The sequence below is a fragment of the Canis lupus genome, chromosome 7, assembly GCF_003254725.2.
Source record: "Canis lupus dingo isolate Sandy chromosome 7, ASM325472v2, whole genome shotgun sequence".
Lineage (NCBI taxonomy): Eukaryota > Metazoa > Chordata > Mammalia > Carnivora > Canidae > Canis > Canis lupus.
The window spans coordinates 15128112-15189059 of NC_064249.1; the positions used below are offsets into that span (position 1 = coordinate 15128112).

Consider the following 60948-nt stretch of genomic DNA (forward strand, 5'->3'; position numbering starts at 1 on the left):
ACTTTAAATTTTCTAGTAGTCACGTTAAAAAAGTAAAATGAGACAGGTAAAAATTAATTTTAATAATATTTTATTTATCTAATATATTTCTATTATTATCATTTCAACATGTAATCAATGTAAAACTATTAAGATACTTTCCATTCTTTTTGTCATACTAAGTTCTGGAAATCTGATGTGTATTTTATTGTTATAGCATATCTCAATGCAGATGCTAAATTTTCATCACATTTGTAGTTGGGTTTCATAAAATTTACAATTGAAAAGGCAGATTTATATACCCAAGTTGTTTTATCCAAACATATTTAAAAGTTTTCCAATAACTGAATCAAGTATCAAAACATAAAATCCCCTTTTAATATCTGCATTCACATTTATGAAATCGGTTCATCTGGGACACCTGGGTGGCTCAGTGGTTGAGCGTCTGCCTTTGGCTCAGGGCGTGATTCCAGTTCGGGGATTGAGATCTACATTGGCTCCTTGTGAGAAGCCTGCTTCTCCCTCTGCCTAGGTCTCCGCCTCTCTCTCTCTCTTTCTGTCTCTCATGAATAAATAAATAAAATCTTTTTTTTTTTTAAAGAAACTGGTTCATCTTTTACAGAAGAATTGCTTTGACTTAAAAGAATATATTTCAGGTTCAAAATTATGTTTGTCCAAGTTAAATAAAGGTGAGAGATAATTACTGATAAGTCTTTTATTTTTATTATCAAATTCCAAAGGATTTTATATAAATTGAAAAACTCTAAATTTATAAATATTAAACTATTACTCAAAATTTTCCTGCAGTTTTGGCAGCTAATTTATACAATGCTGCTAATCATGATTAAAATATTGTACATTTTGGTTCATATTAGAGACATTGTGCAAATTGTTTTTATTGATTTATATAATAAAAAGGTTCGGTTTCAACATATATGCTTGGCTATTTAGGTCTCTTATAACCTTTCTACCCCCCTTTAGACCTTCAAATTTAGTTTTTCCTTGAGAATTATGATAGAAATCATAAATAAATAACACACAGCCATTTTCATCTTTGATCACTAAATATTTGGCAAGCATTACTTTTGTTTCCAAAAACTTTGGAGTTAATCATACAGTAAATCTGTATAAAACTCTCCTACTGTTCAACTAATATGCAAGGAACACAGTTATTAAATTTATTGTCTCCTATTTCTTTCATCATTCTATAAACCAACAATGATTCATGCTCATTTGCATATATATACTAAAAAATGACACTTTCCAAACTCACTTCTGAAAACTAGGCACAAATATTTTCAATACACGTCATACAAAGGAACAAAGGTATTAAGTGTTTTTTCTTTAGTAATTTTCAAAATTTGAATCAGTTGATCTTTGATATTGTTAGAAAGTTCTTCTATGCTATGGAAAATTATTTGGTGGGTTAACCGAAGATATTTCATTTTTGTAAAATACATGTTTTAGTCTTTTCTTCATAATTTTCTAACAAAATTTCAAAAACAACCTTTTTTATACCATCTCTCTATCTAAAAGTGTTCATGTGTGCAGGCACACACAATAATTCAAGTTTTTTTATAGTTGAACTATGTTACAAACTCAGATTATGTTAAAAAATCATGAAAAAAATGTTTAATTGGTCATTTAATTTTGATTTTAGGAAATTAACTACATTGATTAACTACTGATAAAATTTACCATGTATTTGCTGAACATGTCATTTTTATTATCTTAGAACTTTTTATGTGAGTTTTTAAAATTTTTATCAACAAATTGCAATTCAGTGTCAAATTTGAGGCATACCTTCTTTCAGTCTGCTTTTTCTTTGCATTTCTGGTCATAGTACAAGCCTGCATTTTCATTTGATTCTATATCAGTATTATGCCTTTGCTTTTTGTTTTACATTTAAAAATATGTACATTCTTCATTTTTAACTTGGAAAAATAATTTAATTGCATTATACTGAAAATGATGGGTTTCAATTTAGTTACCAGTTATAATTTACATGGATACCACTATAACTCAAACAGCCTGCATAAAATATTCAAATAAATGCATTACATTATGTTGGTGCTTAGAAAAATAAATCATTTAAATGGAATCAACAGGTTACACTAATTAGATCAGTGATATATTTGTGTAATACTAAAAATGACACATATGCCTGACACACACACTATACTACAATAATAAAATTTGAGAAACAAAATAGTTAAAGTTAAATATGATCCTACCAAAACAATAAATATGTGTTTAACAAATACTTTATACTACTGCAGCTTTAAAATTAATAAAAATTAAGCAGGTTTAAAAATTCAGTGCCTCAGTTGTATTAGCCACATCTCAAGTGCTTAATAACCGCCTGTGGCTAGGAGGAAGGCAACTCCTATTAGTTCTCTACTTTCCTGTCCTCTCTTCTATCACTTTTTATTCTTTTTAAAAAAAGTTAAATTCAATTTGCCAACATATAACACCAAGTTGTCATTTCTTCATGTGCCCTCCTTAATGCCCGTCATCCAGTTACCCTATCCTTCTGGAACCTTTTGTTTGTTTCCCAGAATTAGGAGTCTCTCAGGGTTTGTCTTCCTCTCTAATTTTTCAACACTCAGGTTCCCCCCTTTCATTATGGTTCCTTTCACTATTTCTTATATTCCACATATGAGTAAAACCATATGATAATTGTCTTTCTCCAATTTGACTTATTTTGCTCAACATCATACCCTCCAGTTCCATCCATGTCGATGTAAATGTTAGGCACTCATCTTTTCTGATGGCTAATTGATATTGCATTGTTTCTGTATATACCACATCTTCTTTATCCATTCATCTGTCAAAGGACATCATGGCTCCTGCAGTTTAGCTACTGTGGACATTACTGCTATGAACATTGGGGTACAGGTGTCCTGTGGTTTCACTACATCTGTATCTTTGGGGTAAATACCCAATAGCGCAATTGCTGGGTCATAGGGTAGCTCTATTTTTAACTCCATACTGTTTTCCAGAATTGTTAAACCAGTTTGCATTCCCACCAACAGGGAATTCCCCTTTCTCCACATCCTCACCAATATTTTCTGTTTCTTGTTAATTATAGCCATTTTCACTGATGTGGGGTGGTATCTCATCAAGGTTTTGATTTGTATTTCCGTGATGGCAAGTGATGTGGAGCATTTTGTCATGTGCTTGTTGGCCATGTGTAGGTCTTCTTTGGAGAAATGTTTGTTCATGTCTTCTGCCCATTTTGTGACTGAATTGTTTGTTTTTTGGGTATTGAATTTGAGAAGTTCTTTATAGATCTTAGATACTAGCCCTATGTGATATGTCATTTATAGATATCTTCTTCCTTTCTGTACATTGTCTTTTAGTTTTGTTGACTGTTTCTTTTGCTGTACAGAAGCTTTTTATCTTGATGAAGCCCCAATAGTTCATTATTGCTTTTGTTTCTCTTGTCTTTATGGATGTGTCTTGCAAGAAGTTGCTGTGGCCAAGTTCAAAAATATTGCTACCTGTGTTCTCTAGGATTTTAATTCCTGCCTCACATTTAGATCTTTCATCCATTTTGAGTTTATTTTTGTGTATGGTGGAAGAATGGTCCAGTTTCATTCTTCTACATGTGCCTGTCCAATTTTCCCAACATCATTTATTGAAGAGAATATCTTTTTTCCATTGGATCTTCTTTCTTTCTTTGTTGAAGATCAGTTGACCATAGAGTTGAGAGCCCATTTCTAGGCTCTCTATTCTGTTCCATTGATGCATGTGTCTGTTTTTGTGCCACTATCATACTGGTCTTGATGATCACAGCTTTGTAATACAGCTTGAAGTCAGGCATTGTGATGCCCCTCAGCTTTAGTTTTCTTTTTCAACATTCCTCTGGCTATTTGGGGTCTTTTCTGGTTCCATACAAAGCTTAGGATTTTTTGTTCCAACTCTGTGAATAAAGTCCATGGTATTTTGACAGGGATTGCATTGAATGTGTAAATTGCTCTGGGTAGCATAGACATTTTCACGATATTTATTCTTCCAATCCATGAGCATGGAATTTTTTTTCCATCTCTTTGTGTCTTCTTTGATTTATTTCATAAGTGTTCTGTAATTTTTAAAGTACAGATCTTTTTCCTCTTCGGTTAGGTTTATTCTTAGGTATCTTATGGTTTTGGATGCAAGTATAAATGGGATTGATTCCTTAATTACTCTTTCTTTAGTATTATTATTAGTGTATAGAAATGAAACTGATTTCTGTGCATTTATTATGTATCCTGACAAACTGCTAAATTGCTGTATGAGTTCTAGCAATTTTGGGGTCCAGTCTTTTGAGTTTTCTATATACTTTTTTTCTTTCTCCCTTTCCCAGAGGAGAAGAAATTGTTAACCAGTTAGGTTCTAGGTCATTGATTTAACTGTATTTCCTACTGGTCATTTATTCCAATTTTAATTATTCCATGTAGATGTATAGGTAAATTAAACTAGGGTCTGCCTTTTGGTAGACTCTCTCCCCCTATCCCTCTCCCACTCCTTCTATTCAACTAAGTGAGTAAATTTACTGAAGGCTTCCCTATTGGAAGTCATGCTGCATCATATTCTGTCTTTATCATTTATACCCTGATAAGACTGAATATTCATGCTCCCTCCCCAAATATGTTTGTTAAAACATAATCCCAAGTGTATGGGTATTTGGAAGTGAGGCCATTGGAAAGTGAGTAGATCATGAAGGTAGAACCCCCATGAATGGGATTAGTGCATTAGTGCTCTTATAAAAGAGACCAAAGAGAGCTTCCTTGTGCCATGTGAGGACACAAGAAAAAAAAAAAAAAAAAAAGCCCATCTATAACCCAGGAAGCAGGTCCTCACCAGACATCAAATCTGCTGGCAGCTTGATATTGGAATTCCCAGCCTCCAGAGTTGTGAGAAATAAGTTTCTGTTTTTTATAAGTCACTCAGTCTGTGGTGCTCTGTTATAGTAGCCCAAACATATTAAGATGTACACCTAAGTACAAATCCCTGGCTTGGCGGCTTGGTCTCCAACAGCATGCCACTAACTAGAAATTGGGAATCCCAAGATTTGGGTTTAGCGAAAGGACAAATCTGCAGTGGCCTTTAGGCTTGACTGCAGGACCCTACCTAGGTTACTAGGGCACTGATGATATATTTAGTCAGGACTCTCTGATGCAAATGAGCAATCCAATGGGAAGCACTTTACTTTAGTGGAAGAAAAATAATTTATTAGTTCATATAATCAAATTATGGGAAGGACAAGAATGTAGCTATTTTATACCTGGGGGTAACCAGAACTGGATAAATTTGCCTTCCGGATTTTCTTTTGCCTCCACTTTCCTCAGTAAATTGGCTGCTTTCTCTGAGACCTGCATCCTCTGTAAGGCTAGAAACTGAGCACCTGCATCTTCGGCTTCCCCTCCAGAGGAAAAAAGAATCTCTTTGTTTAATTCATATTTGAAAAAAATCCCAAAAGACCCCAATGGCCTAATCTAAATAATCTGACCATCCTGGCAGAGGTGGGAAGGGAATTAGTTCCCACAAGGAAGTAGGGGATACTGTTAGTAGTAGAAGACAGGTGTGCTAGAGAGATAAAGAAAGATCCATTACTATGAATAACAAACACTAGCCCAATTTATTGTAAGTTCATCTGTATTACTTTCTTCTCTCTGTTTAAATCCTTCAATAACTTTATGAGGGCAATGTGACTGGGCAAGGTCAAGCTTTTTGGATTTTCTGGAATCTTGAAATTAATATCAATATTTCATCCATGCTTCTAGTGCAGCTCAATAAATGAATTCAAACTTTAGAATGCTTAGAAGGCTTCAGGAATGCTTACTAGTATATATGCTTTTTTAAGAAATAACATAAAAGTAATATAATCTGATTACTCAGCGAATGAGGGCTCTATCTGTTGTAAAGAGAAAAAAACAAAATCAATCTGGTTTAAGAAAAAAACGAAATTGTGGGTTCATGTAGTTGAAAAGGCCAGGAGTAGTTTACATTAGACAAGGCTATCCCCACAGGCTCAATGTTCCCAGGATTCAGTTTTCTTTTCTTTTTTTTTATAATAAATTTATTTTTTATTGGTGTTCAATTTGCCAACATACAGAATAACACCCAGGGCTCATTCCGTCAAGTGCCCCCCTCAGTGCCCGTCATCCATTCACCCCCACCCCCCGCCCTCCTCCCCTTCCACCACCCCTAGTTCGTTTCCCAGAGTTAAGTTTTCTTTTCTTCATCTTGTCTCTGCTTTGCTCTCTGGTCTCTTTTCACAGATGGATTCTACCCCCAAGATGACAATAAGGCTGCCTGCAGCTCCAGACTTATATCCTATCCTCTTAGCAATTCACAGTGGAAAGAACCTGCATCATTTCCAAAAGTTCCCATAACAGTCCTAGACCTGGGTCTAATTGCCTTTAATGATCTAATTGCCTCTAATGAGCCTGGCAGGGGTGGCATCAACCTCACTGGAGCCACATGAACTCTGAGAAAGAATCATCAATTCCCTAGGGAAAGTCAGGGCACTTGTATCATAAAAAGGGCCAGTAGTCTCTGGGAAAACAAAAATGACCAATCTCTGATACATCGATAATTTGAAAAATAAAAATAATAATCTTTACTCATTCAAATATAACTATTCTTGATTATTTTAACAAATTTACTCCCATTATTTTTCCTACATACATGTTTTTTACATAATTGTAATTATAATCTACTTAAAATTGTTCTGCTTTTTCTCTTACTATTTTATCATATGCATTTTCCATGTCTTTCTATTACTTTCCTAATAACACTTTTTTTCCCTAATAACACTTTTAATGAATACATATAAATGAACTTGCCAAGGATGCCAAGATTGCTTCCTTTTCTTTAAAAAATACAAAGAAATTTATGATAAACTTCACCGTGCATATAGCTATTTCCATTGCTTGGGTTATTTAGAACAGTTGAATTTTCCAAAAGTTGAATTACTGGATCAAAAGGTACACATATATTTAAGTTCTTTGTAAAATTTGCCCACTTCCCAAAAAAGAATTGTAATTATTCATAAATCTATCACCAATGAATGAGTAGTAATCAAATATAAAGTGTTGTTATAAGGTCAAAAGGCACACCCAAAGAAGGGGAAGGTAGCACTTTCCTCTAGGATAATAAAAATACTTAAAAAGATCATTTTTTTAACATTTAATTCTACACCAGTTTTTCAGAAACCAGCCATATACTGCTCAATTATGCAGTTGCGTGTTTGTTCTTTTTTGGAAAAATTAGGTTAATCATATAAGAACACAAATTGAAAAGATATTATTTAAGAAAGTAATATCAGCAACATGGTACTGGACTATTAGAGATTTCAACTAATTCTCATTTCACTAATATCTCCTACACAATAGAGCTAATTGAGCATCTGGGCAAAAATTTACCAACATAACTGTATGTCACAATGTTGTTAATAATAGCAACACAACGCAGACATGTCTTCTGAGTTTTAGGTGTCTGTCTCTACCAATTTCCTAGATATCTCAAAATTGAATGTTTTAAGCCATCTCAAATTTATGTCCAAAATGGAAATCATTCAGGAAACAGTTGTTTGGTGAATGAATGAATGAACTCTGACCAATAAATCTACTTTACTTCTTATAATCCATTATGCTTAATGACTTTTCATCTACCCAGTTACCCAAACTAGAAACCCCGTCACCCTAGAATCTACCTTTTTTAATGCACCTTTTAATTTGATTAATCACCAAATTCTCTTGATTCCTATTTAGGAAGGCCCATCATCCTTACTTTCCAAAGGCATTTCTATCATCCTAGTTTATTATCATCTGTCACCTGGATTTTGACACGACTTCATTGGTCTCCTGCCTCTAGTGTCAACCTTTTTTCACCCTCTTTACATGGTGAACTTTCTAGAATTCAGAGCCACTCATAGTAGTCTGCTTAGAATTCCATAGTGGTACGCCATACCATATACAGGTTAAAATCTAATTTCGTTTGACCCCTGCCTATCTGCCTAGCTTCATCTCTCATCTCTCCTTCAACCCCTATGTTTCACCAGTTTAATTTCACACTGTAGCTCAACTAAACTGATTACACCCCTCTCCATCTATACTAATCTTTCATATCTTTTTATTTCTGCATATGATTTGCATCTGCCTGCTCAGAATACTCTCTCTCTACTTTGTGAATCTGATAGAAAATTTCTACTTTTTTTTCAAAACTCACCTTAAGAAAAAGTCCTTTGAAAATATTGAAGAGGATGTCAGGTGAGGACAGAATCAGCTATATAGTTCTGATGAATAGCTCTGAATAAAGGTGCTGGCTGAAGCTATCAGAGTGGAAGGATTCTCAGGACAGAAGAAAATGAGAGACAGGCAATGGGCCATGTTAGAAGGCAGAGGAAGAAGAAAACAAAGAAACTAAGAAGAGCATAAATGGATGTAATCTTCCAGAAATCAAGAGAGGAAAGAGTTTAAGCAGAATGAGAGAGTAAGAACTTTAAATGCAGCAGAGGAGTGGAGTAGGATAATGACCCCAGAGTATGCATTGGCTTTGATATTTAAGAGGTTTTCATGTAGTCTTAGCACATTTTCAATGGAAGATGGAGGCAAATATGATTGAAGTGGGTTATTTGATGAAGAAATGGAGTTGACCACATATTGCTTTCGAGGGTTGGGAGAAAAAGGATAGGGAGCCTTTGGTGGTGACTTGAGGGGTAGATAGAATAAAGGAAGTATTTTTTTTTTTAAGAAGGACTATTAGTAAGCAGAAAGAAAGTAGCAGAGGAGGAGGGAGTGATGAGAGATATAGATCTGAGACAGAGAAAAGATCCCTGAAGAGACCAAAAAGATGGGACCAATGGCCCAGATAGAGGGCTTCTCATATAGGGAGAAAGGCATCTTGGTCTCTAACATAGGAAAAGAGAAAATGCTGGGTGTTCTTGTCAACCTCCAAGGTACTCAACAAAACCTTGCTAATGTCTTCCAAAGGATCAAAAGATGAAAGGCTTCCTGATACGATTTCTACATACTTTATAGTATTGCTTCTGGCCAATTTTATAAAGGAGAGACAAGGGCTTAGTGTATTATGTGAATGTGGAAAATGGCTCTTTGGGAAGAATATGGGGAAAGATAGTGTTAGTTTGGAAATAATTCCATGAAGAAAGTGAGGGACAGAGGGGAGAATAATTTATGTGACTAAGGTAAACTGAGGACAGTGTGGTCCTTAGAGCCAGATAGACCTGGGAGGAATGTTGGCTCTACCATATACTTGCTTTGATCCTTTTTTTAAAAAAAATATTTTAGTTATTCATTTGAGAGAGAGAGAGAGAGAGAGAGAGAGAGAGAGAGAGAGAGAGAGAGAAAGGGAGCATGAACAGGGGCAGCTGCAGAGGGAGAAGGAGAATCAGACTCCCCACTGAGCATGGAGCCTGATGTAGGGCTCCATCCCAGGACCCTGAGATCATAACCTGAGCTGAAGGCAGATGCTTAACCATCTGAGCCAACCAGACACCCCTAGCTTTGATCATAAGCAAATTTCTTAACCCTCTTTGATCTTGAGTTTCTTCTTCCAAAAATAGTTAATACTGCTTGCCTTTTGGGATTGGAATGAGAATTGGAATGGAATGAGATAACATATTTTTAAAGGTTCAAAATATTTGTTTTATCTCACCTTCCATTTCCTCATGTCCAAGAGCTTTCACCTGGAGATATTTATTGACTATGTTTTTTTTATTTTATTTTTTTTATTGGTGTTCAATTTACCAACATACAGAATAACCCCCAGTGCCCGTCACCCAATCACTCCCACCCCCCGCCCTCCTCCCCTTCCACCACCCCTAGTTCGTTTCCCAGAGTTAGCAGTCTTTACGTTACGTCTCCCTTTCTGATATTTCCCACACATTTCTTCTCCCTTCCCTTATATTCCCTTTCACTATTATTTATATTCCCCACATGAATGAGAACATATAATGTTTGTCCTTCTCCGACTGACTGACTTCACTCAGCATAATACCCTCCAGTTCCATCCATGTTGAAGCAAATGGTGGGTATTTGTCATTTCTAATAGCTGAGTAATATTCCATTGTATACATAGACCACATCTTCTTTATCCACTCATCTTTCGATGGACACTGAGGCTCCTTCCACAGTTTGGCTATTGTGGACATTGCTGCTAGAAACATCGGGGTGCAGGTGTCCCGGCGTTTCACTGCATCTGTATCTTTGGGGTAAATCCCCAACAGTGCAATTGCTGGGTCGTAGGGCTAATCAAAAGAGCATGGATTTGAGAGCCAGACAGTCATGGGTTTGGATATTGACTCTGTCTCAGACTATCTGGGTGATCTTGGACAAATGAGAGATTTCTTAAGTCTCAGTGTATTTGTTTCCTAGACTATAACAAAGTACCAAAACCTGGGTGGGTTAACACAACAGAAAATTATTGTTTCATAATTATGGAGTCTAGAAGTTCAAAACCAAGTTTCCAGCAGGGTCATGTTCTCTTGAAATTTCCAAGAAAGGATCTGTTCCATGCTTTCTCCTAACTTCTGGTTGCCCCAGGTGTTCCTTGGCTTGTAGAAGTATCATTGCAATCACCTGTCTTCCTGTGGCATTCTCCTTGTGTCTGTGTCTTCATACAGTTGTCTTCTTATAATGACATTCATCATACTGGATTAGGACCTACTCTACTCTGATATGACTTCATCTTAAATCATTATAGCTGCAATGACTCTATTTCTAAACATAAGGTCATATTCTAAAGCATTGAGGGTTAAGGCTTCAACATATTATTTTGGGGGAAAACATAATTCAAAACATAGCACTCATTGTCTTCATCTTATGCTCCTTGCAAGGTTGTTATGAGAATCCTGTGTGAATACACACACACACACACACACACACACACACACACTCCTAGCACAATATCTGATGCATAGTACTTGAAAAAAAGTAAAGAATAAAAGCCAGACATCAAAATGATACTTTGGTTGTTATTATTTGATTCCCTGTTATTTACCAAGAACTTTTAGTAGAGAAGTCTTACCAGGTTCTGTGATTCTTTAATATTGCATTCACAGGTGACCTTGATTCAATATTTAATAGGCATTTTCTATGTTTGGCACTGTACCAGGCACAAAGATATTGATGGGAAGGGACCTTAGACCATTTCTATGATTTTCTGAGATTGTTTGTACTCCAAGGCCAACTCCTTACCTCAAGGCAACGCTCAAATCTACAAATTATGATCTAGAAAAGGAGTCAACAAACTATGAACCATGAGCCAAATCTAGACCACTGATTGTGTTTGTAAATAAAGTTTTATTGAAAGAGAGACATATCCATTTATGTATGGTCAATGGCTAATTTTGTGTTACCTTAGGGGGTTGAGTAGTTGTGACGGTTAGGCCCACACAACCTAAAATATTTACTATCTAGTCCTTTATAGAAATAGTACATTTTTCAAAGTCCAGGCCTTGGCTTATACTCTTTTGAGTCCACAACACTATCAATCTTCAGAGCTTTATTTTTTAAATTTTTATATTGGAGTTCAATTTGCCAACATATAGCATAGCACCCAGTTCTTATCCCGTCAAGTGCCCCCCTCAATGCCCGTCATCCAGTCACCCCATCCCCCTGCCCACCTTCCTTTCCACCACCCCTTGTTCGTTTCCCAGAGTTAGGTGTCTCTCGTGATCTGTCACCCTCACAGATATTTCCCACTCATTTTTTCTCCTTTCCCCTTTACTCCCTTTATCTATTTTTTATATTCCCCGAATGAATGAAACCATACAATGTTTGTCCTTCTCTGATTCACTCAGCATAAGACCCTCCAGTTCCATCCACGTTGAAGCAAATGGTGAGTATTTTTCATTTCTAATGGCTGAGTAATATTCCATTGTATACATAGACCACATCTTCTTTATCCATTCATCTTTCAATGGACACTGAGGCTCCTTCCACAGTTTGGCTATTGTGGACAATGCTGTTATAAACATCAGGGCGTAGGTGTCCTGCTGTTTCAATGCATCTGTATCTTAGGGGTAAATCCTCAGCAGTGTAATTGCTGGGTAGTAGGGCAGGTCTATTTTTAACTCTTTGAGTAACCTCCACACAGTTTTCCACAGTGGCTGTACCAGTTCACATTGCCACCAACAGTGCAAGAGGGTTCCCCTTTCTCCACATCCTCTCCAACATTTGTTGTTTCCTGTCTTGTTAATTTTCACCATTTTCACTGGTGTGAGATGGTATCTCATTGTGGTTTTGATTTGTATTTCCCTGATGGCAAGTGATGCGGAACATTTTCTCATGTGCCTATCACAGAGCTTTAGATTCATCTACAGCTTGGGCCCTGGCAACTTTAACTTTTCTAGTTTTGAGGCTCAAATCTTTGAGGTCATTCATTCATTTGATCATTTGAATGGGTCCTTTGTGGTACAGTCTAAGCAAAAGAAAACATGAAAAAAAATGGTGTCCATATCTTCAAGAAATTTATAATCCAGGAAGACAATAAAGTCTCTACACAAATGAGAATCACTAAAGGCAGTAGATAATAGCTATAGATAATGGCTCTAAAGGTGGTAAAGACATGGAGAAGAAAGAAAAAAAGAGATAACTTATACGGTCACTATCCATCTAGTTGCTGATGTCAGAAATGAGTCATCCTTGAATCTTCATCCTTCTTCACTTACCTGCTACTCCACTGAAGTTTTGTTAATTTTATGCCTGAAATATCTCTCAAATCCATCTATGTCTTCACCCCCACTGTTTACATCCTAATTCACATTACTGGATCAGTGCCAACCTACTAACTGATCTAGTCTTGCCTTCCAACACATCCTCCACAGTATTGTCAGAGTGAACTTGTAAATTTTAGATCTAATCATGCCATTTTTCCTACTTTAAAAACCTTTGATAGCTTTTATTAAATAAAGTGTAAGCCCTTCAAGCTGTCTTACAAAGTCCTCCAGAATCTGATTTCTGGTTCCTTGTTCAGCATCATTTCTTCTTAGCGGACTACTCCATGTTCCACTCAAATTGGTGCTCTTGGAGTGTTTGGAATCTACTGTGATTTTTCTCATCAGAGGCCTTCCCTTATGCTGTTTCTTCTACTGGAACTCTGCCCCCTCCCCATTCCCCTCAGTTCCCCACAACCTTTTGCCTAGCTAACTCCTTCATTCTTCAGGTCTGACATCAAACGACAGTTCCTACAAGAAACATTTCCTAACCTACTAGTCTTGCAGTAGTCCCTCTTTATCCCTGGGGAACATGTTCCAATACCCCCAGTAGATACCCAAAACTGTGGATAGTACCAGACTCTATGTACTGTTTTGTTCTGATACTTGCATACCTATGATAAAGTTTAATTGATAGGCACAGTAGGAAATTAACAATAACTCAACAACATGGAGCAATTATAACAACACACTGTAATAAAAGCTACATTAATGTGGTTCTCTCTCTCTCTCTCAAACTATCTTATTATACTGTATTCAAACTTCTTGTCATGATGAGAGGTAGTGAAGGGAATGAGGTAGGCACTGTGACCTAGCATGAAGCTACTATGCCCTTCTGATAAGTCAGAAAGTGGATTATCTGCTTTGGGACTGTGGTTGACAGCAGGTGACTGAAACCAAGGGTAAGAGGAGACTACTGTACTTGATATTTTGCTCTGAGAGCTTCCTTATGCACTTTCCTTATGCAACTCCCTTGTTTACTTATCCCCTCTTGCCTTAAGTACTGAAGTTGGGGAAAAGCATGAACAAATATGCCTTCTCTACTTTATGTTCCCCTACTCCTCATCCCATCTCTCCACTCACTACTCAAATCCAGCCCTCCTCCCCACTCACACTTGACAGCAACAGGGGCTCAATAAATACTCCTAGGACCAAGGGGCATGTAACCCTCCACTGGCTCACTTTTCTCTGATGCCTACTGGGGGCAGGTCTCAGTGCTGGGCAGGGCGGTGTGGGTGGGGCGTGCCTTAGAAGAGGAATATTCAAAGCCTGGCTGGTTGGAAGGCTTATCTGCTAGGACTGGGGGCAGGCCAGGAACATCATTTAATGGTTCTGTGGGAATGGGAGGGGCAGAAATGTCTCCAGATCCCAGCTTCCTCCCGCTGCCCCACACCCCTCCTGCCAGGGGATAAGGAAGGCGCAGCCAGAGGAGGGCAGGGCAGGCAGGGGCTGCACCTGGAGCTTTGCTAAGTGGAATCCCCCTTGGGTGGCTCAGGTGGGAGGTGCAGAATAAGTTGTTCGTTGGGAAGTGGAATTCGTGGCTAATGCGGGGAAAGGTTAATTCTCCATGAGCAGGGACAAGCAAGCTTTGCAGAAGCCAGGACTGCATCATTGCACTTAAGTTTTCTTTTTTCTCTCATCCCACCTGAGCTGCCTGCCACATCATCTTGCCTCTGATTTATTCTGGAAGCCTCCTAGACAACTTACAAGCAGTTCACCCTTGCCACAGGATGATACACCACAGCTTGGATGTTAATGCTACCAATTAGAGATGTGCTAGAAGTTCCTCAGGTATCGTTAGAACTAGAGTTTTTTCCACCTTTGCAGATGCACGAATACTATTATTACTAAATACATAGTATATAGAAGCAAAAGTTGTGGGAGAGGAAGAATAGGATAAGTATCTAACAACTTACCTAATATTTTACTTTTTTTGAAGCAACTGATACCTGCCTCTTCTTGCATTCACTATATAGTTGTTTAAAATGCTTTTAAGTTGTCAAAATTTATCTGAGACAGGGTCTTCACATCCTCAGTTGAAAATTGGGGGAAACAGAATAGGGAGCGTACCTTTGAAAAATGTGCACCTAACTAAGATAATAAAAGTATGTAGGTGGATAAAAATCCAGCAGCTTTCTTCATAAGATTTGAAACCAGAACTGAAGAAACACCATACCATCTTGACTGTGTCCCCTTTTTAGAGTCATCTCCAATTTATTCATTCTAGTTCAAGTCAAACTATACAATTTCTCCAGACTCATCCTGTTTTATATTTCTTATACTGCTCCTTTTCCACTATTACTTGCCTAAAATTTCAGCAAAAATATCACCTTCCCTAGAAAATTCCTGTATCTCTTTTCTCTAAGTATAGGACTTTCCTCTATTGCCATAGTGCTCTGTGATGCTTATCTCTGATGGTACTTTTCAAATTGTGATGTAATCTTTTTTACTTCTTTCTCTACTAGATTGTTAGGGCAGTATCTTTATCTTGGTATTCTTATGTCTGACTCAGTACCAGTGGATATTGTGTAGATATTAGGTGGATGGATGGATAGATGATGGATGAATGTGCAGGTGAGGGGATATCTAGAAGTCAATGAACATATGGGTGAGAGTGAAGGGATAGACAAATGAATATATTGGTATTCAGGCTAAAAGATGTATAGGTGAGTGCATAGAAATAAAACTGATTTATAGAATGAATCTTGATGGACGCTCTGGTTGGGAAAGACTGAGAGGATCTTTCAGTGACATCATTATTTCTATTGGAAAAATACTGATAAAGCATGTACTAAGGTTACTAAATGCAACTTTGTAAGGAGAGGATAATACTATTTTGATATCTTTAGTGTTTAAAATGCTAAATGCCAAACTCCGATAAAAAATATATAAAAAATAAAATACAAAATGCTACTAGCATCTCCCTTCTCTATTAATCTCCATTTCTTTTTCTTTTTTTTTAAATAAAATAATTTTTTATTGGTGTTCAATTTACCAACATACAGAATAACACCCGGTGCTCATCCCGTCAAGTGTCCCCCTCAGTGCCCGTCACCCACTCACACCCACCCCCCACCCTCCTCCCCTTCCACCACCCCTAGTTCGTTTCCCAGAGTTAGGAGTCTTTATGTTCTGTCTCCCTTTCTGATATTTCCCACACATTTCTTCTCCCTTCCCTTCTATTCCCTTTCATTATTATTTATATTCCCCAAATGAATGAGAACATACACTGTTTGTCCTTCTCCGATTGACTTACTTCACTCAGCATAATACCCTCCAGTTCCATCCATGTTGAAGCAAATGGTGGGTATTTGTCGTTTCTAATGGTTTATGTATACAATGGAATATTTCTCCATTTATTTTTCAATCTCTAGTGTAAATATTATTTAAAAGTCCACTATAGGGCAGCCCGGGTAGCTCAGTGGTTTAGCGCCACCTTCGGCCCAGGTTGTGATCCTGGAGACCTCGGATCAATTCCCACGTCGGGCTCCCTGCATGGAGCCTGCTTCTCCCTCTGCCTGTGTCTCTGCCTCTCTCGTGTGCAACGCTCTGTGTCTCTCATGAATAAATAAAATCTTTAAAAAAATTTTTAAAAAGTTCATTATAATATACACTATGGAAATCCACATCAGTATGATTACTTTTGAGAGATGTCTAAGGTTTTTTATTGTTAACTAAACCACCTGGCTTCTGTGTTTCTAATCCCTGAAAATAATAATCTTAATAGCAACAAATCTTTTTCTCTAACAATGCCTTACATGTGTAGAGCTTTATAAAACTTAGAAATATTTTGTGTATGCAATTTTACCTCAGTAATTCTGCATGGTTACTTGAAATTCTTCATATTGTATAGAACTGAGACTCAAAGAAATTATGTCTTCCAATCACATGGGGCAGTGTAATAGATAAGATTGATGCTCCCAATTCTTTACTCCTTTCCTTTCCTCTGCTACAAAGTGACTTTGCATTGTGTCCCAGCAAAATCAGTGGAGTATTCATCTCTGACACATTGGCTTTGGTCTTGGCCATTTAGTTGTTCACCATTAGATTGTTAATGATCATGACATGAACACAGATCTTAAGTCTGTGTGAGTTAACTTGGCCTCTTATGCTTCTTCTGTTGCCATAATGACATGTTCTGAATCACTTAATCCCAGAATTAAACATCTGGAAGGGACCAATCTTAACTGAGCTTGGATACAAACCTAACTGTACCTGGATTAGCCCAGCTTAGCCCAGCCTCATACATCCAACATCAGCTAAACCCCAGCCAAGCTACAAATTTATGAGCAAAGAAAAGAAAAACCTAACCATCCAACAATCATTCTCATGAGTATTTACCCAAATGAGTTGAAAATTCATGTCTAAAGAAGTGTTTATAGCAGATTTATTCATAATTACCCCAAACCAGGATCAACCAAGGTGTCCCTCAGTAGGTGAATTGATTTATAAACTCTGGTAATCTATACAATAGAATATTATTCAGTGATGAAAAGAAATGGGCTAATAAGGCATGAAATGACATGGAAGAACCTTAAAGTCATATTGCTAAGTTGAAGAAGCCAGTTTGAAAAGGCTTACATACATACTATATGATTCTATGTTATGACATCTAGAAAAGGCAAAACTATAGACATAGTAAAAAGATTAGTGGTTGCCAGAGATTCAAGGGGAGGAATAAAGGATGAATACATGGAGCCTGAGATTTTCAAGGCAGTAAAACTATTCTGTATGATACCATAGGAATAAATATACCACAACATTATGTATTTGTTAAACCCATGAAACTGTACAACACAAAAAAATGAACCCTAAGGATCTCAGTTAATAATAATGTATCAATATTAGTTCACCACCAGTAACCAATGTGCCACACCAAAATGCAAGATAATAAAAATTAGACATGTACTTCCCACTGTCAACTCAAGGCCCTCCTGTCTTCTTCTTTTTTTTTTTTCCTCCTGTTTTTAAATTGGTATTGTAGTCATTTACATTTCTTCCTGGATCCTAGAGAATAATTTGTGATTGTTTTATAATGTTAGAAAGGCATGACACAGAAAAATGCATTCCTCAACAAACATTTGTTAAACATCTGTTTCCTTAATTATAGAAGTGCTATCACATAGTTCAATAAATTTCTGATGAAATTTTAAAGTTATATTACTTTGTAATAGATTGTATTTTTGCTCAAAATAATTCATAGCTTCTTCCATGGGCCCCTGCCTATGGGGCAATGACGTGTCTTTGTTCATTGTAGCAGGTATGGTCATGTGACTTGCTTTGATAATTGAAATATGACAAGAAATGATAGTTCCACTTCTGAACAGAAACTTTAAGAGCCATTCCATGGTCAGTCACCACCAGTTCATTTTCCTTCTGCCATAAGATGATTATGCTTTAGATGAGGACTACTTTTTAATCCTGGGTTCTAGAATGAAGACAATGTGGAGTTGAGTCAATCCTAACTCCCTTATAGATATAAGAAATAAACCTCTATTGTTGTGAGCCACTAAGATGTTGAGATCGTTATTGCCACATAGTCCCAAATGATGGAAGAATTACTAATCATATTTTCTTCACATTTCTTATATTTCATAGATTAAATAACACTTTAAAGTGATTTTTCTAACTTTAATGTTATGGGTGACAATGTACAACTTAGAGATAATCAAAATGGGGTCTGTAAATAAATGTCATTTGTGTACTAAGTAGTGAAGAAGTATCCAAACTTCTAATTGACAACTTATGGCATACTGTGTGCTGAAACTGAGAGACACTTAATTGACTGAACCATCCAAGAACCCCTATAAGGTTATTTTTATAGCACTGGAAATGTGGCCTTAATTTCTTTGTATTCCTTTCTTGCCGCCGTCATTTATGTGGTCTTAAGAGCCTAAGATACATGTGCCCATGCCACAAAAATAAACATAGTAAAGTAGCAGTCTGTTTATATCTTTATTATACAATATGGATGTAAAATGTTCATTCCTAAAATCTGGGGAGATGTGAGGGATTATTAATACTGTGTGCATACAGAGAGGCTTCTATTAATAAAAATTAGGACAGTGAAAGATAATTTCTGTTTATTACATGCACTTAAATATCATTCCAGTTATCTTCCTCAAGGTATTTGTCTTTCAATACAAGACTGAAATCATAATTCATAGAAATTATTAATTAATGGAACTAATATATATCCTTTTATCCAGGGAGTCTTAATGGAGCCAAGTTTGGGAAGAACAGAATTACTAGACAATGTATAAATCCCACTTATCCCAGAGTGAAAGAATTCATGACTGAATGATGGTATCTCATCACATTTTATTTCTAATATTTTAATAATTATCTTCTTTGCATATCATTTAAAATGCCAGAAATAGAAAAATTAGGGAACAGATTATAGACAACATGAACAATTTATAAAATCATCTAATGGAGATTTAATGTACATCATGGTGAGTGTATATTTGAAAGTTTCTTAGAGAACAGATCTTAAAAGTTCTCACCACATACACCAAAAAACATTACTATATGAGGCAACGGATGGGTTTTTTAACCTTATTGTTACAACAATTTGGTGATATATACATATATAAAATCATTACATTGTACATCTTAAACTTAAACAATGTTATATGTCAATTATTTATCAATAAATCTTAAAAATAATAACAAGAAGAAGAGGAACAAAGTTCTGGGAAATCAAAAATAGTCTTATTTTGCCCATCTATATGTCCTCTGAAGGCTCTTTTTCACTCCCCACTGACTCTCTATGTGCCTTGTTGCTGAAATATTCCTTGGACTTCCTGTATGTGAAACAGCTTAGACACAAATTGGTAGAGAGGTTATAACTATAATTAAATCATTCTCTCCAGCCCCTACTTATCTCCAACCCTATCATTGAAAATTAACTGTATCCCTGGCATCTATTGAAACATAGAAATGTGTTTGTTTTTATAATTAGAAATAGACTTAGTGGAGACATGATTGTTTTCTTTAGATATCTGAAGAGCTATCATTTCTAAGATGAACTTCTTTCTTATATCTCCTTGAGGGAAAATTAAGATTTAAGAGTAGACTTAACTGTAGGCCAATTTAGGATTCACTCTAGGGAAAGGTTTCCCTAGAAACCTAATATCTAGAACAATCAGATGGTAGAATAGAATATCTAATGAATATGTGATATTTATATTACTCACACCATTTGAAATGTCCAGGAAGAGATTAGGTGATCAGCTCTATGAGTTTCCTTCATTAAACTGATGATCAAAGATGACTTCCAAGAGTCTTTCCTTCTATTTCTAAGAAGCGGCAAACAAACAAACAAATAAACAAAAAACAGTTGAATGGCCCTTTATTAAAATTCTGACTTAAAAATACTTAAACCTAAGTACTTTAAATCATACTTCATTGATCAAACCAATTACCTATATTATATCAGATTGGGTGTCATGATCAAGAGGTTGTAAGTGATAGGTTTGTTTCTTACTGTCAATAAGCTTGTTCTGGATTTATGACATCAGATAAGCATGGAATCACATAAAACTGTTAGTTTTATTTTATTCATCAGTTGCCTATTTATCAGATGTATACCCCAGACACTGGGCTGAACATGTGAGACAAGAGCTTCAAAATGCTCACAATATCAGAGCAGGGTACTTTTGGGAATTAGAGAGACCAGAACATTGCTAATAAGAAAATTTGTGTAAAAGATTTCAAAATTCTACAGGTGGCCTTAAAGAAGTTCTCTCTTGGGTCATATTCGTAATTCTGTGCTTTATTCAGTTTTATATTTTCCCTCTAGCAAAATACTATGAAGATTTTATAGGAAGATATAATTATCCTTACTGACATTATCTTAGGAGGGCCATGGCTATACATTATCACATTCTTCTCTTTCCAATAATAAATAATCTCAAAAATAGTATGGCCCAAGATCTCTGTTAAGAAAATTAAGATTCTTAAAAAAAAAAAGAAAAAAGAAAATTAAGCTTATTTAAAATTTGACTTTCAGAAGAGTTTAATATATCTGCACTATATTTGTAATTCATTCTGCTCTGAACTTGAATTTGTGATTATTTCACTGAGTCTATATTGCAATAATTCCCTGGTTGAATTTATTATGCTTATGAGATTTGGTGATTTATTATTAAATCTGTTAGAGTTAATTATATTTGTTGCACTGATCTTCCCTGAAGGACACTTGGGAATTCTCTTTCTCATCTTTAATTAGGAAATCATAAAATGTAATTCTGAGGACAGGGGAATTGTTTTTCTTTTGTTCAATAAAATGACCTACCAAATTTATTAAACAAAAATCTCTCTTGATAGCAGATGAAAAAATTTTAACTTTACTATTAAGCTGTAAAAGAATATTCTATTAAATAGTAGGTCAACTTTTTTCCTTGACTCCTAATTCTTCTTTTTAAGGGTGAAAATATTTTTATCCTCTGCTTAAATCACACTTTTCATTTTATTTTATTTCCTTTTACAATTTAATTTAATTAATTTGTTTATTTATTTGAGAGAGAGAGAGAAAGAGAGAGAGTGGGAGGAGGGGCAGAGGGAGAGAATCTTCAAGCCAACTCCTACTGAGCATGGAGCCTGACTCAAGGCTCCATCCCACAACCTTGAGATCATGACCTGAGTGGAAATCAAAAATAAGACATTTGACTGATGCCACCCAAGTGCCTCTAAATCATACTTTTCACATTAAATAACAAAATTGGTTTGTAAGCCATAATATTCCATTAGTTTTCTAGGGCTGCCATAAGAAATTACTACAAATTGCATGACTTAAATAACAGAAATTTATTAACTCACAGTTCTGGAAGCTAGATGTCCACAATCAAGGTGTCTACAAGGCTGGTCCTCCTGAAGGATGTGAAATGGAATCTGTTGTAGATCTCTATCACTGGCTTATAGATGGACACCTTTCTCCCATACATATCTGACTCTGTGTCCAAATTTCCCCTTTTTGTAAGGAAAGCAATAATATTGGATTAGGACCCACCCTAATAACCTTATTTTAACTTGGTTAACTCTATAAAGACCCTATCTCCAAGTAAGTTTAAATTCTGTAGTATGGGGGAAGAGTCCAACATTATGTCTTTTGGGGAGACAAAATATACCGACAAGTATAATAAAGGAAAACATCCTACAATGTGAATTACTTATCCAGCAACATTTCCAGAGTTATCTTTGCAGCCAATATTTCTTCTCTTATTTCCCCTCACACATACACACATTTTAACTGGAGAAGATAACATGGTTTCAAAATATATAAAGTAAAAATGGTCAAAACCAGAGAGAAGTAGACAAGTCCATAATCATAGTGGGAACTTTATATATATATCCCGTTTAATAATTTATGGAAGAAGCAAACAGAAGTTTAATAAGGACATAATAAGTATGAGTATAACAAGAAACTTGACCAAATTAATAAATATAGAACATTCTACTCAAGCACTTCAGAATATACTTTCTTTTCAAGCACACATAAAACATCAAAAAAATTTACTGTAAGTTGGACCAATAAAGCAAGTCTCATCAAAGTTCAGAAATGCAGTCCATACCCTCATAACCCATGATCAAAGAAAAAATCCGAACACAATTATACAATGTTTAGAATTGAACCACATAAAAAAAAGAATTGAACCACATGAAAATGTTATGTATCAAAATTTGTACAATTTAGCCAAAGAAATCCTTAGAAAATTTTAGCCATTAAGACATAATAGTAGAAAAGAAGAAAGACTGAATATTAATGAGCAAGCATTCTATTCATCTAGAGAAATTAGAAAATAACAAGAAAATATGTACAAGAAAAGTAGAAGAAATAAAATAATAAAAATAAGAGGAGAAATTAATGAGAAAATACATATACATTAGAGGGTCAACAAAACAAAATTAAGGGCTAGTGAAATTAACAAGCCACTAGTGGCCACTAGGGAGACATTTTAAGAGAGAAAAAGAGAAAACAAATGTCCAATATAAGAAATGAAAAAAGCCTTTAATGTCTTTTTGTTGTCTGATTGCTGAGGCTGGAACTTCCAATACTATGTTGAATAGCAGTGGTGAGAGTGGACATCCCTGTCTCATTCCTGATCTTAGGGGAAAGGCTCCCAGTGCTTCCCCATTGAGAATGATATTTGCTGTGGGCTTTTTGTAGATGGCTTTTAAGATGTTGAGGAATGTTCCCTCTATCCCTACACTCTGAAGAGTTTTGATCAGGAATGGATGCTGTATTTTGTCAAATGCTTTCTCTGCATCTAATGAGAGGATCATATGGTTCTTGGTTTTTCTCTTGCTGATATGATGAATCACATTGATTGTTTTACAAGTGTTGATCCAGCCTTGTGTCCCAGAGATAAATCCTACTTGGCCATGGTGAATAATTTTCTTAATGTACTGTTGGATCCTATTGGCTAGTATCTTGTTGAGAATTTTTGCATCCATGTTCATCAGGGATATTGGTCTGTAATTCTCCTTTTTGGTGGGGTCTTTGTCTGGTTTTGGAATTAAGGTGATGCTGGCCTCATAGAACGAATTTGGAAGTACTCCATCTCTTTCTATCTTTCCAAACAGCTTTAGTAGAATAGGTATGGTTTCTTCTTTAAACGTTTGATAGAATTCCCCAGGGAAGCCATCTGGCCCTGGACTTTTGTGTCTTGGGAGGTTTTTGATGACTGCTTCAATTTCCTCCCTGGTTATTGGCCTGTTCAGGTTTTCTATTTCTTCCAGTTCCAGTTTTGGTAGTTTGTGGCTTTCCAGGAATGCGTCCATTTCTTCTAGATTGCCTAATTTATTGGCGTAAAGCTGTTCATAATATGTTTTTAAAATTGTTTGTATTTCCTTGGTGTTGGTAGTGATCTCTCCTTTCTCATTCATGATTTTATTAATTTGAGTCTTCTCTCTCTTCTTTTTAATAAGGCTGGCTAATGGTTTATCTATCTTATTAATTCTTTCAAAGAACCAACTCCTGGTTTTGTTACTCAGCCATTAGAAATGACAAATACCCACCATTTGCTTCAACGTGGATGGAACTGGAGGGTATTATGCTGAGTGAAGTAAGTCAATCAGAGAAGGACAAATATTATATGTTGTCATTCATTTGGGGAATATAAATAATAGTGAAAGGGAATATAAGGGAAGGGAGAAGAAATGTGTGGGAAATATCAGAAAGGGAGACAGAACATAAAGACTTCTAACTCTGGGAAACGAACTAGGGGTGGTGGAAGGAGAGGAGGGCGGGGGGTGGGGGTGAATGGGTGATGGGCATGAGGGGGGCACTTGACGGGATGAGCACTGGGTGTTATTCTGTATGTTGGTAAACTGGACACCAATAAAAAATAAATTTATTTTTAAAAAAAGAAAGAAATGAAAAAAGAAGGGCACTTGGGTGGTGCAGTCAGTGAAATCTCTGACTCTCAGTGTTGGCTCAGATTGGGTCATGATACCATCGTTGTGAGATTGAGCCTTGTTTTGGGCTCCGTGTTCAGTGAGGAATCTGCTTGAGATTCTCTCTCCCTTTCTCTCTGCCCCTGCTGCTCATGCCCTCTCTCTCCCTCTCAATCTTTCTCTCAAATAAATAAATATTTTTTTTAAAAAAGGAAGTGAAAAAAGAGACAACACTATAGATCCCACACACATTAAAAATATGACAAAAGAAGAACCTAAGCAACCTCTTTAGACAGAAATTCTTAATGCCTTTTTCTCTCTACACTCCAGCTCTGAAAGACTGCCAAAATTACTGCTTAAAAGAAGTGGCTTATTGGATAGACCTTGGACACTTTTAGCCTATAGATTTCTTGGCAGCAATAATATGGGAGCTATCTCCTAATTATTACTGAAAATGATGGCCTTAGGGAGTTCAGTTCCTATATTTAAATTTTGAGGGTAACCTCAAGTTAAATCAATAGTGTCTGTTTTTTAATCATTTTTTAAAGATTTGTATTTATTTATTTGACAGAGAGAGACAGAGAGAAAGAGAGAGCACAAGCAGGGGGAGTGGGATAGGGAGAAGCAGGCTCCCCACTGAGTAGGGACCCTAATGCAAGGCTTGATCCCAGGATCCTGGCATCATGACCTGAACTGAATGTTGAAGACACTGAAGTGACTGAACCACGCCGGTGCCACAGTTTTTTTCTCATTAAAATATAACTAATTATCCCAACAAATAGTATAACAAACCAACTTTATGCTTTATCATCTTTCTCTTTAGTGAAGATGAGTGGGGTACAAGGTGCAAAATGAAAATACCATTAGGAAGCCAAATATTAGAGATACCTAAATTAGTAAGTTCCTGAGTAATTAAAGTTCTTTCATTATCCAGACATAACTCAAAATATTAAACTGAGGGGTCCATTAGCAAGAACTTGGCAATTTTATTGTGGTTGTGATGGACTTTAACATGTAACTCAGCAATATGAAAATTTTGTATTGTTAAATTATTTTTAAAACTTTGAGAGAATTTTGGTTTTATCTTCACATAAATCAAGATAATAACCAATGACTTATCACTGAAGAATATTTGGGTTCAAGAAGAGATGACTTGTAGTTCTATGTGCTCTGTACTATACTGATATTTCCATAAAATTAAGAACATACATTATGAAAATAAGATACATGAGTTTTCCTGACGAGTATTTCTCTTAGAGCCTCTGATTTAAAGTTGCTTTGGCATGGCCATGGCTGTGCCATATGGAGAGTTGAAAGAATGAGTCTGATTTGTCAGGATCTTCATGTATAGGGATTGTAATCCATTAGAGAGTAAAAAACTTCAGGGTTGCTCTGCTTCTTTGAAAAGGCAAAGATACAGAAAAGTTCAAAGAATAATAGAGCAAACACCCATGTATCAGCGACATGGAATTAACCAATCTTAAGAGTTAGTAATATTTTCTTTAGATTTCTTGATCTCAATGCAAGGTGGAGGATAAAGTAATAAAATTTTAAAAATTAAATTTAAACTCCATATAAGCATCTTCTCTGATGCTTATGTTCTCTATTCCTCCCCAGAGGTAAGTACGATCATGAATTTGTTGTCTGGTCAGTGCTTTTGTTTTTCAAGGACAGATTTAAATATCTACAAACAGTACATAATGTTTACTAGAGTGTGTCTTCATTATTGCTCTAAACTTGCTTTTTTCATCCAACATATTCTAAACTTACCCTTTGATATTTAAAGCTCTATTTCATTTATTTTTATCTGCTATTTAGTATCCCATCAAATGAATAAAACACAATTATCTCTTCTCTTACTGTTGGATATTTAGGATGTTTCCAGATTTTTGCTATTATAATTCATGCTGCGTTTAATATTTATATATATTATGTGCACATATATGCACATAATATATATCCTCTTATATATCTCCTCATATTTATATTTATATTTATATTTACATATATATCTATATATGTATATACATATATATATGTATCTCCTCATATATGTTTAAATTACTTGAGGGCAGTGGTCTCCTACTTTGCTGATCAACCTGCCTTACCAATAAAAAATTTAACTGCCTATCCCCAATATTTCTATATTTATTTATAAATTATATGAATGTTCCATCATACTAATATATAATATCCATTATCAAATATAAAATTTTTCTTAAAAGATGAAATGAATGAATATGAAATTCTATTATCTTCTTCCCACATTCCATTTGAATTGTTAGATTATAGGATATAGATATATGCAGTTTTACTTATATTAATATATTATCATCATATATGATTATATATCCATATAATACCACATTGTTATTATTATATTAGTATCCAAAGAACTGTAGCAATTTGAATTTCTTCTAGCAGAATATGAAAATTTCCATTTCCCTACATCTTTACTAACACTTGATATGAACATATGTCTTTAACATTTTATTTTGAAAAAATTTTAAACCAGTAGAATAGTTGCTAGAATGGTATAATGACCTCCTGTGTAAGTTCCACATAGATTCACCAACTATTAATAATTTTGCTACATTTGCTTTCTTTCTCTTTCTCTCTTTCTTTTCTTCCCTCTTTCCTCTCCTTTCCTTCATGTATATTTATATTTTATTTACATATTCTTTTTCTGAGCCATTTGAATGTTGCAGACATTATGACTCGTCAGTCCTAAGTACTTCCATATGTAGCTTCCAAGAACAAAGGCATTTTCTTTTGTAACCATGGTACAGTTATCAAATTTAGGAAACTTAAAATTGGTATAGAATATCACCATTTCCCATCAAATTCTCTCTAGCATTGTTTTCTGACTCAACACATACTGAGTTTAGTTGTCTTGTCTAAGTCTCCTTTAATCTGAAAAAGTTTCTTAGACTTTTTTTCTTTTTCATGACATTGACATATTTGAAGAGTACAGACCAGTTATTTTGTGTCCTGCTCCTAAATTTGGATTTGCCTAATGGTTTGTGCATGATTAGATTCAGTTATGCATTTTGGGTGGAAATATGGTATAAGTGAAGTTGTGTTCTCAGTGAATCACATCAGGAGGTTGTCGATTTTTAAAAGTTTTTCAGTCTAATGGGCATGAAATGGAATTGAATTTTATTTTGGATTTTCTTGATGGATCTTGACATTGAGCACCTTTTCCTATGTTTATTGGCAATTTGAGTTTCTTCTTTCAGAATTATTTTTTCATAATCCTTTGTCTATTTTTTTTTGTTTCAGCTGAGTTATTTGACAATAATCTGTCATAAATGTCCTTCCAAATCTCACTTGTCTTTTACATTTACTTATGCTACTCTTTGTTTTGCAGATCTTTAAAATTTTAATGTAATCTAATTCTACCATAGTTTCCTTTAGGATTCCTTTGGCGTCTTGTTAAAATAAATTCTCTGTGCTTAAAGATCTCTTATGGTTACTTCTCATAGTTGTAACATTTTGTTTTTCACAGTTATGTATTTAATCCTTTATGTGCTGATGAAGAAATCTGATTATTTTTTTTCTATCAGTATATCTGGTTCTCCCAACACCATTATTGAATAACTTGTTCTTTCTCCACTAATTTGCAATCCCTGCTCATATACTGAGAGCCTACATATACTTGGATCTTTTTCTGAGTTCTCTATTCAGTTTTGTTAATCTATTTGTCTATCCTTATATCAATATAAAACTGACATGATTACTCCAAAATTACTTGTTGTATCATATATCTTACTAACTAGTCAGGCTACCCCTCCTTGTTTCTTTTTATCGTCTTCCCCCAAATTATTTTGATTATCTGTGGGCCTTTATGATCCATAAACATTCATATTGGGGTTTGGAAGACCATTGACTTGGTGGATTAAATTACAAATAATGTAATTTTTATGATATTGGGTTCTTCCCACTATGAACATGAATCTGATCTGTCTTGTCTACGTCAAGTTCTACACTATGTTCTTTAAAACATTTTATAATTTTCTCCATGAACCCTGCTCATCTTTTACAGGGTTTTATTCTCAAATATCACAATGGTTTTATTGCTAATGTGCATATTACCTGTTTTTTGTTTTAAATTGATTATTAATGATATATAAAAATCTCCTGATTCCTATAGGTTAATCTTGTGTCTAGTTCCAAAGGTTTGTCAATTTCTAAGACTCTTTTTGTGGACAGATGTATCATCTACAAATTTTTAAAAAATGTATCTCTTTCTTTCAATTTTTTGTACTTATTTTTTGTTATTGATTTATAGGGTCAGATAGGTCTCACACACAGTATTAAATAGTAATACTCATAAGAAGAGGCTCCCGGGATGCCCAGGTGGTTTAGCAGTGAAGTGTCTGCCTTTGGGTCAGAGTGTGATCCTGGAGTTCCAGGATCAGGTCTCACATTGGGCTCCCTACATGAAGCCTACCTCTCCCTCTGCCTGTGTCTCTGCCTCTGTTTCACTATGTCTCTCATGAATAAATAAATAAAATCTTAAAAAAAAAATAAGAAGAGGCTTCCTTGTCTTGTTCCTGTCTTTAAAGAGTTTCACCATTGTGCTGTTGGTTGTAGACTTTTGTTAGGTAACTGTAGCAGACATTTTTGGTACTTAACATCACATCTCTAATTTCATCTGTATCTATTGTGAACATTGTTGACTCATGCTAACAGCATCTCACTTCAAGTGTATGCAGGTGTCTCTGGTGATTTTTTTTCCCCAAAGGCCTCCTTTGCACTGGCAAGCTTTTTCAGAAACCACAGGAGCCCACTCAGTCCTTGTGGGAGGGTACATTCTAGAAGTGGTGGGTTAGGGATGTTAATTCTCCTGGAGCCACCTCTCAATCAATGGTGATTGGGAGCTCATGGATGAATGCCCCAGTTCCTAGTCTTTACTTTCTCTGATGGACAATTCCTCCCATGCTTCTAGGGGTCTCGGTGATGTAAATATTAAGACCTTGTTGCTTATAGAAGTAATCTTGATAGCAAACCCTTTTATTGGCTTACTTTCCTTGCTTGTTTCATTCTTCCTGAAATCTCACTGCTGCTTCTTGGGATCATCTCCCAAATAAAGTATTTAGTACTTTGGTCCTTGTCTTAAGCTATTCTCAAAGAATTCCAAAGAAGTATCTTTTTATTTCATAGTTTCTAAGAGTTTTTATCATGAATTTCTAGTGAATTTTATTTTTTATTTATTTCTGGTGAATATATTTTCTATCATATTTGTTGAGGTGATCCTACATTTCTTTTAGTTTAATCAGTTAATGTGGTAAATTATTTCAATAAAATTTCTTGATGTTGAAATATCTTTATGTTTATTTGGGGGATAGCTCTTCTTAGTCATAATGTAAGTTTTTTATTTGTTTTTTGTTTTTTTTCTACTTTGTTTTACTTATTCTTTAAGTATTTATTTTAATTTGTTAGTTAACATATGGTGGTATGTTAGTTTGGTGGACAAAATAGTGGTTCAACAATTCTATACGATTCTATACATCACTCTGTGCTCATTACAAGTATACGCATCATCAGGGAAATGCACACTGAAATTACAATAAGATATCATCTCACACCTGTCAGAATGGCTAAAATCAACAGTATAAGAAACAACAGGTAATGGTAAGGATGTGGGAAAAAAGGAACTGTCATGCACTGTTGCTGGGAATGCAAACTGGTGAAGCCACTGTGGAAACCGTATGGAAGTTCCTCAAAAAGTTAAAAATAGAACTTCCTTAGAATCCAACAATTGCTCTAGTGGGTATTTACTCAAATAATACAAAAACAATAGTTCAAAGGGACACATGCACCCCTATGTTTATAGCAGCATTATTTACAATAGCTAAGATATGGAAGCAACCTATGTCCATCAACTGATGAATGGATAAAGAGGATATGATGTATATATATCACAATATATATATTGGTCAGCCATAAAAAAGAATGAAATATTGCCGTTTGCAAGTCATGATGTGCTTTGTTTTGATTGTTCATTTGTTGGCTTTGTATTTACATTTTTCATGCTGGATTTGATATGCTAATATTTACTTAGGATTTTTTTTTTTGAGTTTTATTTTATTTTTTTTTCCTTTTTTTTTTTTATTGGTGTTCAATTTACTAACATACAGAATAACCCCCAGTGCCCGTCACCCATTCACTCCCACCCCCTGCCCTCCTCCCCTTCCAACACCCCTAGTTCGTTTCCCAGAGTTAGCAGTCTTTACGTTCTGTCTCCCTTTCTGATATTTCCCACACATTTCTTCCCCCTTCCCTTATATTCCCTTTCACTATTATTTATATTCCCCAAATGAATGAGAACATATAATGTTTGTCCTTCTCCGACTGGCTTACTTCACTCAGCATGATACCCTCCAGTTCCATCCACGTTGAAGCAAATGGTGGGTATTTGTCATTTCTAATAGCTGAGTAATATTCCATTGTATACATAAACCACATCTTCTTTATCCATTCATCTTTCGTTGGACACTGAGGCTCCTTCCACAGTTTGGCTATTGTGGACATTGCTGCTATCAACATCGGGGTGCAGGTGTCCCGGCGTTTCACTGCATCTGTATCTTTGGGGTAAATCCCCAGCAGTGCAATTGCTGGGTCGTAGGGCAGGTCTATTTTTAACTCTTTGAGGAACCTCCACACAGTTTTCCAGAGTGGCTGCACCAGTTCACATTCCCACCAACAGTGTATGAGGGTTCCCTTTTCTCCACATCCTCTCCAACATTTGTTGTTTCCTGCCTTGTTAATTTTCCCCATTCTCACTGGTGTGAGGTGGTATCTCATTGTGGTTTTGATTTGTATTTCCCTGATGGCAAGTGATGCAGAGCATTTTCTCATGTGCATGTTGGCCATGTCTATGTCTTCCTCTGTGAGATTTCTGTTCATGTCTTTTGCCCATTTCATGATTGGATTGTTTGTTTCTTTGGTGTTGAGTTTAATAAGTTCTTTATAGATCTTGGAAACTAGCCCTTTATCTGATATGTCATTTGCAAATATCTTCTCCCATTCTGTAGGTTGTCTTTGAGTTTTGTTGACTGTATCCTTTGCTGTGCAAAAGCTTCTTATCTTGATTAAGTCCCAATAGTTCATTTTTGCTTTTGTTTCTTTTGCCTTCGTGGATGTATCTTGCAAGAAGTTACTATGGCCGAGTTCAAAAAGGGTGTTGCCTGTGTTCTTCTCTAGGATTTTGATGGAATCTTGTCTCACATTTAGATCTTTTATCCATTTTGAGTTTATCTTTGTGTATGGTGAAAGAGAGTGGTCTAGTTTCATTCTTCTGCATGTGGATGTTCAATTTTCCCAGCACCATTTATTGAAGAGACTGTCTTTCTTCCAATGGATAGTCTTTCCTCCTTTATCGAATATTAGTTGCCCATAAAGTTCAGGGTCCACTTCTGGATTCTCTATTCTGTTCCACTGATCTATGTGTCTGTTTTTGTGCCAGTACCACACTGTCTTGATGACCACAGCTTTGTAGTACAACCTGAAATTCGGTAGCGTGGCAGGATACAAAATCAATGCCCAGAAGTCAGTGGCATTTCTATACACTAACAATGAGACTGAAGAAAGAGAAATTAAGGAGTCAATCCCATTTACAATTGCACCCAAAAGCATAAGATACCTAGGAATAAACCTAACCAAAGATGTAAAGGATCTATACCCTCAAAACTATAGAACACTTCTGAAAGAAATTGAAGAAGACACAAAGAGATGGAAAAATATTCCATGCTCATGGATTGGCAGAATTAATATTGTGAAAATGTCAATGTTACCCAGGGCAATATACACGTTTAATGCAATCCCTATCAAAATACCATGGACTTTCTTCAGAGAGTTAGAACAAATTATTTTAAGATTTGTGTGGAATCAGAAAAGACCCCGAATAGCCAGGGGAATTTTAAAAAAGAAAACCATATCTGGGGGCATCACAATACTTAGGATTTTTGTATTTTTATTTATAAATGAGATTTGGCCATGATTTTCTTTTTTCTTTTTCTTTTTTTGTCCTAATCCAGTCTTGATATAAAAGTTGCCTTCTCTTTTTTCTATTCTTCTCTAGGGTGGCTTACATTAGAAAAGAATAGTGTTCTTTGAAGATTTGGTGGAGTTAGTTTAAAAGCACATAAGCCCAAGTGTTTTTGTTTTTGTTTGGTGTTTGTTCAGGTTTAGGGAAATGAAGATTTTAAACAATGGATTATTTTTTAAGTTTATTGTTTATTTTTAAAATTTTATTTAAGTTTTTATCCTTTTGATGCCACTCGGATGATTTATAGTCTTGTGGAAAGTTTTCCATTTCATTTAAGTTTTTGTATTTGTGGGCATCAGGTTGTTTAATTTATTGAATTATTTATTCTGTCCCAGTTCTCAAGCTTTCTACTGTAAATATAATTTTGCCTTTTTAAAGATCTTATTTTTTTTTAATTTTTATTTATTTATGATAGTCACAGAGAGAGAGAGAGAGGCAGAGACACAGGCAGAGGGAGAAGCAGGCTCCATGCACCGGGAGCCTGACGTGGGATTCGATCCAGGGTCTCCAGGATCGCGCCCTGGGCCAAAGGCAGGCGCCAAACCGCTGCGCCACCCAGGGATCCCTAATTTTGCCTTTTTAATTTCTAATATTTTTGTGGTCTCCTTTTCCCTTTTACAGTTTTACTGCTGTTTCTCTTTTTGATTAGTGCATTCAAAGGATCAGCTTTGATTGTGATCCTTTATTCCGCTGTTTTCTATAATATCTTTTTCCACCAATTTTTAAAAATATTTTATTTATTTATTCATGAGAGAGACAGAGAGAGGCAGAGGAAGAAATAGGCTCCCTGCAGGAAGCCTGATGCAGGGCTCAATCCCAGGACCCCAGGATCATGACCTGAGCCAAAGGCAGATGCTCAACCACTGAGCCACCCAGGTACCCCTATTTCCAACAATCTTGATTGTATCCTGGTTAAGACACTGTATCTACTTCTACCTGCTATTCCAGGTGTGAAGCTTTACATAAGCCATCTCACAGACTGGGATCACATTTTCTTCCAGCCCAGCTCCACTATTTATTTCACTTACACATAATTTAAGAATTATATTCCCAGTCACATCCACCAATTCTCTGATCCAAAAACCAACAGATGTACATCTTTAGCCCCAATTACTATATTGTTTCCAATCAATTATGGTCCTTGAGGATTTTAATCTTGCTTCTGAGCACAGCTGTATTTTAAATTTTATCTCTTGTTCTATGTTATTTACCATTGCATTGCCATGAATTTTAGGAGTGAGGGTTAAATTGTAAACTCATAACACCATCCTGCTGAAATTCAGGCAATTCTTTGTAGAATTAGAAACTATTTAACTGTTTAGAAAAACAAATAATTTTGTAGTTCTAGAGTAAATTTTAACTAACTCTGTGAATAAAATTTATCTTTTCCCCCCTTAGACTTTTTAAAAGATAAAATGGAGCTATCTCAAATCTGTTTAGAAATTATGTAGGACCAAAGGACTGAACCTCAACAAAAAGCCAAGAACAATGACTAGTCCAGGGCCCAAGGAGGGCATGGAGGTAGCATGACAGTTAGGATATCCCCAGGATACAGAAAAGTCATCTTCAGGTGAATGCAGTCCAGCCTGGAGAAGATGCATCAGAAATCAAACCTCCATCTGGAACTTCAAGAAGAGTCTTTGCCACTCTCCAGGGCTGGCTGTCTCTCTGTGGATTCCTTAGGTCGGCAAGAGCTTCCGGTGGAACTCAATGTGAAATGAGGAAAATAATGAAACTACCACTTACAGAGTGAAATCTCTGCAGGAGTCCCTGTCACTTCTAGTTCCTTTGATTTATAGCATGAGGACTTAGAACTATAATCCTCTGGGAACCCAGAAGAACCTCAAAGATCCTGCAGAGGATGATGCAAATATTATTCTTTTTTAAAAGATTTTATTTATCTATTCATGAGAGACACACAGAGAGAGGCTGAAACATAGGCAGAGGGAGAAGCAGGCTCCCTGCAGGGTGCCTGATTCAGGGCTCAATCCCCGGGACCCCAACCTGAGCCAAAGGCAGACACTCAACCACTGAGCCACTCGGGCATCCTAAAAATATTATCCTTATTGACCCATTTGATGAAGACCTCAAGCCAATCTCTGGAAAAGATTGCTTTTATCAACATAAGAACCTCTTTTCAGAACTTGGGGAGCACGTGCAGAATCTTGTAGGAGAATGTTCTTACTACTGTTCCATCTTTAGCAAGGAATTCTTGTGGGCTGCCAACCTACACATGCACAAATCGATTCATTCTAGGGACCAGCCCATAAGTGCCCCGAATGTGATAAAGGTTTCATCTTCACAGCAGATGTGTGGAGGCACTGGTGTAACATACACAACATAGAGTATTCTAATATGGCTGCAGGAAACGGTGCTGTGAGAAATTCCTGCTACCCTATGCATCAGAACTATCACAGTTCAGATGACTGACACAGGAAAAGAGGACACCAAACTGTACGTTTGTCCTATTTGTTGCAAGATCTTGGAAAACAAACCTTCCATCTAAACATAAGGTGATTCATCAGCAGGTCAAGCCATACAAGTGCCAAGAATCTTGGCCTTTGTCCAGCTGGTAAAAAAATACCAAAAAAAAAACCACTCTGGAGAACACCCCCTGTGCTGTGATGACTGTGGAGGAACCTTCACCAAGTGGGCATCTCTACAGCCCCATCAGCGGATTCATACTGGAGAGAAACAATATTCCTGGGCTAACTGTGGTCATTCTTTTACTGAGTCAGTGCTCTGAGGAGGCAGGAACAGCTTCATAAAGGGGAGGAATCCTGGTGGCTGGAACTGTTAAATTTATCATCACCTTTTTTTTTTTTTAATCTCCATTAAGATCTATTAACTAAATCAAGCTTTCTATTGTGGTCACTAACTTAGTCCAGGTTTTTCCCTACTCTGCCCTGTCATGGATGGTTTAAAATAAATCTAAGAATGTGGTTTCTTTTCCCCTGAGAAATGCTATGGTCATTTCCAGCAAGAGTAAAGTAAGTATTTTCAGGTACAGATAATGATGTTATTAACAATTAAGTGAGTTTTTATAGTTGGCAGATTCCTTATCAAGAAGCCTGGCCTTTTTCATAGTTTAGTGTTCTGCTTGATCCTTTCAGGACTAGTCTTTATTGGATTTTTCTACTATAGTAATCCCTGTGCTGTTTTGCATGCAGTTCAGGATGCAAACATAGCCTCTTCCCTCGAGTAATTTGGTAATTTTATTTATTTTTGTCATTAATTGTCGCATATTTCAAAAATAAAATATGTTTTAAAGCTGTTACAGTACTTATTTGGATGAACGTGTAACTTTTTCAAACTACATATACAAATTTTATATATTCCAGGAGTAGTCGTTACCTTTGTAAGAGAGAATAGGGCTAACTTCCCATATTATAGTGAATTCATTTTCATATTTTAAGAAATCTACTCACCCTTTTGGAGTATGAGTTGTCTTCATTATCTCCTGTTTGTTTTTTCCTTCTTAAAAATCATCCAAAAGAGCATCTTTGGTCGGCTTACTTTGTAAATCTGCTATAGTCCTTTCCAATTTTAACTGACTTAAGTTCTTGGGTTAGGGTGCTGGACACATATTTGAAGGGGAATCAATCTAACAGAGATTCTTAAGTTCAAGCCAGTTGATGGGCTTTAAAAAATCTGTGGATCCCTGAAATCCCAAAGGAAAACAGTGATATGGATTATTTTGATAGGAATCATAGCTTTTATTGGATTCTCAAAGAGGCTGTGATTCAAGAAAGGGTACAGGACTACTTTACAAAATTTGTGGAGTGACTTTGAGTCTTCCCTCTAATTTCATCATTGTCTGTAGCTCTTTATGGATTCTTTCAGAACTGACATATCATTACAAAAGCACCATCTTTAATTAATACCCCTAATAAATGCCTTCTTTTACATTTGTAATTACATTGGCATTAACCTCTTTTGCATGGTGTGTTTTAAGATTTTTTGAAATTTGAAGGAAGAAGAATTTGGAAAATTGCATGCTAAAATTGCAAACTTTTTTTTGCTTTCCATCTTTACCCAGGTAATAAGTGGTGATGGTAGAAAACAATCTGAAATAAGCAATATGCTGATGGAATAACTTGAAACCTTAAGTAGATCGTTTCATTGAGATGGAAATGCGAATGATGGATAGCTCTCAGAAGACAGAAATGGCTATAGACAGAGAATTGAAAATGTAATCCTAAAGCCATTTAATTAGTACAAAAATAAAATGTAAACACTTCCATCTAAATATCTGTTCTAAGTATCATTTAAATCTACCATAATTTTTGAAATTAACAGATCCCATTAAAGTTATGATCATTAGTAAATTTAAAGGATAGAAATCAAACCACATTAAAAGAAAAAAGAGGATCTAGTAGAATAGAAAGAGCTCTGTACTACCACTGGGAGCTGTGCAATTTGCAGCTTCTTCACTAATAAAATAGTGATCTCTAAAATCCACTGCAGTTCCAAAATTTATTTGCTTAAGTGACAGGACAAGTTATATTTCTACTGTCCTTTTAGCTACCTGAAGTGAAATAAGTGATGATCACTTAATGTTCATGGTTACAAGAAGGACCGGATACTATTTGTTTTACAGTAGCACAGCAAGCTGAACAGGAGCCACCTAAAGATAGTACTTAAAGATGCTAATCCTTGGAACCTGAAAATGTTACCTCTTTAAAAGGGGGCAGGAGGTTGACAGATGTGATAAAGGATTTTGAGATGGGGAGGTGTCCTGGGTTATGTGGGTGAACTCTAAATGCTATCATAGTGTCCTTATAAGAGAAAGGCAGACATATTTGACACAGACAGAAATGAAGATGGTATGACTATGGAGACAGAAACTGGAATAATGCAGTCACAAGACAAGGATGCTGGAATCTACCAGAAGCTGGAATAGAGAAGGAACAGATTCTCCCCTAGATCCTCTGGAGGTTGGGGGTGGGGAGCTTGGCACTGCCGACACCTTGATTTTAGGCCAGTGATACTGATTTCAGACTTCTGTCTTCCAGAATACCAAGGAGATAAATTTTGTTGGGAGCTACTTAGGTTGCAATACTTTGTTACATAGCCAGAGGAAACTATGCATATGCAAACATCCAGGCATTATGATTGTGGACCTAATTACACAGGGAAACACAAGATGTGCATTAACTACATCTCTGTGTTGTCTGTTAAGAGTTACACAAGTCCCAGGTTGACAAAGAATTATTAAATATATGTTTCCAGATATATGTCTTGTAGATTTCAGAAGTAGCAGGGAGGTGGCTCTCCCAAATATCTCCCTCCTTTGATGCCTAAAATCCCTCTTTTGCAGTCTCAAAATGGAAAAACTAGGTATCTATGTATTTTTTCCCACCACTTTCAGGAACGTGAATTGAGGGGTGAATTGAGAAGTATCAAAGAGGGGCTTCTGTTGCCTCACATCTGTGTCTGCATTACCCTCTTATTCAACAACTCTCCCTCATTAACCCTCTTAGTCCTTGAAGATGGGAATTCCAAGGTGAGGGTGAGAAGGAGGAATGAAAAAGGCTAACTGTGGTACTTACAGTTGAAGCTGAAGGCAGAGCAGTGGGAACAAATCAGGTTAGGAGAAGAGATAGTGTGTATAGCAGAAGGAACACTGACTGACTGCCCAGTGAGCCAAGGGAGAAGCCTGGGGCTTGGCCTCAGAGCCACACTCCTGCCCTCACTTTGTGATAGAAGCAGTACAGCTGCACAGATCTGAGCTGGTGGTCTGGTTCCATGCTTCCTAGCTAAGTGATCTTGGATGTGTTTCTTATGCTTTCCACAACTTTGTTTTCTTATCTGAAAAGCGGAGATAACACTACTTTCATAGGACTGTATTCTAGATTCTAGAGAATTAGAGATTTTTCCATTTTCTAGAGAAGACCATGCTTAGTTCACCTATCTCCATGGATAAGTGGAATTGCAGTTGGAATTTGGAATTGCAGTATTAAGAAAAAAAAAGATAATCAAAAGGGTTTCATTCTTATCATCCCTTATCAAATGTAGTGCTGGTGTCCAGATGTTACCCACAGTGCTTCTGACCCCTTTCCAGAGGGTCTTTTTTACTGGATCCTACAGTTAGGATGGCTCACTTGGCAATGGTGCAGATGACACAAGGGTTTCCTGAACACCAGATGAGCCTCTGCCAGCCTTCACAGTAACCCTTGACTGGTGGTAGAGGGAAATGTGGTGACAGGAAGTGGAGATGCGTCCAACCTCTCTGTTAGCTTTCTTAGGGCTCATGGTGACATCTAATGATTCTTACTCATTAGGAGCAAATTATTCTCTATATTATGGCTTGTTAGCTATTGCTGCATTAACAAATTACCAACCAAAACTTTGCAGCTTAAAATAACAAGCATTTATTATTATACACAGTTTCCAAGGATCATGAATTCGGGAGCCACTTAGATAAATAGTTTTGGCTTTGGGTCTCTCATGAGGTTTCAATCAAGTAGTCAGCCAGGTCAGTAGTCATTTGAACTCTTGGCTGGAGCTAAAGGGTCCCCTACAAGCTCACTGATGTGGCTGTTAGCAGATTTCCTCACCACAAGGGCCTCTTTATAAGGCTGCTCATGACATGGTGACTGGCTTCCCTCAGAACAAGTAATGGGGGGGAGGCAGGAAAGAAAGAGAGGGAGAGAGAGAAAAAGAGCAAAAGAGAAAGCTATGGAAGCCACAATGCACTTTATGATCTAGACTGAAAAGTTGTATACCAACACTTCTATTTTATTTCATTCATTAGAACTGAGTCACTGAGTCCAGCCTACATAAAAAAGGAGAGAGATTAGGATCACTTCTTAAAGGAGGAATATCAAAGACTTTGTGAACATATTTTTTATTTTTATTTAATTTTTAAATTCTTTGTTTTTTTAAGAAATTTCAGCTTTATTGAGGTATTGACATATAAAACTGTAGATATTTAAAGTATACATTGTGGTGATTTGATACACATATATATTGTGAAAGGGCTCTCCCCATTTAGTTAACACATCCATCACCTCACATATTTATCTTTTTCTGTGTGTGTGTATGTATGAAAACACTTAACTTCTACTCTCTTAACATATTTCAGTTACACAATACAGTGTTATCAACTACAGTCAACTACAGTCACCATGTTTTACATTAGATCCTCAGGTCTCATTCATCTTATAGCTGAAAGTTTGTACCCTTTGACCAATATTCCCCAATTCCCCCCACCTCCAGCCTCTGGCAACCACTACTCTATCTGCTTCTGGAAGTTTGACTTTTTTAGATTGCACATATAATTGATATCATACAGCATTTGTCTTTCTCAGTCTTACTTACATCATTTAGCATCCATAATACCCTCAACATGTCTATCTGTGTTGTCACAAATGAGAGATTTCCTTCTTTCTCTGGCTAACTAATATTCCATTGTGTGTGTGTGTGTGTGTGTGTGTGTGCGTGCGTGTACCATAACTTCTTTATCCATTTATCCCTTGATGGACACTTATGTTGGTATATTTTTTAAACCACCACAACTGCAGAAAAAATAAAAATGTAAGCAAGCATGATTTCTAACCCAAAAGGTGGATGATTTGCTGCATGTTCTCCTTGTGACAGATATGCAACCTATTTCTTAGAAAGAGCACACAGACCTTAGTGACCCTTGCTTAAGAATACTGATAGACAATAACCAAGACCTATTACTCTTATCTGCTCTCCTAGAAAAGAAAACAATTGCATATCCCATGTGGGAATATTTTTCAAGGGTCTCTCATAACAGATCATTGTAAGGGTTAGTTGGGATAATGGAGGTAGTGCCAAACCCCTAAAGCGCGTTCACTGAATGCTAGCCGTTATTATCCTGTCACCACACTTTATTGACTCCACCTCTGAAATCTTGGGCATCTCTTCATCTTATTTACTAACCTCATTTGTCCTTGACTTCATCTGAACTACCACAGAAGATCCTTGCTTTCCCTCCTTGTCCTCAGCCTCCTCTAGATCCTCTTTGCTTTACAGAAGGGGTCTATTTTACTTTAAATCTTAAGCATAGCTTAGGTTTTTATAGAAGTTCCATTTATTCATTGAACCAATCTACTGAGTGCCTGACACTCCTGAGACAGTGAAACTCTGAGCCAATTTGACCGAGGGTATGGGAAATGGTTAAGGAGAAAACATGGAAAAATATTACCCAGTCATTGTGGAAAATTCTTAATTGTTCCGGCATGGTTTTATGCAGAATGGAGAGAGGGCAACTGATGTTAAAAATGAGCTTCCTTCTCAACTTTAAAAAGACACCATTTTCTAGCTTGCTGAAACATTGTCATTCTATCATTGGCAATATTTTCACAGGTCATTGAGTTTGTAATCCAAATCTAGTTCTGAGTCTAGCAATGACATCTGCTTGAGTATTCTATCAATTAAATTGATGATTTCCTTCCCTGTAAGAGTTGTTAAGGCCTAGTTGGAACTCCTGGGTGATCTTTTGGGTTCATATCAGAGGTAATATAGTTGTTTAATGGGCATGCATTTGGATGACAAAATTTTGTGTCAATGTTGAGTGTCAAGACTCATTGCTGGTGTATTTTTCTGTGTATGGCATAGACACAGAACGTTTCGTTAGTCAGTGAATAAGACATTGGTGGGCCTTTCAAGGAACAATGGCTCCTTTAACTCAAATCCCTTTCTCCTGGCTGGGTTGTTGACGGCTTCTCTAAGGATTAATGATTACTAGCTGCCAACCCAGGCTCTCCCAAATCCATTTTTAAGTAATCCATAGGTCTTTCTTCCTGGGTTATGCCATGAACACTGCTGTGCTGTGTTTCAACCTTTTTCTTCTCTTGAATTTATGGTCACCTACTTTAAAATGCATGTCACCAATAACTGCAGAGTGTTCTATGCCAAACAGAGGCAGTTGGCCCTGTGGTTAACAGCACAGTCTCTGGAGCCCTTAAATGGCTCCACTTGATGCCTAACTATCAAATCGTCATTATGCTACACCCTAGCTATGATATCTTGGGCAATATAACTTCTTCGTCTCTTGATCTCCTCATCTTAAAAATAAGGACAATAATCACCATAGGTTTTACCTTAATGTTTAAGTTGTTAATATATACGAAACACTTAAAACAGTCCCTGGGACACTAAATATTGTGTAAGTGCTAACTATTATCACTATCATCCAAAGGATGTGAATCATGATGATTGTGGACTCTGGTGAATATATCAAGGGAATGTTTATTAAGTGGAATCTTATAAATGATCATTTTTATTTGGTATATCCAAATTAATTTTGTCAAACTAAACAGAGGAAATAGCACTAGTCCAGAGAGAAGCTTTAAATGCTATCACAAAGGAGGTCCTGCTCTGATTTTTAATTACAGAACAGGGAAATAAGATTACCTGCTGTGATGTGAAGGTTTGTAGAAAACTAGAAAAGTACCTCACTATTATCTGTGGTAACCATTTGAGCCAGAATAACATTACTCAAACACTGATTCTTCTGAAAACAAAGGACTTACTGCTTCCACTTTGGATGGGAAGACATTACCGGGCAGAATTTGTGCCATGCGACTTTGTAGCTGTTTGGCTTCTCTTTTGAATCTGTTCCTCCACTCCATGTACTGTGGCCTTCCACTTGAGCACCACTGTCCAGAAGCCCAGTAACCTGTGGCTATAATAAGGGGACTGCATTCCCCTGCAATACCTATTCAACATGACTCTTGCAGTTGGTGTGAGAAAAGACTGGTTGTGAGAATTTTCCTTAAAATGTGACTTGGTTATGTGATGCCACTGAAGGATTAATGAACTTCTTTTCAGTCTATTCAGTCTATTATATTCCCTTATATTCCAGAAACACAGTATGTTGCGCCAAAGATACCCAGCAGGAGCTAATCTAATTTTTTCTGCCTATTAAGAAAAAGGACACCCATTCTCTCCCCAAAGGTGTGCCCATCTGGAAGCTGTACCTAAGTACTATGTCTCAACTACAGAAATGAGACTATGAGACGACATCAAAATCTGCTTGCTAGTTTGAGTCCACCATATCCAAGTCAGGAGGTATTCCAGCAGTTTGAGCCTATTTTTACTCTCATTCTATTATGACCTCATCCTGATTGCCCACCTATTTTCATTTTATCTGCTTATTAGATGATAAAATTTAATTATCACTAATAATTAATTATACCAGTGGGTCCCATCTTGGCTGTGCATCAGAACACACGGGAAGCTTAAAAAATTAGAATCCAAGATGCACTGAAGACCTGTTTCAATATTCAAAGCTAGGATTCAGCAAGTTATATGGTTAACAAACAGCTCAGGCAACATCTACGCAGCCCTTCTATGAACTGGTTTTGGGGGGAAAACTGCCTTAAAAATGTATAGAAGCAAATTAAATGTTTTAATTATTAAAACTGTATTAACAACCATCTTTTAAAAAAATATAAAGAAAAGAAATAATGACTCTAGTCTTCAAAGATTTCATTGGCTACCCAGGAAACATATACTAGTCTTTACTCTGTTCATAATCACTAGGCTATGGTTGATTTTTATGACTTCTCTACCAATGTAATACCTATGCTGTCAGTTAAATTTCCTTTCCTGGCAGGATAACTCCAACTCTTATTGCCCCATTATTATCATGCCTAATTAGCCTATACAGGTACAGAATCTGAAGCCAAGGTCACATCACTGGTAAATGATGGGGATGGACTCATAACGCAACCACTGGCCCTCATGCCAGACCCTGAACCAGATAATTCTGTTGGTCTGATGTGCCAACCACTTAAGTCTTAACTTGAGGGAGTTAAGACCCAAAACCTCCAGGCATGCAGTCAGAACTGTTTAACTAAGGTTACCTTTGTCAAAGTACAACATATATCACTTCTCTTTGGCCCCCATGTGTCAAGATGGAATTCAAGAGAAATTCAGATTTGGCACCCTTTGGTGGCAATTTTAGGAATCCACGAAAGATATCCATAAAAGGAGAGTACTATACTATATATGTTCTTATAGACTATCTTATTTAACTTTGGTAAGATTAGAAGTGCTGTTTGCCCCTGTGCATCAAGGGAATTCTGTGAAATCATGGAACGGATTCTTCACAGTTGGCATCCAGAGCTAAGAACTACTGACTTTAAACTATAGAAAATCAATACATTTTGAAGAATAGCTGTTGGTAATACACAGATTTCAAATAACCTCATTAAAGAGCATTTTTGAGTCATATGGGTTTCCAAATCTGTTTTTAAGACTTTGAAACAAAGACAAGCCAATTGGCACTTAGGCAAGAGGTATTTTATTTTGTTTACTTCAAATTGGAGCTAATGATCTGGAAAATTTAAATAAATCTAAGAGGTTTCTTGAATTATGGTCAAGCCCATTTGGAGAAATGTTATATATCTCTCCGTAAATGGGCATATTACTCCTGTAAATTACATATGGTTTAAGTCCCCATATGTCGGAACAGGAAAAGGGGTGGCCAGACAGGAGGCACATGTAAATTTTGTGGGTGAGATTCAGATTAAATCCAGCTTACTAAATTTGGTTCTAAAGAGGAATGGACTTCTTTTTCAGAGGTTGTTCTGGACTTAAAGAATAACTGGTTTCAAAACTTAGGACATAAACTCCCCTCTCTTTTTGATAAAGGCCTTCTCTACTTCAAAGCCAAGACTCATTTCCCAAGGGTAAAGTGATTTTGGTAGGAAAGTGAAATGATGGGAAATATCAGAAAGGGAGACAGAACATGAAAGACTCCTAACTCTGGGAAAGGAACTAGGGGTGGTGGAAGGGGAGGTGGGCGGGGGGTGTGGGTGACTGGGTGAGGGTCACTGAGGTGGGCTCTTGACAGGATGAGCACTGGGTGTTATTCTGTATGTTGGCAAATTGAACACCAATAAGAAATAATTTTATAATAATAATAATAAAGAAATGATGTACTGTCTGGTTGGGTCTGGCTAACTTCAGGGAGGCTTTGCTGCTTTGGAAAAGTTGCTCACAGAGACCACTTCTGGGGATTCCTTTATTCATGTAAAAACTGAAAAGTACCCTTCTTCCCAAGAGGACTGGTCCTTGATGCCTTCTTAGTATTTGCATATGGCTTTGAGGGCAGGACAGGACAATCTTTTTCTTCATAGTATCCTTGTCGGCTTGCACAGTGCCCAAGATATAATCCCCAATCCACGGGGATCCCCCAACCAAGGAACTCAACTCTTGACCAGTCCTCACTACTTTTTCTTACCCTTTTCCAACTGAATATGACCTCTGAGATTCAGAAGAAAGACTGATAATGAAACCACACACGTGGGTGCCAGCCCTCCTGTTACTTTTTACACAAGAGATCAATAAATCAAACGGATCACCCCACGGCCGGTGACGCCCTGGGAGGAAAGGCTGGCTGACCGGTGGGGCGAGGACGATACCATGCGCATCGGCTTGTCCATGCAGGAGGGTTCCAGGCAATGAGGTCGCCAAGTGTCTTCACCTTCCCTGAGAGTTAGCTGCTGGAGCCCTCACTCATCAGAGGAGGAGGGGATGGGCTCCTTCTTGCAGGTACTGTGCTTGGCGCGGTGGCGCTGGAGGTGATTGGACCTGGTGAAGGCCTGGCCGCAGTCCTCACACTGGTAAGGCCTCTCCCCGTTGTGCACCCGAATGTGCTGGGCCAGCTCCGAGGCAATGCGGAAGGCCCTGCCACACTCGGCACAGAGGAAGCCCTTCTCCCCAGAGTGGATCTGCTGGTGCCGCTTCAGCGTGGACGAGCGGGCAAAGGCCTGGCCACACTGGGCGCAAGGAAAGGGCCTCTCGCCAGTGTGGATGCGCTGGTGGCGCACGAGGCGCGAGGGCTGCGCGAAGGCCACGCCGCAGTCGGCGCACTTGAAGGGCCTCTGGCCGGTGTGCAGCGTCTGGTGCTCGATCAGGTTGGAGGATTTGGTGAAGCACTTGCCGCAGGTGGGGCACGGGAAGGGCCGCTCGCCCGAGTGCACACGCTGGTGCTCCATCATCCGGCTGGCCACGGCGAACTCCCTGTCGCAAGCCGGGCAGCGGAAGGGCTTCTCGCCCAGGTGCGTGCGCTGGTGGCGCAACAGCGACAGCGGCTTGTTGAAGGTCAGACCGCACTCGGCACACGGGAAGGGCTTGTCGTTGCTGTGCATGTTGCGCTGGTGTTTGCGCAGGTCGGAGGAGCGCACGAAGGCCTTCCCGCAGTCGGGGCAGGGGTAGGGTTTCTCGCCCGTGTGGGTGCGGATGTGCTTGCGGTGGTCCGAGGACCAGGTGTAGGCCTTGTCGCAGAAGGGGCACTGGTAGGGCCGCTCGCCCGTGTGCAGGCGCCGGTGCTGCTGGAGCGTGCCCCGGTGGGAGTAGGCCTTCCCGCACAGCTCGCAGGTGTGAGGCTTGGTGCCCCGCGGCTGCGAGGGACTCAGCGGGCTGCTGGGCTTCCGGAAGGCTCTTCCTCCCCGCAGGCACTTATAGGGGTGCGCCTCCCCCTGCGCGCCCTGGCGCGCACCCTCCGGGTTCTGGCCCTTTCTGCCGATGCGCGCTTTGGCCCGCACCGCTGCTGCCAGGCCCGCTGGGGGCGCCGACCCCTGGGCCGGTGCACGAGTCTCCTGCGTGGGGAGGTCCCAGCTGCCCCCCGGCTTGGGGAAACACATCAGAGAGGAGTCCTCTGGGGACGTGTCTATGCCTCTCTGTGCGCAGAAATATCTTCCCGTCTCAGGGAAATTGGACGCGACCCCCAAGGCAGCGTCCAGGTTTGCCCTGGAGTCTCCATCATCTCCTCCAGGTAGCGAGTCCCTAAGCGGTTGCGTCCGGCCTAACAACTTACGTGAGAGGTCGCTGGGGAGGGTCCCGGGAGCTGCGCCTGGTCCAGGGGGGTCCTGGGTCTGCGTGATGTTGGACTTTTCTCTTCCCCAGCTGGCCTTCTTCTCAGGCATCACCATCGGTTCCTTCTCCATGGCCCCCGCACTGAAGGAGCTAGAGAATTTCTCTGACTCGCTGGGTGGATGATGCCATGGCAAGTCAGGATTGTCTTGAGTCACTTGGGAGCTGCTGCTTGGACAGGCCTGGTGATCAGGGTCCCCAGTGCTCCCTTTGTCTCCTGCCTCCCCACCATCTTCATCCTCTCTCTCTAAGCTCACACTCAGCATCCGGGGGTCATGAGCTTCCTCCGTCAAGTTGGACAGAGCAGATACCTTGCCCCACCTTTCCTGGGGGTCCACCTGTGTCATGATGTTCAGGCACTTCTATTCCTGCTCCTCCTAGGCACAACCTTTGCTGGGCTCAGGGTACCTGCAAAAAGGAAGGTATGGAGAGGAAATCACAAAGAATGTACTTAATCTCCTTCATGGCCATGGGGCCTGAGGTTCTCACCACAGAACTCTTTCCAGCTGGTAGCTGTGCCAGCCCCACTGTTGCGTCCCACTGGCGAAGGAGGAGCTGGGGCTTTCTGAAAAAACCCACACAGTTATCCTTAATCCCTTTAAAGGTCCACTTACTAGAAGCTCCAGGAGACAATGCTGTCAGGGATGGCAAGGGTGGGACATTTGCCCAGTGCCAGTTGGGCCCTGCCCTGTCCAGGGGGCTCAAACCCCAACTGCTGGCCAGGTGGTTTTTCTATGAGCATGGGGGAAGACTAGAGGAGAGGAGAGGAAGCAAGGTCTGGTCCTCGGGCTTCGGAAAGTGTCGGCCCACCTGGGACACTGGAAACCAGGCCGGGTCTTGACGTCCCTGTCAGGTGTGCAAGTCTGCCATCCCTGGGTGGTGTCAGCTGGGGCCACCTCCCAGGCTCTGCGTTGTGTGGCCGTGTCTGCCAAAGACAAGGAGCAGCCCCTGGGAGAATGGGGGCAGGTCAGGGAACACACCAGGATGTTCCCAAGAAGATACTGCTGAAGCAGGGCTTCTTGGGATTTTGCAATGAAGGGGAGAAGGTGAACATATGCATCCTGATGAGGGTGGGTGGGTCCTTATAGAAGCTTGAACTATCTTTGAAAGGTCGTTTCATCTTAAGTATTCGTGAGAATTTACATTCTATGTCATAGGTGGGGTTTTTTGTTTGTCTAATATATATCTTTTGTTCTTATGTATTCTCACAGAAACATTTCTTATTATTGAAGTATAGTGGGCCTACAATATTGTATTTACATATTTTTAATTTAGCTAAATCATACACACATGTATGTATATATGTATATACACATTTATCATGTATTTTTTTCTTTTCCACTAAGTACCCCCCCCCTTTTTTTTCACAAAGATAGTGTTTGGACTTACCTTCAGTTGAAACATTTAACTTTTCCTTATGTGTGCCATATTTATCCCACAGCCTCATGTATTTCTGGCAAACCCTACCTACCCCCAGGGGTGCAAGTATCCTGATTTGAGAGGCATAGACTTAGGGTTTTGACAGCAAGCCGTGAGACAAGGAAGCCATTGAGTTTTATTTTGTAAGTGATTTTATTTTAGCTTGAAGACACGGAGAAAGCCTGCGAGGGTTGGCTAATAGGGATTGTGTGTGTGAGCAATCCATCTTACAGGAGTGGCTGGAGTGAGAGACAGGCTCCTGCAGGCTGGGGGTGAGGGGCAGTTTCTGACCAGAGGGCTGCCCTTTGCTTTTGTCTGGAGGGAACCTTCTGGGAATATCAGAGTGGGTAATGCTAGTAGTTTTACTTTCTGAGCAGAGATCACAAGACAGGAAAATGCTGAGCACCTCACAAGCGCGATTTCATTTATTCTTCCCAGCAACCTTTACGAGATGTTGTTACTCTTTTATTATTCTCTCCATCTTACAGACCCTGATAGTGGGGTCTAGAGGTTTCCTACCAGCCCAAGGCCACTCTGCTCAGTGACAGCAGCCCCGAGGCATCTCTTTAACTCTGAGGCCACTGTGTTAGACCTAGAGCTGTACGTACTACCTCCCAGATGTGGCCTCCAGACTGAGGCCTGCCCTGGGGCTGGGCCTTGCCCAAGAGCAGCCACAGCATCCTGGGGGAGAGCCACTGCCTGCTGCAAGGCATCAAAGCCCCTTGTGTTTTCTGGGCCAAGGAGTCTTGGCTGCAGGGCCTCACCACGGGGCTCCTCCCTGCTCTCGTTGACCCAAACTGCCCTCCACAGAGAAAGAGGCCAGGACACAGGCTGTGGAGACTGTTGCCTGGGGTGGTCAAGAGTATTAGTCACTGAGTGTTTACTTTTGGAAAATCCTTCTTTCCTCCTCTGCCCACCTTCCACTTCTCAGGCGGGATGAGGGGAGCAATGTCTGCACTTGGCGGCTCTGATGCACTCCCCATAAGGCAGGAGGTGTTCTATCACCCGTCCTCACAAGAGGTAGTCATTCATTCAAGGTCTGAGGCGTATCAGACACTCAAAATCCTATGCTTGTGCATCAACAAGTGTCTCAGAGCCTTGTTTTCTTCATTGGGAAGATGGAAGATAATACACCTACTGTGTAGTCTGGGGGAAGCTCTGGCACACGGCTGGCACTCAGTGACTAGTGCCTTGTCCCATATACTGGGAGTTCCTCTGCCCCTCAGCAGGACCTTGGGGAGGGAGCTAGATGGACACTCGCAGCAGTTTGGTGGCCAAGGTTCACATAATAAAGTCATATCCTAGCCCCGCCTCCTCAAACTGTCCTTCTCCCTGCTCTGGCCTGATCATAAATCCACTTAATGTGAATGTGTGTGTGTGTGTGTGTGTGTGTAGGAGGGGAGCAGTAGGGAGGAATCCTCACTCTGTACTTGGAAGCAGAAGCCACAGATGGAGGGAGGACACAATGCCATGGTGTCTGGGGTTCAGCATCTTTTGTCCCTTTGCGGCCTAAAAGCCCAGGGGCCACTCCCTCCCTCTGACCTCTTTCTCTCTATCCCCTTAACATGTCAGAGTGTGGCTGGCATATCCTTTGACAGGAAACCAGGCTTGATGTATTTTCAGCACACTGGTTCTTAGAAGAGTGGCTGTGTGCATGTGTGTATGTCTGGTTAACAAAGGGGACACAGCGCTGGCCAGCTTAGCGTGACTTACTCAGGCCAGCATGCCCGATCAGGGACTGTGGTCCACCAGCGGGTACAGCAAAGGGACGCTGGATGTGATTGAAACAGACTTCTTAGGCTTCTTTCTTTCTCTGGAACAGCCCTTCTGGTGTATTCAGATGGAACTGCTTGCAGACCACCTACATCATGCACCCCACCCCACCTCCGGCACACGGACCCTATTTTACAAATGTGTCTCATTCCCCGTCCTCTGGGCCACAGGTGGGCCTCCTCAGGGCAGCATGTGGTGCTCTGCTAGCTTACAGCAGATTGTCTTTTCCCATGGGAAATCCCTCCCCTGTCCAAATCCACAGTCCTAGGGAACAAATCCTGCTTTCCTCCTTCTGTAGCTGCCAGAGGTCCTCTCTTGACCACCGAGACCAAGAGGAAGTCAGGGGCTCAGGGTGGGATTTTCTGGCCAAGTCTACACAAATGTTCCTGGTCTGGAAGGAACACTGGTGCCACGGTGTGGCTGGCCCTTCTGCTCTCCAGATATGCTGACCCCAGAGGCTGTCAGAGCACAGCCCTTTCCTGGAACTTCCACCACCTTTGCCAGCCAGGACTGGCCCAAATGCAGCCTCCAGCTTACTTACCTCATACAGTGACACCTTGCAGAAGCCTGGCCTGAGGGTTTGTTCCAGTTCTGGCCCCAGCCCCTCTTCCTGCATTCCCTCCACAGATTGTTCTGGGGCCATCCCAGGGCAGTCACCTCCCGCCTTCTCTGCCTTTAGGCCTTGCTCTCTACCTTTGGCTCTGACACAAATAGTTGCTTACCTGGGAAATGCAGACAGCTGTGCGAGTCCCCCACGCTGGCTTCTGTCACATGTGGCCTCTCAGCACCTGGAACCAGACTTTGGTACAGATCAGCAGAGATGGTGTCTCTGTCCCTCACGCTTTTGTGTCCAGTCCAGCAGCTGCAGAGAGAGCTTCAGGAGGTGGGGCCAGTGTAATACACTCAACCTTCCTGCCTGCATCCCAGAGAGCAGCCTGGGAAATAGAGCGGGGCTGCCCTCTCTCACTGCCTGAACGATCCTGCCTTCCCTCTGCTCCCGCCTCCCCTCCTGCCAGAGCCTCCCTCTAGCCTCCCTCCTCCCTCAGAAAGGTTGCTCAGCCCTCCTGCAGGTGGCCCTTCCCTCCTGCTCACTCTCATTGCTTCTTCCCAGCAGAGGAAGCTGTCCCTCCTTCAGTCCTGCCCTGATCTGTCCACAGGCCAGTGTCACACACCAGCTTCCTGGGGAAGCATGCTTTTTCCCTCTCTGGGAGGCAGGATAGGGTGAACTATCTTCCTACCTCCCCTTTACTGGTGCCCACATTTTGTCGAGCTACAGTTTGGGCGGGGGTGTTCCCAGAATTTTCTGAAATAGTCATTGGGTTAGAGATGCCCATCATCATTTTGCTGGGTTAGGATGTGGGGAAATTGTTTTATCTCCTTAGTCAGATGAATGGTAGGCCTGTCTGGGACCTCTCTTCATCTTCAGTATTTGTTCCCATTCATTCATTTGGAGGAAAAAGCATGTCTCAGGAAATGAGATACACTGTGTCCAGAATTTATACCCACTCAAGTCTAATGTGGCTTCATTAGGGTGATAGCTCAGAACACTAAATTAAGAGAAGGGAGTATGGTACTTGTGATGTCCCTAGGTGGCCACTGGTTGACAGCAGGGGTCTGGGACTGGGTTTGAATCTTACCACTCACTAGCTGTGTGACTTTGAGTGAGTTACTTAACCACTCTGTGTCTTAGCTCCTCATCAGTAAAATGAGAATCCCCATTTTATGGCATTAAATGATGCCATCCCTATCTTGGAGGTCTTGGAAGGTCAAATATGAGAATGTATGTAAAGAGCTTAGCTCAGGAGAGGGAGGAGCAAGATGGCGGAAGAGTAGGGTCTCCAAATCACCTGTCTCCACCAAACTACCTAGAAAACCTTCAAATTATCCTGAAAATCTATGAATTCGACCTGAGATTTAAAGAGAGACCAGCTGGAATGCAACAGTGAGAAGAGTTCGCGCATCTATCAAGGTAGGAAGACGGGGGAAAAAGAAGTAAAGACACAAAGGCCTCCGAGGGGGAGGGGCCCCGCGAGGAGCCGGGCTGAGGCCGGGGCGAGGGTCCCCAGGACAGGAGAGCCCCGTCCCGGAGAAGCAGGAGCTGCACCGACCTTCCCAGGCGGAAAGGGGCTCCAGGGAGGTGGAGCAAGACCCAGGAGGGCGGGGATGCCCTCGGGCTCCCGGGGACAGTAACAGCAACTGCGCGCCCAGGAGAGTGCGCCGAGCTCCCTAAGGGCTGCAGCGCGCACGGCGGGACCCGGCGGGACCGGAGCAGCTGAAGGGGCTCGGGCGGCGGCTCCGCGGAGGGGGCTGCGCGGCCCCGGGAGCAGCTCGGAGGGGCTCGGGCAGAGGAAGAGGCTCCGTGCGGAGGGGGCTGCGCGGTTCCAGGAGCAGCTCGGAGGGGCTCGGGCGGCGGCTCCGCGGAGGGGGCTGCGCGGCCCCGGGAGCAGCTCGGAGGGGCTCGGGCAGAGGAAGAGGCTCCGTGCGGAGGGGGCTGCGCGGTTCCAGGAGCAGCTCGGAGGGGCTCGGGCGGCGGCTCCGCGGACGGGGTTGCGCGGCCCGGGAGCGCGAATCCACCAGCGCAAGCTCCGGAGCACAGGTCGCCGGGACACAGCCCAGGATCCCGCCTCCCCCGGGACAGGCAGAGGCCGGGAGGGCCCAGGACAGCAAGGACGCTCCTGCCCCGAGCTGAGCAGATCAGCGGCCCCGCCCCGGAGCCTCCAGGCCCTGCAGACGGAGAGCTCCGGAGCTGAATCCAGGTTTCCAGAGCTGCCCCGCCACTGGGGCTGTTCCTCCTGCGGCCTCAGGGGGTAAACAACCCCCACTGAGCCCTGCACCAGGCAGGGGCACAGCAGCTCCCCCAACTGCTAACACCTGAAAATCAGCACAACAGGCCCCTCCCCCAGAAGATCAGCTAGACGGACAACTTCCAGGAGAAGCCAAGGGACTTAAAGAACACAGAATCAGAAGATACTCCCCTGTGGTTCTTTTTTTTTTTTTTTTTTTTTGTTTTTGTTTTGTTTTGCTTTTTGATTTGTTTCCTTCCCCCACCCCCTTTTTTTCTCCTTTCTTTTTCTTTCTCTTTTTCTTCTTTTTTTTTTTCTTTCTCGTTTTTTTTCTTTTCTTCCCTTTTTTTTTTTCTCTTTCTCTTTTCTTTCCTTCTTTCTCTCCTCTCTTTTTCTCTTTTTCCCAATACAATTTGCTTTTGGCCACTCTGCACTGAGCAAAATGACTAGAAGGAAAACCTCACCTCAAAAGAAAGAATCAGAAACAGTCCTCTCTCCCACAGAGTTACAAAATCTGGATTACAATTCAATGTCAGAAAGCCAATTCAGAAGCACTATTATACAGCTACTGGTGGCTCTAGAAAAAAGTATAAAGGACTCAAGAGACTTCATGACTGCAGAATTTAGAGCTAATCAGGCAGAAATTAAAAATCAATTGAATGAGATGCAATCCAAACTAGAAGTCCTAACGACGAGGGTTAACGAGGTGGAAGAACGAGTGAGTGACATAGAAGACAAGTTGATAGCAAAGAGGGAAACTGAGGAAAAAAGAGACAAACAATTAAAAGACCATGAAGATAGATTAAGGGAAATAAACGACAGCCTGAGGAAGAAAAACCTACGTTTAATTGGGGTTCCCGAGGGCGCCGAAAGGGACAGAGGGCCAGAATATGTATTTGAACAAATTCTAGCTGAAAACTTTCCTAATCTGGGAAGGGAAACAGGCATTCAGATCCAGGAAATAGAGAGATCCCCCCCTAAAATCAATAAAAACCGTTCAACACCTCGACATTTAATTGTGAAGCTTGCAAATTCCAAAGATAAGGAGAAGATCCTTAAAGCAGCAAGAGACAAGAAATCCCTGACTTTTATGGGGAGGAGTATTAGGGTAACAGCAGACCTCTCCACAGAGACCTGGCAGGCCAGAAAGGGCTGGCAGGATATATTCAGGGTCCTAAATGAGAAGAACATGCAACCAAGAATACTTTATCCAGCAAGGCTCTCATTCAAAATGGAAGGAGAGATAAAGAGCTTCCAAGACAGGCAGCAACTAAAAGAATATGTGACCTCCAAACCAGCTCTGCAAGAAATTTTAAGGGGGACTCTTAAAATTCCCCTTTAAGAAGAAGTTCAGTGGAACAGTCCACAAAAACAAAGACTGAATAGATATCATGATGACACTAAACTCATATCTCTCAATAGTAACTCTGAATGTGAACGGGCTTAATGACCCCATCAAAAGGCGCAGGGTTTCAGACTGGATAAAAAAGCAGGACCCATCTATTTGCTGTCTACAAGAGACTCATTTTAGACAGAAGGACACCTACAGCCTGAAAATAAAAGGTTGGAGAACCATGTACCATTCGAATGGTCCTCAAAAGAAAGCAGGGGTAGCCATCCTTATATCAGATAAACTAAAATTTACCCCAAAGACTGTAGTGAGAGATGAAGAGGGACACTATATCATACTTAAAGGATCTATTCAACAAGAGGACTTAACAATCCTCAATATATATGCTCCGAATGTGGGAGCTGCCAAATATATAAATCAATTATTAACCAAAGTGAAGAAATACTTAGATAATAATACACTTATACTTGGTGACTTCAATCTAGCTCTTTCTATACTCGATAGGTCTTCTAAGCAAAACATCTCCAAAGAAACGAGAGCTTTAAATGATACACTGGACCAGATGGATTTCACAGATATCTACAGAACTTTACATCCAAACTCAACCGAATACACATTCTTCTCAAGCGCACATGGAACTTTCTCCAGAATAGACCACATATTGGGTCACAAATCGGGTCTGAACCGATACCAAAAGATTGGGATTGTCCCCTGCATATTCTCGGACCATAATGCCTTGAAATTAGAACTAAATCACAACAAGAAGTTTGGAAGGACCTCAAACACATGGAGGTTAAGGACCATCCTGCTAAAAGATAAAAGGGTCAACCAGGAAATTAAGGAAGAATTAAAAAGATTCATGGAAACTAATGAGAATGAAGATACAACCGTTCAAAATCTTTGGGATGCAGCAAAAGCAGTCCTAAGGGGGAAATACATCGCAATACAAGCATCCATTCAAAAACTGGAAAGAACTCAAATACAAAAGCTAACCTTACACATAAAGGAGCTAGAGAAAAAACAGCAAATAGATCCTACACCCAAGAGAAGAAGGGAGTTAATAAAGATTCGAGCAGAACTCAATGAAATTGAGACCAGAAGAACTGTGGAACAGATCAACAGAACCAGGAGTTGGTTCTTTGAAAGAATTAATAAGATAGACAAACCATTAGCCAGCCTTATTAAAAAGAAGAGAGAGAAGACTCAAATTAATAAAATCATGAATGAGAAAGGAGAGATCACTACCAACACCAAGGAAATACAAACGATTTTAAAAACATATTATGAACAGCTATACGCCAATAAATTAAGCAATCTAGAAGAAATGGACGCATTCCTGGAAAGCCACAAACTACCAAAACTGGAACAGGAAGAAATAGAAAACCTGAACAGGCCAATAACCAGGGAGGAAATTGAAGCAGTCATCAAAAACCTCCCAAGACACAAGAGTCCAGGGCCAGATGGCTTCCCAGGAGAATTTTATCAAACGTTTAAAGAAGAAATCATACCTATTCTCCTAAAGCTGTTTGGAAAGATAGAAAGAGATGGAGTACTTCCAAATTCGTTCTATGAGGCCAGCATCACCTTAATTCCAAAGCCAGACAAAGACCCCGCCAAAAAGGAGAATTACAGACCAATATCCCTGATGAACATGGATGCAAAAATTCTCAACAAGATACTGGCCAATAGGATCCAACAGTACATTAAGAAAATTATTCACCATGACCAAGTAGGATTTATCCCTGGGACACAAGGCTGGTTCAACACCCGTAAAACAATCAATGTGATTGATCATATCAGCAAGAGAAAAACCAAGAACCATATGATCCTCTCATTAGATGCAGAGAAAGCATTTGACAAAATACAGCATCCATTCCTGATCAAAACTCTTCAGAGTGTAGGGATAGAGGGAACATTCCTCGACATCTTAAAAGCCATCTATGAAAAGCCCACAGCAAATATCATTCTCAATGGGGAAGCACTGGGAGCCTTTCCCCTAAGATCAGGAACAAGACAGGGATGTCCACTCTCACCACTGCTATTCAACATAGTACTGGAAGTCCTAGCCTCAGCAATCAGACAACAAAAAGACATTAAAGGCATTCAAATTGGCAAAGAAGAAGTCAAACTCTCCCTCTTCGCCGATGACATGATACTCTACATAGAAAACCCAAAAGTCTCCACCCCAAGATTGCTAGAACTCATACAGCAATTCGGTAGCGTGGCAGGATACAAAATCAATGCCCAGAAGTCAGTGGCATTTCTATACACTAACAATGAGACTGAAGAAAGAGAAATTAAGGAGTCAATCCCATTTACAATTGCACCCAAAAGCATAAGATACCTAGGAATAAACCTCACCAAAGATGTAAAGGATCTATACCCTCAAAACTATAGAACACTTCTGAAAGAAATTGAGGAAGACACAAAGAGATGGAAAAATATTCCATGCTCATGGATTGGCAGAATTAATATTGTGAAAATGTCAATGTTACCCAGGGCAATATACACGTTTAATGCAATCCCTATCAAAATACCATGGACTTTCTTCAGAGAGTTAGAACAAATTATTTTAAGATTTGTGTGGAATCAGAAAAGACCCCGAATAGCCAGGGGAATTTTAAAAAAGAAAACCATATCTGGGGGCATCACAATGCCAGATTTCAGGTTGTACTACAAAGCTGTGGTCATCAAGACAGTGTGGTACTGGCACAAAAACAGACACATAGATCAGTGGAACAGAATAGAGAATCCAGAAGTGGACCCTGAACTTTATGGGCAACTAATATTCGATAAAGGAGGAAAGACTATCCATTGGAAGAAAGACAGTCTCTTCAATAAATGGTGCTGGGAAAATTGGACATCCACATGCAGAAGAATGAAACTAGACCACTCTCTTTCACCATACACAAAGATAAACTCAAAATGGATGAAAGATCTAAATGTGAGACAAGATTCCATCAAAATCCTAGAGAAGAACACAGGCAACACCCTTTTTGAACTCGGCCATAGTAACTTCTTGCAAGATACATCCACGAAGGCAAAAGAAACAAAAGCAAAAATGAACTATTGGGACTTCATCAAGATAAGAAGCTTTTGCACAGCAAAGGATACAGTCAACAAAACTCAAAGACAACCTACAGAATGGGAGAAGATATTTGCAAATGACATATCAGATAAAGGGCTAGTTTCCAAGATCTATAAAGAACTTCTTAAACTCAACACCAAAGAAACAAACAATCCAATCATGAAATGGGCAAAAGACATGAACAGAAATCTCACAGAGGAAGACATAGACATGGCCAACATGCATATGAGAAAATGCTCTGCATCACTTGCCATCAGGGAAATACAAATGAAAACTACAATGAGATACCACCTCACACCAGTGAGAATGGGGAAAATTAACAAGGCAGGAAACAACAAATGTTGGAGAGGATGCGGAGAAAAGGGAACCCTCTTACACTGTTGGTGGGAATGTGAACTGGTGCAGCCACTCTGGAAAACTGTGTGGAGGTTCCTCAAACAGTTAAAAATATACCTGCCCTACGACCCAGCAATTGCACTGTTGGGGATTTACCCCAAAGATACAAATGCAATGAAACGCCGGGACACCTGCACCCCGATGTTTCTAGCAGCAATGGCCACGATAGCCAAACTGTGGAAGGAGCCTCGGTGTCCAACGAAAGATGAGTGGATAAAGAAGATGTGGTTTATGTATACAATGGAATATTACTCAGCTATTAGAAATGACAAATACCCACCATTTGCTTCAACGTGGATGGAACTGGAGGGTATTATGCTGAGTGAAGTAAGTCAGTCAGAGAAGGACAAACATTATATGTTCTCATTCATTTGGGGAATATAAATAATAGTGAAAGGGAAAATAAGGGAAGGGAGAAGAAATGCGTGGGAAATATCAGAAAGGGAGACAGAACATAAAGACTGCTAACTCTGGGAAACGAACTAGGGGTGGTAGAAGGGGAGGAGGGCGGGGGGTGGGAGTGAATGGGTGACGGGCACTGGGTGTTATTCTGTATGTTAGTAAATTGAACACCAATAAAAAAAAAAAAAAAAAAAAAAAAAAAAAAAAAAAAAAAAAAAAAAAAAAAAAAAGAGCTTAGCTCAGTGTCTGACACATAGTTATGCCCAGAAAAGTCAGCTGCTCTCACTGCTACTACTGATGCTGTTGGTGTTTCTAGGGAAGACATGGCTCATTGGGCTCCTTTTGTATCCCCATGGCCTTGTTAGGACTGTAACTCTGACAGCAATACTGACACCTAACACATTTTTCTGAACAGCGATTTTCAGAGTATGATCCAGAAAAGCAGGCCTATCTGTGCCTTGGAGTTGTATAGCTGTGGCTGCAGAGGCAGGAGACAGACAGCAGAGATCCCTCTAGGTCTTTGAGTCTGAAGTTTAGAACAGAATTTAATCCTCATGTCCATAGAACTGCTGAAGTAAAGTGCGGAATGCTACAGCTATGTGGATATGCACTATTTGGGCAATAAGATCCTTAGCAATCACATATTTCTCAAATGGGCCATGATCCAAGAAAGGTTGAGAACCATTGGTGTTAGTGGGAGCGGTGAAGGAGGGGAAAATAGGCCCTTAAAATAAAATATCTGCAGACACCTGGGTGGCTCAGTGGTTGAGCATCTGCCTTTGGCTCAGGTCGTGATCATGGGGTCCTGGGATCGAGTCCCACGTCAGGCTTCCCACAAGGAACCTGCTTCTCCCTTTGCCTATGTCTCTGTCTCTCTGTCTGTATTTCTCATGAATAAATAAATAAAATCTTTAAAAAATAAAATAAAGCATCTCCCATAGCAACTTATCGGATGGTGTTGCCACAAACCCACATCTCAACATTGTTGCTCAAAATTTCCCAAGTGGCCATATTGTACAAGTTTGGACTTCAGACCCCCTTTGGTAAGGAAGCAGCTAAACTCCTCAGGAGGGGCATGTGGAGGTGAGAGCTGGGGCTTAGGTCAGCCTCCGTGCATCCCTCCCCATTTCCAGCTTCACTGTGATGATGTATGTTCACTAATCTTCACCACATTTTGATGGAGTAGCTTCTATCAATGTTATTCCCATTTACAGACAGGATAGTGAGGCACAGCTTGGTACATTATCTACATAGTGGAGCTGTGATTTGATTCTGACATTTTGGGGTCACACTCTTAACCACTACAGCACAAGTGGCCCATACAGGGTTCCTTCTAAGCCTACATGTTGGTCCTCTACCTGGCTGCACCCTCATTTCCCTCTGAAAACTCTTAGTCCCTCCATCCCAAGGCTGTGTGACCTGTGTATGTGTGGTCACCACAGTCACTCCCCCAAAAGACCTCTTCCTACAGTACAGCTGCCCAAGGAGACTGTGGTTCCATTGAATGCCTACCTATTGGTGTCCAGCCTGAATAGCCTGTTTCTCATCAAGCTTTATTTCTAGAATCTGTAACAATTAATTACTATATGTCATGGGACTTCTAAATTAACTTGCCCATTTTGTTTCCTCCTTGATTTTCAAGGCACACGGGTATTACCATCTCTCTGGTACAGGCTAGGCCATCTAGCAATGAATGAGGAGTGGATGCTGCTACCTGCACTGAGAAATAATGTCTCCCTGAGTCACCTACCCTGAGATGTCCCCTTAGCCATCTTAGAAATCCTGCTTTGAGGTGTCGTGCGCCTTTTCTGTACATAAGACTTCACCATCCTGATGAGTTGTGCACAAGAGGCTGATCCAATGTCAGGACTGCATTGTGGGTCTTGTTCAGACCACTGGTCAACCTGCTGCTCAGACTCCTCTTGTTACCTGAATGCCTTCCACTTCTGACAGCATGAGTACAGTCACCGTCTCATTCGGTCTCTCCCACAGTCACTAGGAGGACCACCAGGCATTGGAATTAAAGGGCTTCCCCTTTCCCCTAGGACAGCATCTTGCTTCCCCTCCCACCGCCTTTTCAAAGAACTTTTGGAATTTATATCATTCTGCTTAATCCCTCAGGTGGGGAAACAAGGGACATTATTTTTACTTATTTCCTACTTGTAAATCTGCCTTCAAAATCTGGCATATTTTTCTAGAGCTGCCTTGACTGGCAGTAGTCATAAGGGTCCTCCTGCCTGCCCATCTGGGAAGGGAAGGAAACAGAGATGGAGAGAGGAGCTCAGGGCAGTGAGGAGAGGGGAAGGCACATGGCTTCCACTAGGCACCACGGAGGAGCCCAGCGGTGCCTGTGAACTACTTGGCTGGCTGAGGGGGTAATGAGCTACATGGGCAGAAAACAGGCCTGACCCTCCACCCTGGGGGATGCCTAGCACTTTGCTGGACATCTGGTCGGATAGTGATTCTGAGAGGACCTGAGATACTTCCCAAGTTCTCTACATGAGACTCTGGAGCTTGGGCCCACTCCCCTGAAGGCTTCTTGCTTCCATGACTTGCTGCCAACTATCTGCTTTCTTGCAGCAGCCCTGCACCCCCTTTGAGGGAGATTAATGGAGCCACTTAAGTGGACCAAGCACAATGGAGACTTTATTTATTTATTTAAAGATCTTATTTATTTATTTGGGAAAGAGAAAGCACACAGGGTGGGGAGGAGCAGAGGGAATGGGAAAGAGAGAATCTCAAGCAGGCTATGAGCTGAGCACAGAGCCTGATATGTGGCTTGATCCTGTCACCCATGATATCATGACCTGAGCCGAAACCAAGAGTTGGATGCCCAACCGACTGAGCCACCCAGGCACCCCAACAATAGAGATTTTCAATGTTGTTGTTTTTCTCTCAGCCATCAAACTTTGTTGAGCAAGGTATAATTCTGTTGAGAAACAGAATTAATAGGTGTGACAGGAACTGGGTACATGATTTTACTTTAGACACATATGGCTTTAAATCACAGTCCTATTTGTTGGATGACCTTGGTTAATTTCCTTAAATTCTCTGAGTCTCAGGCTGTCTTTCTGTAGAATGAGAATAAAAATACCTTCATTGACAGGCTTGTTGTGAAAATACCCTGAAATAATATTTTTAAGAATTTAGTAAAAGAAAAAAAGAATTTAGTCCAATGTTAGCCGTATAGTGTTTTTTCAACCACTATATTTATTATTATTATTATCCTAGAGCTAGTGGGAGCCTGATGATGTCTTTATCCCATCCCTGTTCCTCCAGAATTATTTTCCTTAATTACCTGCCACCAGAAAGCCACTATTTTTCTGGCTGACTCTGGTCTCCTTATCCCAAGCATCACTACTGAGAGGCTAGTCAAGCAAGTTTTTTTGAGGCCAACGATATCCCCAGAACAATGATGTCATAAGCCTGGGCTCCTCATTGTTATACTCAACATATGTAATAAATGACAAGGGTGGGAGGTTCATGCTCCAGACAGGATGACAACACATGGTGATGACTCCAAATGCCAACACTTCCCAGCACCTCCTGCAGAAGAGCATCAGGCGGACACCACCACCCTTGGCTGACAACGCCCCTTGCCTCTGGTGAAGGCTACATGGTATAGTCAGCGAGCATGCAGGCTTTGGAATCTGGCTGCTTGGGTTAGTTAATCCTGCTTCTGCGACTTGCTGCATGACTGTGGGCAAGTTACTTAACCTTTCT

The 60948-nt window shown here is 39.7% G+C and overlaps 1 protein-coding gene across 1 annotated transcript; it reads right to left on the reverse strand.

The window, feature by feature from the left end:
* Positions 1-39040: 39040 nt before the first annotated feature.
* Positions 39041-50184, reverse strand: ZNF648 (zinc finger protein 648). Its single transcript, XM_025429682.3, has 2 exons — positions 49928-50184; positions 39041-46421 (listed from the first exon to the last, which is right to left on the reverse strand). Exon 2 carries the CDS (start codon positions 46358-46360, stop codon positions 44651-44653), a length of 1710 nt encoding a protein of 569 aa, XP_025285467.1. The 5' UTR covers positions 46361-46421; positions 49928-50184; the 3' UTR covers positions 39041-44650.
* Between the last annotated feature and the right edge of the window lie 10764 nt (positions 50185-60948).

What these genes read in the sequence shown, in the direction of transcription:
- ZNF648 (XM_025429682.3), bottom strand. Translation starts at nt 46,360, where the DNA reads ATGACACAGGTGGACCCCCAGGAAAGGTGGGGCAAGGTATCTGCTCTG.